General features: G+C 41.6%; 5 pseudogenes; 3 read left to right on the forward strand and 2 right to left on the reverse strand.

The window, feature by feature from the left end:
* LOC143410011 (N-alpha-acetyltransferase 38, NatC auxiliary subunit-like) overlaps nt 1-513 on the forward strand; it is a 1,206-nt pseudogene extending 693 nt beyond the window's left edge.
* An 837-nt stretch (nt 514-1,350) lies between these two features.
* LOC143410390 (transmembrane protein 88 pseudogene) lies at nt 1,351-1,920 on the reverse strand (annotated as a pseudogene).
* A 52,504-nt stretch (nt 1,921-54,424) lies between these two features.
* On the forward strand, nt 54,425-54,994 carry LOC143410383 (transmembrane protein 88 pseudogene; annotated as a pseudogene).
* An 837-nt stretch (nt 54,995-55,831) lies between these two features.
* On the reverse strand, nt 55,832-57,036 carry LOC143410007 (N-alpha-acetyltransferase 38, NatC auxiliary subunit-like; annotated as a pseudogene).
* Nucleotides 57,037-57,235: 199 nt separating this feature from the next.
* LOC143410171 (cytochrome b5 domain-containing protein 1 pseudogene) lies at nt 57,236-57,922 on the forward strand (annotated as a pseudogene).
* Nucleotides 57,923-60,948: the final 3,026 nt, after the last annotated feature.

Here is a 60,948-nt window from a genome sequence, read left to right on the forward strand (position 1 = left end):
CTCGGATGGGGAGCGCGAGGACTCGCCGGCTGCGCGTGCCCGGCAGCAATTAGAGGCGCTGCTCAACAAGACTATGCGCATTCGAATGACAGATGGACGGACACTGGTCGGCTGCTTCCTCTGTACCAACCGCGACTGCAATGTCATCCTGGGTTCGGCGCAGGAGTTCCTCAAGCCGTCGGGTCAGTGCCCAGGGGATGCACACCCGCTTGGGAATGTGGCGGAAGTTCACGCAAGGCATTTTCCCTCAGGGTCTGACAGCACTCCTTGTTTTGTGGGGCGTGTTTTCGTGGCTCAGAAGGGGCGGGACCGAGTTTGACCTGCCTCCCTGATGCTCTGACCCTTCTTTCCAGATTCCTTCTCTGCCGGGGAACCCCGTGTGCTAGGCCTGGCCATGGTACCGGGACACCACATCGTTTCTATTGAGGTGCAAAGGGAGAGCCTTGCAGGGCCTCCGTATCTCTGACCATAATTAGGCATGTCTTTCAAACCTCATTAAACTTATGACTGATGTGCGCTGTGTCTGTGTGTAGCTTCGATGCCAGGACAGAGAATACACCCAACCCCTAGAAATGGGGGTTCATCTGAGGCCAAGAGCATTTTCAATCCTCCCCCAACCTGTGCCCAGGGGTGCCAAAATTTCCCTTCAGCTCAAGGTTGGGGATGGGGAACAGGCTGTAAACCAACAGAACCTGGGGTGGACCCTCGCATCTTCCCTCCCACGCTCCTGCTCCAGAATTGTGGCGGGAAGGGGTGTCATCCTGCTCCGGAAGGCCCATTGTTTCCCGCCCCGGCCTGGCAACACTGAGTTCCTCTATGCTGGGGTCAGAGAACGGGCTCAGTCCCCAAGGGGAACCGGGTAGGCAGGGGTGAAACAAGGCCGCCTCTGCTATTGATGTGGAGGTGACTTTGGGGTCAGGGACAGAACTCTGGGGTCTAACCGGGAAGAATGGATAAATGCAATAAGGAAATGCCAGGAGGCTGAAGGATGCTTCCCGCCTGAGTATTTGTAATGTCAGGAACTCGTTTCCTGCTCCTGGGCACCCCTCTGCTCACAGCACAGTCCTGTTCATAAGTTCTTTATTGGTGTGTTTTTCTTCACCTCCAGCATTGCCCCTCAGCCCTGTAAAATTCTAGAGGAGCTGAAGCTGAAAAGGATGGCACAGGTTCAGTTGTCCTGATCACGTTAAGGGAGTGGGAAGGAGGGTGTGCAGGGTCCAGCCCAGATATTCACGATTCAAATGTGGGTAGTCACAGGAAAGCAGTTTTTCCGGGGCATGGGAGTTTTCGCCAGCACTGGGGTCCAAAAATGTTGCTGTCCCCCAAATGGATGCTAGAACCCAGCTCAGGTAGGGGTAGGGGTAGGGCAGAAGATCCTGGCTTTGAGTCCTTGGGCCCCACGGGAAGGGAGGACGGCACTAGTGTTCTTGACTAGAGGCTCCTCAGACCCAAACCTTTCCCGGCGTAGGAACGGCTTGGGACCCTGGTGAGCCCCGGGTTTGCCGCGGCTGCGGGGCTCGTCGGCGCCGATAGAGGGCCCGGCTGTAAGGCACGAGACAATCGGCCAGGCGGAGGCGTAGACAGGCGGCGGTAGCTGGCCAGGGCAAGCACGAGCAGCGGAACGAGGAGTAGGAATCCGGTGACCAGCAGGGCGGTGAAGCCCGGGTCCCGTAGGTGCGCGGTGCAAGGGGGTGCCTGAGAGCGCAGGAACTGGGAATGGCAGAGGAAGCCGAAGCCTAGCATGGTGACAGCGGGTAGCAAGATGGTCCCCAGCACCAGCGCAAGCAGGAGTAGAATGAAGGCAGCCACCATTAGGTTCTGAGCAGTTACCAGCACAGCGCAGGCCCCGCAGTCCAGGGGATCGCGGGGCTCTGGGCTGCCGCCGAGAACCGGTCGCTGCGCCCCGGGGACATCCGCCATGGCCTGGCTCTGAAAAGGCTTTTTTTAAATTTTATTTTTTGGTACTAGGGATTGAACCTAGGGGTACTTTACCACTGAGCTACACCTCCAGTCCTTTTTATTTTTCATTTTGAGACAAGGTCTTGCTAAGTTGCTGAGGGCTTTGCTAATTTGCTGAGACTGGTCTTGAACTTGGAATCTTCGTGCCTTAGTCTCCAGAGTTGCTGGAATTAAAGGCATGCACCATCATGCCTGGCTCAGAACAGGTAATTTCTAAACAGAAGAAACACAAACAGCCAAAAATTGTGAAGGCATGATCAAGTTCATTCCTAATCAGGAAAATGCCAATTTGAGATACCATTCCATACCATCAGATGGCATACAGGGGGAAAAACCAAGAAATTTAGTTGTTATAATATTTTACAAGGTATACATGCATCAAATTATCACATTGTCTACTTTCAATAAATACCATCTTTATTTGTCAATTAAATATTTTAAAGCTAAACAAACCAGACAATACTATATTTTGGCAAGGATTTGGAATGATGAGAACATAAATATCATTCTGGTGACTGTCTAAATAAACACAGTCACTTTGGGGAACATTTAACACAACCTGGACAAGTTGAAGGCACATACGTATTCTACATATCAGAAGTCCATTCTCACGTGAGTGGAAAACTCTTGAACACATTCATCAGAATATGTGGTCAAGAATTTTCAAGGCAGCCTTACCTGCAATAAAAAAATACAAATGTTCAAGAAGAGCAGATGGAATAAGTCAGTTGTGTTGTCTTATTACAAAAGAATACCATATAGTAGGAAAAGTGATAAAAATACAACTATTCCCTATAACATGGATGAATCTCAAAAGCATAATGATGAGAATTAAAAAACCAAACATGTCACAATGTATACACAGCATGATTTCACTTTTATAAAATTTAAAGCCAGACCAAAAAAAATTACACATACATAAACACTGGAATGCAAGAAAATCATTATTACTGCAAAATACAGGGCAGTAGTTACTTCTGGGAGGAACCCACAGGAGTTTCAAAGGAATTGGTGTTTATTTGCGTGGGAATACATAAACTTTTGTTTTATTTTTAAATTATTATTTAAAATGTACATGTGTGTTATAATATTCTTTTTATGTGTAGTATACTTTAAAATACATAAAGAGAGACAGAGGTCAAATTATGCGCTATCTTACTTGTTGGAGATATGATTATTTTTAGAGGACTCCAAAGATTTACAAAACCCCAAGAGCTCATTAAAGCTGGATAAAAATACACAGGCAACAATAATTGTTTCTGTTTACCAATAACCCATTTAGAAACTATCACTTCAAGAATACATAGTTGCCAATATCAATAAAATCCTTAATTTTCCCATGAATAACCTGACAATGAGTGTGTAACATTTGCATGAACATCACTCATTTGCATGTGAGCGTTTACTACAGGGTGTGAAGTTCTGAATGTGTGCAGAGAAGTACTTGTTGACCTCTAGAAGTCAGCTCTGAACCTTCTGTCTCATCTGTCCTCCAAGCCTAATGAGGAGGAACACAGATCTGGTTGGTGGGTGCACATGTACTGATTGTCCCTTTTTCTTGAGGGCAGGGCTTTTGAGACTTCATCTTTGTCTACAAGTGCCATGATATCATATAGTGACCCCAAGTCTTTTTCTTCCACTAAGCTTGGCCACTTCTCCATCTTTCCTTGGGCCCTCTCCTGCCTTAGCTGTCTTTACCTTAGATACCATTTTTATGATGGGTAAATGTGTTTTCTCTGTCCATGGATGTCCCTGGGGCCCTCTTCTCTAGTACTGGAGATTATGGCATTCCATCCCCCTGAAATGGCAAGCTTTAGTGTTTAGGGCTTGTCATGGCGGTGAGGGTGAAGGAGGGTGATGAGGGTTGTGGGAGGTGAGGGTGGAGGAGTGTGGTGGGACAAGGATGAATGAGGACTGATGATTTGCTGTGGGCAGAACATATTCTTTGATGCTTGCCACTTGTATATAGCATACAAAAGGAGATCCCCAGTGGGTCCAAATTAGCTTGCTAGAGTCCTGAAGATGATGTAGCTTCAGTTAATAATAAATTGTTTTTCCTTCTTTGATACCTTAAAGAAAAAAAAAAAGAGTTAATTCTGCCAAGGCAGAGTTCTTTTCCACTAACATCTCATCCATTTTTTTCTAGTGATTTTATGTTCCTGAATAGGAAGATGAACAATTGTAAAGATGTTCTCCAAATTAATTAAAAATTAAATGAAATTTTAGTAACTGTGCCAACCAGTTATGTATTTATCTTAATGATCTTACCAAATTGCTTATCTTGGGAAAAAATGTAAAGTAATGTCCAGAAAGTACAGAGGATACAAGAAAGATAAGGGAATTTCGCTAGAATTTATCAGCATCTACTCCAAATCCACAAAAACTAAAACAGTGGTACTGGCCTAGAGATGGATAATAGGTCAATGAGCACAATAAAAGTCCTAGAAACTACACATTCCTATGTGTATTTAATGTATGATAACAGAGAGCATTTAAGATTAATGAGAAATTTAAACAACAAATATCACAATTGGAAGACACTTGGGGAAAAAAAACAGTTCACATAACTACCTACAACTATAGTAAAAAAGAAATTCCAAGTAGTTAGCTATACAGTCCCTATCAATGGAAGGAGATAAAGATAAAACGTATGTACAGTCTTAAAGCAAGGGTGATGTTCCTTAGCATATTGCTAATGTCTGACTAGATGAGAGGAAGGATGAACAGATTTGACTTGACACAAATTAAAAACATACGGATGGAAAAAGAGGCCAAAAATAAAGGTAAAGTTCCAGAAATAAACTGGAAGACATATTTATAAAGGGAGATAATGACCATAATATATTCAAGAGATTGAAACAAAACAGAAAAGAAAAAAGAAAGAAAAATAACCCATGAGGAAAAAAAAGGATAAAGTTAATTTTCGGGCAAATCATAGTTTTGGGTAGAGGGGAGGATATGACCACTAGTATATTTATAAACTTCCCCAAGTGTTTCTTATGAACTCTCCACTCTCCATTAAGTGAGACTCACAAGGGAAGAAATGAATTATTCCTTTCATCCTCTTGACAAATGCTTCTCATTTATATTCAAAGTCTTCAGAAACAGTTGACACATTGTCATGATTTTATAATCTTCATGCTGAAGACTTACCATTTTCTCCTCCCTAGGCTCCAGGTCTGTTAATACCAAATTTCTTGTCAACATTTTGCTTTGAATATCTTGTAATTATTTAAAATATGCAAAGTCCAATTCTTTGTTGACAGATACTTGACATGAGTTTTCTATAAGTCAAATTAGGGTTCCATGTTGTATTTGTTATTTATTGCTACTTAACAAATTACCACAACATTTAGCAGCTTAAAACACAGTTTCTGTGGGTTAGGAATTTGGATACAGCTCAGCTAGGTGCCTGTGCTTCAAGATGGCTCACTCACAAGGCTGAAGTCAAGGGACTGGAGCCGAAGTCTCATTTGAAGGCTAGCCCAGCAGGAGAGCATATGATGGCCTCCAAACTCACTCACATGTTTGTTGGTAGCATTCAGGTCCTCGCAGACTGTTGGGCTGAGATTTCCCTCAGTTCTTTGCGAAGTGGGCATCTCTATAAGTCAACTGAACAGCACAGCAGCTGGATTTCCTCAGAATGAGTGAGAGCAGGAAAAGACACCTGAGGTAGAAGACGCAATATTCTTGTAATCTACTACCAGAACTCATTTCCATCATTTTTGAGTATTCAGTTGATCAGAAGTGAGCAGACAGGTCTATCTGACACTCAAGGCGAGGGTATTCCATAGGGCACAGATACCAGGAGGTGAGGGCCGTTGGAGACCATCTTGGAGGCTGCCTATCACAGTGCTGAGGTATTCATATGAACTGGTGACCCAGGCATGGTTTGGAGTTCAAGCAGATGAGTTGAGTTGGGCATTACAATGTTCAAAAGCATCTGCCAGAACAGTGCAGAGGCAGAAACTCATGGTCAAGGGTGACAGAGTGGGTACAAGTTGAAATTTAGGGTTCAGAACTGCTATAAGAAAACAGTTTGGATGTTAAATCTAAACCAACATGAGAACCATGGCTCAGGCAAGCAGAACCCCAGCACAACACAGCTGTGGTTCGACTGATTTCAGAACAGATAAGGAAGGTTTATGGGCAGCGATTGGATGGTGTGGGCCAAGAGATACAAATAGTTCTGATGGAAATTGTGCAGGTGTTATTGCTTATCATAGGGATCTCTGTTCCTCATAAAGGGAATTTTTCAGAGCTCTTATATTTATTATCTTTCCTTCTGAACCTAATTCTTCATCTCAGATTCTGAGATTTTGAGAGGGGCATCCTAATTCTCCTTAGGGCTTGATTGGTCCCAAACTCTTTGGCTCTTCTCTCTCTTTCCTTCTCTCTTATTTACTTCATCTCAAATAATTGTTAGGGAAAATATATATGAAAGCATCAGCCGTTATCTGTGGAACTCAGGTAGATTATACAATCATTCATTCCATAAATATTAGCTGTGCACCTAAGCAAATATCAGGTTGGATCTGTGCTGACTAGCAGGGTAGCCATAGGCCACATGTGGCTATTGAGTATTTGAAATGTGGCTGGTGTAACTGAAGAACTGAAATTTTAATTATCTTCAAGTTTTAATTATTTTAAGTTACAAAGGGTGCAGTGCAATGCATTTTTCTGTTAAAAAAATCTGTTGAAAACTAAAGCAAATCATTTTGGTAGGGCTACATTTATCATCTACATTTAGATATGCTCTAAGTGTAAAACACACTGGATTTTAAAGACAGTATGAGAAAATAATTTTATACTGATTACATGTTAAAATGATTAATAATTTTGACATATTGTATTAATTAAAATGTATTATTAAAATCATCTATTTCTTTTTACTTTTTAAATGTGGATACTGAACACTCTTTAATTATATACATGAATTGTTATATTACTATTGGACAGCATAAGGTTGAAGTGTTATTTAGTTATAGTCTTAAAATTTCTGGGTACTATAAGGTTCTTATAGTCTGAAAATATCTTTAGAATCCCCCCCCACTCCCTTTAGGATATATTTCCACAGTTGTTAACTTAAATGATATCCATGATGAAAAATTTTGTTTAATGCTGAAAAGAACTTAGAAATAAAATCTTTTTTAATTTTTTTTCTTTTAGATTTCTGTCTACTTCTTTAGAAATTCTCAATTTACAGCTGAGCATCAACAGGATTTTCTAATACTACTGAGAAGATGTGGTGTCATTTGCTACAGAGTAGAAATTGTGTTTGATGCTTCCTTCTTAACTTGCCAATGAATTTCAAGAATCATATGCTTGAGATTTGAACAAATTACCAGTAGATGGTGACCTTGCAACTTTTCCACAGCTAGGACTTCTAGACTGGCTTGACTTTTCTAAGACTATAAACTTTATGCTACCAAATATTGAAAAATTATATGTTGAATGGTTACAAAATTAAATTCACTTTGTTATTATATGTGAATATTGTCAATATTTTTCGTGTGCCACCATGAAATCTGTGGCTTATGAACACACACACAAGTCTCTTTCTTCTTATTTCCCAGTTAAATGATACTTTTCTGTTGCCTTGGCCTCTCATTGATTTTTTGTGAAGACTTTGCTAAGCATCTGCCTCATCTCTGTCTAGTTCTAGGGAGGGCCTGGGTAGTTCACCCTGCAAACTCTGCCTATCACCATGGTGGTCCCATGGAAGGCTTTCTGGATCTCAATTTATCCTTTTACCAATGTCTTCCCTTCACCCTGTTCTCTCCATGGGAACATAGAATTTTCTGGGTTGCTTACTTGAGACTCGGGGGTTGGTCACCTCTCTTCTTTGGCTGTACCTCTGTACTTTCTTATTACTGTTGGTCCTGCCCCATGTTGGCACAGAGAACCCTGCCAGAGGATTCCTCCCAGGAAACCAAATGGGAAGTAAGGTAGGTACACATCTGCCTCAGCCTTCCTCGAAAATATGTGCTAACTCTTCACTGTCAGTCTGTAGCTCAAGTACTGGAGGAAGGACCCCAGGACTCATGTACCCTATCTCCTCTCACCTTTCCTAACTTTTTCCCTCTGACTGCTGCTCTCTTCACAGCCCCCAGCCCAATCTCTCTCTGCCTTCTCCCTCTGACTGGATGGAAGCACTTTGGTTTTGTGTTCCTTTCACTCTGGATGTTATTTCCCTTAAGTCATATGTCTGTCCTACACAACCCCAGCATTATAGCTAAGCCTTAAAACAGGTGGAGATGGGAAGAAGACTGATTTACTGCTAAGAGTAGTCTAATCAGTGAAGATTTTAAAAATATCACACATAATCCAAATATACTTTCACATAATTTTCTAAAGTGTGCAAGGAACAGAAATGTCACTTTGAACCCTCTTTGGGTGAAGAAAAGATAAGAATTTATGTCCAAAATAGTATTAAAAGAACTTTTAAACTTTTTTTTTTAAGTATTTGCATCTGTGTGGTAGCTATAAAATTGTTTCTCTTGGTCAGTAGTATTTTGTAGCCTCTCTGCTGCATGAGGTCACAGCTTGCCCAAAGAATCAAAACCTTTCTTTTCAGTTTAGAAAACTAGATATTCAGCTTATCTAAATGGGCTGTCTCTATCCCCTACAGATATAATTATAATAAGATCTCGTTCTCAGCTTTCCCTAAGTTGAAACTAAAATTGCAGGTCAAATATATTTCTACTTCTCAAGAACTCTTTCTTCCCAAGACCTTTCTTTTTCTAGGAAAAAGACAGTGGGGCATGAATGAGATGTACATGATGACTCATGATTTAGACTGTGATCTCCCTATAAGATCCTATTTTCTCTGATTCTGTCTTAGTTAATGAATGCACACATGAAATCTTTGACTGAAATCTTCCATCCAGAAAAGTGGTTAAATCCTGTAGCATCTACCAAAAATATTAGGCTTAAAATTGTTTTTTTTCTCTCACAACATTAAGATATATTTTAAATCAGCAATAGGTTTCTTTTTAAATTTTATTTATTTATTTTACTGATGCCATTATAATTCTACATAATAGTGGGATTTGTTGTTACATATCAGTACATACACAACACATAATTTGGTCAATTTAGGTGAACAATAGTTTTCTTCCTTTTACCAGCATCACAGAATGAAACACGGCAATAGTAATACACAGTGTCTAGAATCTGGTTTGCTGAGCACTACTCCAGTTCTGGAATCAGGATAAAAGGATATAGCACAGTCCTACCATCATTACAACGCATCTTTGAGCAGCTCATTTCATTTTACTGGGCTCCAAATTCCCCTCTCTTTAATATACAGAGTTATGTTAACTTTTTTCCTAAGGTTTTTACTTTGATAGATATCTGTGATTCTAATATCTAGAGAAGGAAAGTGACCACATACTAAAAAAAATACCCCCCCAAAAAAGACAAGGAAACATTTCCACCAGCTACCCCCACTTTAACTGTGCCCTTATACATTTCCCGCCAAACCAACAAGGGATACAGACTATCTGGCAGGGTCACTAGGACAAAGGATTAAAGGAAGAAAAAAGGATCCAGATGTTTCCATTTGGGGTAATTGAATTTTCAGACACATCTAATTCAGATGAGCTGTAGCCATGAACAATTGAGCCAAAGACATAAAAGTGAATCTTATAATTCAACTGGGTTTTCATGACACCACTTCCCATTCAGTGGTCTAATTGATATTATCCCCTCACATGCCTGTGATGACATGGTAGGAGTCAAGGGGAAGGACAACCTTAATCAAAAGGCAAATTAAAACCTCTGGGCCCCCAGTGGTTTCACAGCAGAATTTATTGCATGCCCACTGAGTATTATTTTAAATGAGATGAGAAAGGGATAAAAAAAAATAAGGATTATGGTCTTGCAAAAAGTTCTCGGTTTAGTTGAAGAAAACATGTGCACAATAAAAAAGCTTTATGAACTTTAAAAAGTCATATGAATAACAAATACCTTCGCTTGCACATTAAATGTTTCCTTTAATCCTTCAAGTTTAGACTCATATAAGTTTAATGAATTCAACCAAATCTTGCATCTCCCAGAGAAAATTTAATCTTTATTTATTAAGTCTTTTAAATGTCATGGTAGACTTTCAATTTTAGGAAATAAATAAGAAATCAGAGCCAGAAATAGACAGGGTGAGTATATAATTTATAATTCAAAACTTTTGAGAGTCAAAGGGGTGCTTTTAAAAAAATTTGTTTTAATTAGTTATACATGACAGCAGAGTGCATTTCAACTCATTGTATACAAATGGAGCACAACTTCTCTAGTTGTACATGATGCAGAATCACACCATTTATGCAATCACACATGGACATAGGGTAATAATGTTTGTTCATTCTACCATCTTTCCCACCAAAGGGTCACTTTTAATAATTTTAATTATAACAGGCTTAACCTGAGACTATTTGGGGTGAACTAGGAAATATGGCTGCCCTTTCAATAGGGAAAATAAATTGTCTAAGTTGACATCATTGATATGAGCTTTACTGAGAGTCAGAATATTGGAGCAAAATGAGAAATGGCATTCCATAACCTGCTTAGTTAAATGTTTCAGCCAAACTCCTCTCCTGCCTGGAAAATTTGAGGTGATCTCTGTCATCTACTTTTCCCTATATCCATTTTCTTAGATAAGCCTTTGACCTCTGTCACCTACTTTTCCCTGTATCCATTTCCTTAGATGAGCTCTGTTTGGAAGGGTGTATACAAAAGTTTAAGGTATGACCGTGTTTAGGAATTGGTTGCTGGTGTTGACAAATGAACTTGAGTGTGACTGACAATCCTTAGGTATGTCACTGGGCACTATGGGATAAGTTGCCAAATACATTGTACAAACAGTGAGTTGAGATTTAGAGAGGGGGAGAGATCATGTTAGGATGGGTAAAGTGATAAGGCATTAAAAGTATTAGGAAAAGTAGTGGGATTCAAGTTGGGTCTTGAGGGATGAGGTGGACATTGCAATTTACAGAGTAAATCTTGATGTTTTCCATCTTTATTCCCAGTGAGCAAATGACCAGAGATGAAATACACACACAAAGAAATAACAACAACAATAAAATAAAAGTGATACAAGCTCTATTATGTAAAAGGTTTTATACATCCTTAAGAGAAGGATAAATAGCTCTGTGGAAAACTAGACTAAGTACGTGAAAAGACAATTAACAAAAGAAAAATGACCAGAATATATTTGAACATTTATTTACTTAGTATGAAAAAAAGTGAAAGATACTTGATGAACAGGTGGAAATAGGTAGAGGTCTAACTCTTTTTTTTTTAAATCAGCTTTTTCATATTTACCAGTAAGTATATATTCTTTGGTTTCACAGAAATTCTTTGGTTCAGAAATACCACTTTTAGCAATTCATCCTAAGGATTTAATCAGATAATTGTTCAAAGATTTAATTACATGAAAGAATGTTCGACATAACGCCATTTACATCTAAATGAAAAAGTAGAACCTACTAGTGCTAATTAATAAAACATGCTCAGTGCATTTTAATAAAAAATAGTAAAAATTACTAATGGATATGTTTATTAGCTTGGTTTATGTTAATAGTTTATGGTAATAGATGTGTATCAAAACATCACATTGTACAACTTGGTTATATACAAGTTTTGTTTGTTTATACCTCATAAAGTTGAAAAATTCACATTTGTATGTAGTCACAGAGAAGGTTAATATGCAACAATATTCTTTGGCGTATTTTAAATAAAAAAAATCTGAGCGAAAAATAGCATAATAAGATATATAATGTATAATAAGACTCTTTCTCTATCTGTATATAAATATATAGAAAGAGTAACTTGTTGAGATGTTTGCCTAAATATTATCACATTGTAATTTTTGTGGTAATACTAGTGGTTTGCATTTGGAGAGGGGGCTAAGCTCATAAGTTTGTTTTCTTTTTATAATATTATATTTATTTTATATTTAGCTTTTATTACATTTAATTTATATTATATTGTTTGAGTCTTACTCAGAGAACATGTGTTTTCTTTATAAACAGATTATTCTATTAAACAATTGAAAGTATTTTGCATTTTAGTATTCAGACGTCTTGCTGATTTGATAAGCCATGTTATGTTCACAGAAACACATTTTCAAGGTTCCTCCTTATAGAAATCTTCAACATAAAATACTGATGTTTATTTAAAGCATGATTTAGTGCAAGAAGTTCTGAGAAGGTCCTTGTCTTTGCATGTATGTCTTGATCCAGGGATCTACTTTTGACTGTCTAGATGAATGGGTGTTTAAGCCATTTCCTCCAATATGAAAAAAAATGATGAATTACAGTGAACTCAAGATTATGATACTTCAGGACAACTCGGTGGAACCCATCTGACTTATGCAGTTTGTTTCCCATGAAAGACCTATGTCTTACTCATCAATCCTAAGGGTAGAATCAATATTCTTTTGTTGATGCTAAAGAACTTATTAATGTCAGGAGAAGTGTCTAGATAGAAGCCACTCCTCCTCCCTTCTTAAGTAAAGACTCCTAAGCAAGACTGAGCTTTTCAGCAGAAGAGAATTTTTTTCTTTAGGGCACAAATTAATGCATGGTTAGGTCCTTCTGCCCATTGTGTAGCATTGCCAAAATAGTTTTGGCTTAAAATGTTCCAAGATGTTATAAACATGATTGCCCTGGACAAACCACTAAACTCTCCATGAACTATATGTATAAAATAAATGTCTCACAATGAACACTGTTAATTCTGTATTTAATCCTCCCAAATACACTGTATTGATAGGTAGCTAAATAAGGAAATAGGTTGTATGCTATGGTTATTTATAAAACAGAAGAAAAAATTTAAAAATAATCACTATATTTTAGAATCATGAATCTGTGCCCCTATTTTCTGGCAATATTACCTAAGGGAGTCAGTAATTTGCTGAATTCATTGCTAATTTAAGATAGAAAAACATATTGTTTGCCTAAAAAGCAGTCCTGTCTGGTCTTTGTAGTGCAGTTACAATATAGTTGGTGCAAGTAAGTTTTGTGAGTAAGCCAAGTAATACAAAATACGACTATTTAAAAAATCAGGATCCACTCACTCTCAAAGATCAGAACTTCAGTCATATGGGAAAATGTTAGAAAAATCATAAATAACAAACAATTTTAGAAACACACACACACACACACACACACACACACACACACACACACACCAGATTGTCAGGCTCTATATACTCTAAAGCTAAAGAAAAAGAATCAATGTTTGGTGAAACCTGAAAATGCGTATTTTTAAAACACCAGGGCAGTTCTGAGGGGCAGCCAGTTTGAGAACCATTGCTGTAAGGGAGAGCCATCTGGCCCCACTTGGCCTTCCTGGCAAATAAAAGGCAAGCCCTCCATTGTGGGACTTTTAAGCTAATAAACAGTTGAAACAGTATTGGGTTTGGAACTAACTATATCTTGGAAAAAAATGCTCCATAAACCTCCAAGGTTGGGACTAGTCATCATTTTTTTAAAAAAAATATTTTTCCTTGGAAATATTTTGCTGTTTTTTCCTTATTATAAAAGTAGTAGATGTTTACTATAGAAAATTTGAAAATAAACTAAAAGAGAACAAAGAAGATGAGAAAAATTCCTGTACTTCTATCAACCAGATATCACCATAACAATGCCTATATCTCTTCACTTTTTATATATAAATGGAAGTATATTATAGTACAGTTTTGTTACATGCTTTCTAAAATCAGCAATATAGGAGAAGAATTTTCCCATGTTGATATTCTTCTATGAAATCATGTTCAAGGGCTACAGGAAATATATTTCATATTTAATGTTATTGCTTTTCCAGTTTTGAAAATTTTAGGTTTTTAAAATTTTTTTCTAATTGCATTTTGACACGTCATACATAAATGGAGTATAACTTCTCATTCTTCTGGTTGTACACGATGAAGATTTTAGCTTTTTGATTTATGATTCAAACAATCCTGCAATTTGACTCTCCTTTGACTATAAATTTTGAATATTTTCTTAGGAGTGCTAGAGGTGGGGTTGTGAGTTATAAATAAATATTTACATCATTTTATGCATATTGCTTAGTTATACCTTGGAAATATACTAATTTATTTTTCAACCCAAATTTATAAGCCGTGAACTCTTACCAATATTTAGTATTTTTTAATTTTGTTTATCTGATTGGTAATAATGTATCTCAAGTTAATTTGTGTTTCTTTGAAACAACTTCTAAAGATCGTTGACATTTCCTTCATGGTTACTGGTCATTTATATTTCTTGAGAGAACTGCTTTATCATATCCTATACTTATTTCTCAATTAGGATGTTCCCCTTTTCCATCATGATGAAACCTATCTGTATTTCTCATGGGCAGAGTGTATTTTTCCTTCTAATGTCTTAGGATGTACAAAAGTTGATAATTCAAACATATCCCTACCAAAGAGTAGGCTTGAAAAGTTCATCAATTTTCTAAGCATGACGTCTACCACCCTATACTGATCACTTCAAGCTCCACACAAAATAATGGCTATAAACTCATAATGTCTGGTTTAGCAAAACCTGAATATGAATTTAAGCTGCTATTTCATATCTCACTTGTATTTTAAGCTTTGCCTCTAGTTAAATACCATACTCTGTTAAGGAAATTTTAGGTATTGGGGAACAGAGCAGAGAGGTAAAATCAATTCAGCAATGTTGTTTTGAACAGGCATGATATAATATAAAAGTCACTAAATAACCACATATCCATCTGCCTATGTATAAGCACAGCTGTGCAAACGTGCCATACTGAATATCATATTTTTGAAACTTCATTGATGTAAATGTAGGCCTTGTTTTATTTAATAATGAATATAAAATAAGACCTTGTGGCTATGTAGAACTTTACAATTAAAAAAAAGCATTCATACAATATTTCTTTTGATTCTCAACAATGGATAAGTTAAGTAGTGATCACATTCACAGCTAAACTGGTGAGAAAACTGGGCCTTGGGGGTGTTAAACGATCAATCCATCAGCTCAGCTTCCTCAGTGGGGGATTAGTTCCATGGAGATTAAAGTGCAGGATGATCCAATGCTTAGTGAGGGAACTTCTAGTTTTAAAAAACTCCACAACATTAGGAGAAGGCAAAGGAGCCAAAATAAAGTCAAAAGAAATAAGCCAGAGAATTTTCCAAAATCCAAGGGAAACATGGGTGTGGTTGAACTTGAATGTAGCTGCAGATTTGGTGAAATGCTTGGCTTTCTTTTATTTTCTGTATTTTAGAGCCTGACTATTAACACCCCCAAAGCCCAGTTTTCACAGTATTTTATTATCACTACAAGAGAATTTCATCTTCTGTGGTTAAGGAGATGTTTTTCTTTTCACAATAGCAATGTTGAAACATCTTTCTGTGTATCAAAGTTCTACACACACACAAACACACACAAACACACACACACACACATACACACACTCAAACACACACACACACACATATAATTTATTTTTTGAGTTAGATTTTTTTTTTGGTTGAGTAAGGCTGTATACCTGGATTCTAGAGTCTATATTCCATGCATGTTAAGCAATTTGCAAGACACAGAAATATAGAGTTACAGCATTGCTTCCCTTTACTAAGGGGCATCACAGAAGGTGTATACTCATGATACAGCTTATCTCTTTCTCCAAACTACTGGCTTTTATTTGAAGCTACGGTTTGTTTCCTCTTCAAGTAGCCCTAAGCTGAGATGGCACAAAGTCCTTTCATTGAAAGGGGTTGCCAAGCTTCCAAAAACTACAAGTTTCCGAAATACCAGCAAATATTTTTACATCCAATCTTCATGATACTTGGTGGTAATGATCAGTACATAAATACCACTTGGCTCACCAAATTTTGTTTCAACAGCCATGTTTCAACAGCTTTTCTGGGGTGACCACTGTGGTTTGGACATCCCAGACCCTTTGACTCCCTGGCAGCTGTTGTGCTTGCTTTCCTGGCACTTGTGCTTCTGTTTTGGGTGAATACTTGTTGGTGCATCTGCCCAGGTGACTTTCATGGTGATTCTGTGGGGTTGATCCTGTAGGAAGTCCCAGTGCCCAGACCCTGCCCCTAAATTCCTTCTCTCCTCCCATCCTTCCCATGAAAGCCCCGTGACTCTCCTCATGGTTTGGAGTGCCCCCACGCGCTCAGAACCCTGCATCGTGATAGGAGCCTGGCTCAGCCCTGCCACCCTCCCAGGCTCTTCCAGCTTCTGCCCCCACTACACTCCCACCTGCATCCCATGCATCTAAAAGTCCTTCCTGATCCTTACCGCCTTCTTGGAGCAGCGCAGCTGCGGTCTCTTAACAGTGCTCAGGATGTCCATTCCATGTTTTCACCCCAGGTCTCTTAGAGCTTTTTAGTTTTCATATTTTGCCTTGTGCCTTGATCCTTCAAAGTTCGTGTTGTTTTCTTAAGAATTTAGTAAGTCATTTTATTAAGAACACAGGCCCCCAACAGGCAGATCTGGTTCACATCCTATTCTGTGTATTCTCTGTGTGTCACGAGTGGCACAGAATGTGTTAGCATGCAAGCGTATTCGATCACACCAATCATCCAGTACCAACAGGTGACTCAATTCACACTAGTTTAACACAGCAAGCACATCACACAGTCCCAGGGCAGCCCCGAGTCCCAAAGTACCTCCAATGCCATGTGACTTCTCTTAGCCAAAGAGTGAACATTGTTATTGTCCCGTGGCCCTTTCCACCTAATGGTTGGACTTCAGGGAATGGTGGAGTTGATCCAGGAATGGACAGCCAGGCCAGTCTCACTGGTGTCCTCAGAGCAAAGCTCTCCCATGTGGCAGGACAAGTGGTTTAAATACAGTTCCAAGTTGGTGTTACCTGGTCATGTCCCTGGGTGCTGTTTTATTGCACTCAGATGTTGCTCTCTCTTTCTCTAGATGATGGTCCTTATCAGTCACATCCAGACATTGCTGAGCATGCCTGTGGCTGATACTCCTTATACTGTGTTACTTTGGGACTAGTTACTTCACCTCTCTATGCCTCTTTTCTTTATCTGCAAAATAATAGGATAGTATCAGCACTTGTTGGTGCATCTTAGAGTGGCAAATCAGATAATGAATGAGGGCCCTTGGCAGGGTGCCTGGGACACTGTTACTGTCATTGACAACATTACTGTATGCTCCTGTGAGAAAATGGACCATTCCTTAGCTTTCTCCCCCTACTCCCTTCAGAGCACCTGCAGTTCCCACACCAGACAGATGAGTAGGACAGCATCCACTCAACCTTCCTGTCTCCATCCAGGCACTGTCACCCAGATGGTTTGCTAGGACTTCTAGTTATTCCTGCAGGTTTCAGAACCCTCCCACCTTCTGGGTTTAGAAGGAGGCAGTCCTGTATGTGGTTGATAATGAGAGGTCCAGAGTCAGACCACCTAGGTTTGACAGTGGACCTTGCCATTTAGTAGCTGTGTGACCTGGAGCAAGTGGTTTAACCACTCAAGTTTTCTCATCTGGAAAATAGGACACTGGCCGTTTCACCTTACAGGGCAGCATGAGGGTTAAACTACCTAGACAGTTAATTCCTCAAAAGGTGCCTGCCTTGAATCAGTGCTCTAAGATCCTCTGGGAAAGGAGCCCTCTGTCGCACCATTTTAGGAAGTTCTGAGGAGGAGCTGGCTGCAGGCTTGGCATTCTTCCTCTTGACTTATCTTCAGTTGGTTCCCGGTTCCCCACCAGGGCCTGGCAAGCATCTGCATTCCTGAGGTGCTGGAGCCCTAAAGGGCCCTTTGCAAGTGCCAGGTGAGGGCTGAGGCCAAGCAGGAAAGGGTCACTCAGTGCCGTGTGGATAGCACCGGGACTGGAAGTGGAGTCTCAGCCTGCGTCTCCAGCCAGGAGCAAGCCATTCCTTTCCATTGTCACATCCCACAGCCTACGGAGATGCGAAGGCAGCAGGAGCTTTGTGCCTGCTGGGAACAGAATGACCACTGGTGATGGTGGGGGCCAGTTAGCCATCCGTCACAGGCCTGCTTTATCCCTTGCTTGTATGAGAATCATCTCAACCTGCCTCTGAATCGAGAGGAGATTCCATCACCTGAAAGGCTCCCGAAGGGAATAGCAGAGCAGGTCTATTCTGTGAACCCGAAGGACAGAGCTGGGGCTGGGGAGTTCCACATTGTTGATCCACTTGATCAGCAAGTGTAGATGGCTCTTTGCATGCCCGGGAGAGAGCCATCATTGAGCAGAGGCGAGGGCACAGAAGCGGAGCACAGGTGCCCTGCCGTGTGGAGCAGTGCTGTGACGAGCAGGTGCAGCCCCGGAGAGGGCAGGTGACACCAGCACCACTCCTTCAAGGGTGTGTGACAGGGCCGGAGCATTCCTGGCAGAGGGCTGGAGCACAGTCATGTGGGGAGACTGTATTTTGGGTTCTTCACAGTGTTTAGGTACAGAGCACGGAGAGGAGAGCACCCAGATCTAAGGTGAAGGTGGGGTGGCTATGGGTTCTTCCAGGAGCAGGAATCCCCCAAGGCCACATGGAGCCACTGCAGGGGTTCTGGAAACCCATACCTGTGCCACGGATGGAGCTGCTCAGCTTAGTAGTTGACAAAGCTCTCTGGCTGCCAACCTGGCGGCACACTGCAGGGGTGCTGGCTGCCGGACCTGTCTGAAGACTTGTGTGGAGGAACAGGGGATGGGATGAGGACCAGCGCCACCACAGTGACTGTAGCATGAGTGGGCAGATGCAGGAAATCAGAGCTGGAGTCGGCAGGCCTGGTCAGCATGTGGGTGTGGGGAGATGGTAGAAGGTGGCGTGAGGCAGCAATGGCAGCTGACCTGCTCCAAGCACGAAGCCACGGGCCCTGCACTGTGCTGAGCACCGATGTGCTGACCTCACTTGAGCCACACCGCTGGGCACTGTCCCTGCAAACCTGCTGTGTGCATGCCACGCAAAGGCTCATCCATGGCCATATAGCCCCATCCTGTAGCTGGGATTTGAACAGAGAGCCTGCTCCCTGCGCTCCTCCTTAGAACCCTTCTGGCCCCCCTTTCCTTGGGCTTCTGCCCCCGGGGCCCCCTGGGTGACCGTATAGATGATCCAGAAGGGAGAGGCTGCAGGGTCTGAGTGTCCCGTGTCAGGAATGGCCATATTTGAGGTTCCAGGTTGAGATAGATGTATGCAGACCTGGTTCAGAAGGGTTTTGAAATAGCTCCCAGTCGCTTTGCTTCCTTTCCTGATGCAACAGGAAGAGTACCAGGCTGGGAGTCAGACTCAGCTTCTGGTTTAATCTCTGCCACTTTCCAGCTATTTGACCCTAGAAGGGTACACACCAGCTCCCTGGGCAGCTTTCTTTCTCCCTATACAACGAGGCTGTTGGTCTGGGCTTCAAGTGGCCCTTGCAGAAGCACAGATTTCTGCTCACAGCCCCAGGGTTGGGATTCAGCGGCCCTGAGGTGGGCTGAGGGTTTGCACCCTAGCAGGCTGCTGGGGCTGCTGGGGCTGCTGGGCTGGGGGATGGGCTTTGGGGACCACTGTCCTACGTGTCCTCCTTGTTCCTTGGAGCGCATGGGTGGTTCCCAGTGGGCAAGATGCACCAGGTCAGTGCACACCCCAACCTTGATACCAGAAGACCTTCAGCCCCAGGGAAGGGGCGTTAAATAAACAGGGGGAGTGGCACCTCGAGTGGCCAGGAGGACGCACTCTACCCTGCCCTTCTGTTCTACTCTTCCACTACTTTTTTAAAGCCTTATCCCTACCTCCAGAGACCCCAAGTCCAGACCCCCTAATAACTTCTTTCCTGTGTGACTTTCAGGAGGGATGGGCCAGAGGAGGAGCCCTACTCATCCAGGGCCAAGACACCCGGCCTGAACACTTGATGGATGACAGGCACCCAAGACAGGCACCCAGTCCCCAGATCCCAGGAGCTCTCCAGCTTAGAGGAAGCTCCCATCAGAACAGCCAGTAGGACCACTCTCCCTCGTGGCTGCAGAGGCCATGGCCCAGGCACTGCCTCTGGGCAAGGAGAGGAAAAACATCTCTCTCTTGCTTCCCCAGAGATTACACACCATGGTCCCCTTGGCCCTCAATGTTCCAGGTGTGAGCAGCACAGAGCCTCCCTGTGACTCGGAGGCAGAGATCTGATGAGGAAATTCCAGGGAGACAAATGGAGATTACATGGAAATCAATCCCATGCAGCTGGGGTTCTATGCAGGCAACTGTTCAATCTTATTTCCTTTTCATTTTTCTCTCCATTCCCTGGGATCTGCTCCTTTTAGAGTCTGACACCAGGTAGACTTGTGTGATTGAGTGGTGAACTTGAGCTGGCCCCTGAAACACTCTGTTTCTGCAGAACTGGGAGATTCCTTAAGACAACAAGTAGGTGATGAGTCCTTGGGACCACTAAGGGCAGGGGGACCATTTAAATGCATTTTAGTCTTAGTTTCTTACAGTCTCAGCTCTAAAACTCCAGATGTCTCTTAAATTTATCTTCCCTTGAAACCATGCATAATTTTGGCTGCTTTCATTGGTAAGTGATAGAAGACCCAACCCATTTAAATGATAATTGAAATGTATTATCTCATATAACAAGAATCCTGGCAGAAGGATAACTGCAAATTAATTAGTTCAGTGACTTAACAACATCATCTGATAACTCACATTCCTGCCATCTTTTGGCTTAACCATATTCAGCATTTTCTTCCTAGGGTAGAGTTCCTCATTGTTCCAATAGAGCTGCCTCAGCTCCAGACATCACATGTAGATACAGAAACCTGCAGGATGGATAATTAGACAAAATTAGAGTTCCATTAGGGAAGAAAAAGGGGATGGAGAGAGAAATAATCACTGGGGTGGTGAAATCCAGGTGTTAATCTTTCTTCAGAAACATTTACCCTATCTTGCCCAAAACATTAAGAACATCTCGTGCCGGCATCATGAGACTTGTACAGCATGCCTTCAGCTAGTTTTACTTTCCTCTGTGTTTTGCATGTAGCTCTTGAGCATCCAAACAGAACCTGTGGCTCTTGCCAGCTTTTGCCACACCTCATTTCTTATTCTCTGTCTTGCTGAGGCTGCGCCGTCTATCTAGAATACAGTGTCCACGATCTCTATCTTCAGCACAAAACAGGTCAAGGGATGGAGATTTGAACAGAGCCTTTCTCTTCTCTTTCCTCTCTCTGTTTCTTTTAAAAACCTTTTGGTTGCAAAATGAAATACAGATACAGAAAGCCACAGAAGACAACTATAAATTAACTTAATTATTATAAGGTGAACCCCCTTGGCAGCCACCACTAGCCAAGAAATAGAACATCCCTGACTCTGCAGAAGCCCCTGTGCCCTATCCAATTGTGGTCTCCTCTCTCCCCTAGTGGGAAACTGACTTGCATGGCCATCACCTTCTCTCATTGTGAAGACATCTATTTCTACATGTACATCGCAGTTGTTAACAAGCAACCACTCTTCAGGGTGATGTTTTCCAAGTCTCTCTGAATCTGCAGGTTCCCCCTCCCTCTCTTTGCTCTTATAATTTATCTGTTAAGGAGCCCAAGCCTGGCGAGCCTCCCACAGCTGGATTTGCTGATTGCACACTCGTGGTCGGGTTGACCTGTGACTCCAGTTTCTTCATTTGCTATAGATCAGCACCAGATCCAGAGAGTTGACCTGACTATTGCTCATCCCTCAGGCAAGAACACACGTGGTGCTGTGCTCTCTATCGTGCTCTGTGGTCCAGCTCTAGGATGCCTTTCCTCAGTGGGAGTCTCTGCAGGTGGGCCCTGAGTCTGGGCCATAGCACTCCAGTGTTCCTTGACAGCTTCCCTGGCCGCTGCCGTGTGACGATTCCCAGGTTCATCCCACGCGTGTCCTGCTCCAGACCTGGAGTCAGTCATTTTTCTGGCTCAGAAAAATAATATTTTAAGACCACAAAATGGGTACTAGAGATGCCCTTTGCTACAGAGTGTGCTTCTGGCTTTTTCATTAGACAGGGAGGAAATTATAAATATGTTTATATTTATATTTTATTTACATTTAAAGATAAAATACCACAAGTCCATAAATTTGTGTTCAATTTGAATTCAAGAGTCTCTGGATAGAGTCTGTTTTTTCCTTCCTCTGTTCCATCTCTGTATGCCCCTTCTTCACATCAAGAACCCAGGTTTTCAAGGACAAAGGAGATAATACATTTTTGCATCCTACTTTATATAGGCAGAAAAACAGCACTAGGACTTCCCCAGTATATTATGGAAGATGCTGAAATGCCTTGGCCCATTCCCCGCATTGTTTTCATGGTCATTTCGTATTTGTGTTATGCCACGCCTTCCTCCTAACTCTCGCTTACTCTTGGTTCCACTGGTAACAATTTAATGTTTGCTGGCAGTCCCTAGGCTGATCCCTCTCTAGTTGGTTTGGTTGTCCGAAGCTTATTCTCTGGTAGATGCCTTAGGAAGGGCTCATGGGAACAGTACTTCTTGAGCCCCTTTGCCCCTTGCACTTCAAAGTCAATTCTGCTGGGTATAAAATTTGGGGCTCACATTTTCTTTCCTTGAGTATCTTGTAGTTGTGACCCATTTTCTGACATGAAGTATCATTGTCAAGACATTTGGTGGTAATCTAATTTTCTTTTCTAACTCATTAAAAAAGCATATATACTCTTTATCCCTCTTCCTTCCTTCCTTCCACTTTGTGTAGTAAATGTACTGGACCTTCCCTTAGTGTTGTCTTGAGTTGATATTCTTACTTATGCAGTGTGCTTTTTCAACTTGTCTTTCAAGTCTTCTTTTTGCATTCCCTTCCCCAGTGGCAGAACCGAACCCAGGGCTTCATTCATTCTAGGCAAGTGCTCTGCCACTGAGCTTGGCTCTGGCCCCTTTACATTTCTTTTTTGCATTATAGTTTTTAGATTTTTTCTTTTTCTGTTATGTTGTTTTGCTTTTCTTCTTCTGCAGGGTCTCTTCCTGTCTGCATATTAGATATTTATCTTCACTCTCTATCACTTTCTCTTAAGTCTTTACCCCCCCTCCCTGCTTTCTTCTTGATGTAATTTTTTTCACCTTTCAGCACATTCCTGTTGGTATTTTTAAGCTATTTTTTTCTCTAGTTTAGCCTTCATTTGCAGAATGATTTTTTCCCTTTGGTTCTGATTCTTTGCAGAGTGTGTGCCCTCATTTCAGAGGCTGATTCATGTTGCTATTTCCTATGTTGGAGCACTTTGTTGATGTCTTTTAACTGACTGAAGTAGCAGGTTGCAGCTCCATCTGGTTTGAGAGGCTCTCCTTCAGGCTTTCATTCTGAGATGCTGTTCTGTGCCCGCCTTCTCCTGTGAGATTTGACATCAATATTATTCTGTTGTCCATTTTTTCATGAAACTAGTTTTTGTGAACTTCTGAATAAGGTAGAATTCAGGAAGACTCTTTTAATTTCATAGAGCTTCTTCTTTAAAATATTGAAAAACGAAAATAGGGTGGCTTGTTTTCTTATATTTCCTGGTTCTTTTATCAACAGCTCCTCATTCTGGGTGTCCACCACTCTCGTCCTGTTCTTTGCAGCTTCTCCTCAGTGCAGGTCTCCGTCTTCCCTGGCAGGTAGAACCGCAGGGGCCGGATATCGCCAGTGCTCCAAAGGGGCTTCCTGCAGACCCTGTGCTCACTTCGCGTTGGCCTAGGCAGAGCCTCCCTTGTGTGGCCTCACTGGGTTGTGGTGCTTTTTCAGTGGCTCCCATGGGCTGCGCTAGTTGGTGTTCTGCTCTCAGGACTGGCAGCCCCTGCTCCCACTGCTTCCTGCCTCATCCCACAGAGACACTGAGGACAAGCAGGCCTCATAGATAATGGCAGTCTGCTCCACCCACTTGTACGTCAGGTTCCTGATGTCTTGTGAGCTAGTTGGTGCATAGGTGTTGCTCCAGTGGTTCTGCTGTCTGGTTGCTGTGTGTATGTGTCTTTCTGTGGGGATTCAGAGATGGGAAAGACTGTGTTCGCACTTGAGCATTCTCTCCTCATCACTTCAGTTCCTTCAGCGCCCCTTACATACATGTTAGATGCTCATCAATACTGAGCTCACTCTGGGAAATTGTTCCTGTTGGTAGAGAAATATTTACCCAGAGCTATTTGGTTTTAGGAAGCCCGGTTGGTCCCAGAGTTCCTGTAGGATTTTTGTTTTGTTTTGTTTTGTTTTAACCTGTCTTCAGGGTCCTTTTATTAATATCAAATTCCAGGAAGGGAGAAAAAATCAGGAATGTTTTACTGCTATCAAGACCTCTTTGAAAAAATTATATTGCCCCAGGAAGGGTAATATATTTTTATGTCCAATGGAAATTCTGATCAACTAATAATGCCTTTCTGAAGCATTATGTTAAGAAAAAGGATAAGCTGGTTGTGGTGGTGCACACTTAAACTCCAAGCATTTGGAAGACTGATACAAAAGGATCACAAGTTCCAAGCCAGCCTCAGCAACTGAGCCAGCCCTCAGCAACTTAGCAAAGCCCTGTCTCAAAATAAAAATAAAAAGGGCCAGGAATGTAGCTCACTGTGAAGCACCCCTGGATTCAATTCCCACTACCCTATCTCTAAATAAAACAAAACAAATAAAAACCAGAGAGAGTGTATGTCTAAGGCCACATCACACCTCACTGAGTTTATAAAGTAGTGTGCTTTGGGCTGCAAGTAACAGAAAAACCTATTCAGAATGACCAGAGTACTGACGACCTTTAATATATGAAATAACAAGAACTTCAGGGCAGGGCAGCTTCATAGCTGCTTAATTTTGCAGCTCAGTAATGGTGTCAGGTACCTGGTCCTTTCTGTCTTTCATTTCTATCACCTTCCACATTTCTGCTCTTTACCTTAAGAGATATGAGTTTCTTGCAGGAGGCCCTGCCAGGAGCAGAGAATATGGTGTTTTGTTCCTCGGCCACTTTTTAACCAGTGAGGAAATCCTTTCCCCAAGCCTTGCTTCTAACACCAGAATATCCCTCAGTTGGGCTGGGGCTTTAGCTCAGTGGCAGAGTGCTTGCCTTCCATATGTGAGGCACTGGGTTTGATCCTCAGCACCATGTAAAAATAAACAAATTAAAAAAATAATAATAAAGACATGCTCTCCATCCACAATTTCAAAAAAAAGAAAAAGAAAATCCCTCAATTGCCTCTATCCTTGAACCAATCCCTAGTAAGGATGACAGGCCCACCCAAGTCTGGCATTGACGCACCAGGATGTGTCCCCCATTACGTGAGGAAAGTGAGGTTTCTGTGTCAAAGTCAGGGCTCTGCCAACATAACAGGGCACAGGACAACTCTTGGACAGACGAGTTGTAGTGTTTGCCACAGTGAGGAGGGTTGTGACCTATGGACTGTCCTCTGCCATAGGCATAGGATAGACATGTATGTCATGGGTCATGAATTTATCGTACCTGATGTGACTCTTGACAGTTTAAAAAGGTGTTTTCACATATGTCATCTCTAATGTTGGTCAAAACCATCCTCTACCTGAGCAGCTCAGGGCTGCCTGATTTTATAGGGGGAACACTGGGACCAGAGAGTCAAGCTGATTTGTATCAGGTCACACAGCCAGGAAGTGACGAATCAGAGTTTCTTGCCTCTGGGTCTAGCATGGCTTCTACTTTTCTACCTGGTGGCTGGCTGAAAGCCAAGTCCCTTTCCCTGGGAAGAGAAAAAGGTTTTAAAAGGGGAGCTGGGAAGTTGCCAACTGGTCAATGTCACAGTCTGGTCCACACCTTACCCTACAGGAAGCTCTTCTTCTTCCCACTTTATTTAACTATAATCCATACAGGTCACTTTTGGAGTGTGCATTTCAGCAGGTTTAGTGTGTCCTCAGGATTCTGCATGCCACCCTAGTGAAGCTGTCATTTGCAGGAACACAGCATGGGTTGCCAATCTATTCAAGAGAAGCTGGACATTTGAATCTTTAAGGGAACTGTCTAGGTTTTTAAACATTGGATGTTTATGCTTTAAAAAAAACTGCAGGTCTCTTATAAATTCACTTCATAGGGCTGGGGTTGTAGCTCAGTGGTAGAGGCTTGCCTAGCATTGGTGAGGCACTGGGTTCAATCCTCAGCACCACACAAAAATAAATAAATAAGCCAGGTGCCATGGCACACACCTGTAGTCCCAGTAGCTCAGGAGGCTAAGGCAGGAGGATCGAGAATTCAAAGACAGCCTCAGCAAAAGCGAGCCACAAAGCAACTCAGTGAGACCCTGTCTCTAAATAAAATACAAAATGGGACTGGGGATGTGGCTCAGTGGTTGTGTGCCCCTGAGTTCAATCCCTGGTACCAATAAATAAATAAATAAAGCTATTATGTCCATCTACAACTAAAAAAAAATAAATCTACTTCATCTCTGCCATCTTAATTTGTTTTTATCTTTAAAGATGTCATCTCAAAGTAGCTTAAACCAAAACAGGAATTTTTATTATTGAAATTCTAGGGGTGCACCACTTACAGGCAAGGTTGGATCCAGAGGCTTTGATCCTGCAGTGCTGCTGCTGTTTGCTGTCCTCCCATATGTCCTCCCTCCAGGTCTTCAGTGTGGTTGCCCCAGCAGGAGGAAAGCAGCTGTTGCCTGAAGCTTGCGTTCAGAGTCACTGGGCCAGCCCCTCGTGCCTTCTTTGGCTTCTTGTGGTCAAGCACTTAGTTCTAAGCTTCACTGTGGACTAGGTGCTGTACCTCTTCTCATGATCCTGTGGGACAGGCTGTCCCACAAGTCAAGAAGAAAGCTGGTTCCCCAATACCAGAGGATGCCTCATGTAGGCTCTAGAAAGGGGGGGGGTTGAAACTGGGCACACAGTTTTATATTTTAAATAACAGAGACTTGGATGTTCATTTAGTATCCCAAGATCAAAAACACCCAGAACAAGGAATCCCGACTTTCAAAGTAAAATAAAAGGGACAAATATGGAATGTTAATACACTTTAAGAAACAAGTAACATGTTATCAGCAGTTCATATTCTCTTTAAGAAAGAAAAGGACCATTGGGACATTTACCAAACCCACACTTTTCATAACAGTAAAAGAAAGGGCAAGCCTCCTTCTCCCATGCGTGACTAATAAATGTACAACATGGATTTCCCGGGGTCCTAACACAACTTTCTGGTGGAGATGCTTCATTTATCTGACATCATTAGGGAGTAAGGTTTTACTGGATGAGTGGATTTTGCAGATATATCCACACTTTTAAGATTTAAATCTGTTTTTAGAAATCTTCCCCAAAACATTTTTTGTTCTAACAGAATATCCTGATGCAATAATCATAAATGAATGATCGCCGAGCCATTTGCATTATGCTTCTAGAAGTTAGAGTAAGTGCCAGGAGCTGTGAGAATCTGCAGAATAAATCCAACCTTTGTTTTCAAGACCTGAGTTGATAGGGACCATGATTTTTATATAAAAGTAAACCCAAGAATGTTATGAAGTAAAATGTAAAATCCTTAGGGACTTTTGGTTAAACCGAACTGGTTTAGCCTGCTGTCTGGATTTCTTCCTCTCCCAGCACTGTTCTGTTCATAGCTACATGCCATTAGGAAGAGCAGCTTCCAGAATGCATTCCCAGCCTGCTGAGGTCCTTTGTCCCTGCACCAAACATCTTCAAACCACAGAGCATCTTTCCTTATTTGCTGTCTATTGTCTTGATCATTTTCTGTCACTGTTTAGTCTTTCCATTATGCTGGGGAGAGCAGGGCACTGGCAGGAGAAACTCTGTCAAGGTTTTCAGATGAATAATGCTAAGATCCGCACACATGAAACTGCACCCTTGGCACAACAGGAGTTCTATTCTTTTCTATAAAATAAGTTCAAGACTATGTGACTTGTCCAGAGGAGACTCATACTTGGACTCTGACCCCCAGATAAAAGGGACATCAGTCAGCCTAGACTTCCATTCTAGCTCGTGACTCTTGTCACTTATAAGGATGTGGGTTTTCAGTGCTTTCTTGACACTGGTGCAGACAGTCAGCCTGCCTCTCACTGCAGACAGTACTTACTTCCTGCTCTTTTGACTTTGCCTCAGGCAGGTGCAATGCCTCCTTGCCCCGGCTATTCACAGCTATTCACCATCTTTCCAAACTCAGGCTTTGATCAGGAGTTGGAATTGCTGTTGGCCCCCAGTGAGGCCTGGCTCTGTTATACTGGAAGGCCATCCCAACAAAGTGCAATTGTATTCCTCATGAATGGTGATTTATCAAACTTTGCTTCATTGCAAAAACTTGTTTCTTTTATTTTGCAATGACTTTAGTTTTACCTATTAGCCAGCTTCACTTAAAGTTAATGCCTGACGTAATCATAGTTTACTTGTCTAGACGTGTAATTAATGTGGAAGCAGCGTTATTTGAATATCAGCAGCTTTCCCTGCCATTGTCCTTTTTTTGTTCTAGCCTCCAATCCAGGACTCTGCATTACCTTTAGTTGTCATCTCTCCTTAGTCTCCTCCATTCTGTGACATTTCCTCAGTCTTTTCTTTTCCATGACCTTGACACCTTTGGAAAGAGTGGCCAATTACTTTGTAGGACAGCCCCCAGTTTGGCTTTGTCTGATGTTTTTTTCATGATTAGTCTGACAGATTCAGTGGGCATGCTGACCTGTGCTCCTCTCGCTGAGTCTGGGGTGCAATACCAACATCTTATTACTGTTATGCAACTTTGATCACCTGCTTAAGGTGATATCTGCCAGATTCCTTAGTATAAAGCTACTTTCTTCCTCTTGCAATTAATAAGTATCTTGTGGGGAGATCCTTTGAGACTATATGAATATCCAGGTACAGGAAGTTTCTCTTCTAAAGGAAATTTTATGGGAAGATCTAGCATGGAAAAGAGGTGGATGGAACCAGCCTCGGTGTCTGTCAGTGGATGAATGGATAAAAACACTGTGGTGTATATACACAATGGAGTTTTATTCAATTAAAAAGAAGAATGAAATTATGTTATTTGCAGAAAAATAGATGGAATCTGAGAACATTATGTAAAGCAAAATAAGCCAAACGCAGAGAGTCAAGGGTCGTATGTTTTCTTTCAGATGTGGAAGCTGGAGAGGAAAAAGGAAAAGAAAAGTCGAGAGTGCAGCTTGTCTCATGAATTGAAGGAAGACAGGAGAGTAGAGGGGAAGAGACCACGGAGAGGGAGGAGGGGAGGAAAGAGCAAAACCTGGGGGATATCATCAGCCAAATTATAGTGTGATATTGTGGGCATGTATGAATATGTAATAAACCACCATTACATACAACTGTAATGCACCAATAAGAAATATGGAAAAAAAAGAAATGGGTAGGTAAGTCTTATTGATTGACATGGACATGCCTTGGGCAGCAGCAGCCTAGCAGGCTCTTCTGACTCCTTTCCTAAAACACCCGTATCACCTCTGTAGAACACCCCAAAGCCTCTGGGATGCTATTTGAAAACCATGGCTCTAGATTCTGGTTTGGCTTTTGGTTGTTGTGGTTCCTAAGTATGCCATACTCAAAATGTTCTGCAAGATATTTTTTTCCTCTCAAAGTGAGTTTAGTAAAGTTAGATGTAACTTACATAATATGAAGTGTAACTGATACCAAACAGCAAGCATTTATTTAGCACCTTCTGTGTACCAGTCACTGTGCTAGGTCTAGGGAATTTGAAATTCCTGCAATCTCTGTGCATTAATCCTGCATCTTTTGTTTCATAACAGAGAGGACTTTATAACCTACACCCAACAAGAAAGCATGAAGGGGCAATGTGAACAAAAAAGAATTTGGGGTGCGGAATATACTCGAGGCTCTTTTGTTTGGATTTCCATTGAGTACCGGGTCACTTTGGCCTAATTGGCCATCATGTCCTGGTAAAAGCAATATTCCCCCTCTGAGAAGTTGACCCTGTTTAGTGAGGTTGCAGTTTCTGCAGTTTCGGTTACTCAGAGAGTAACCAAAAGCCCCAAAATAGGAAATAAAAGTTCCAGAAATAAACAATTCGCAAGTTTTAAATAACTTTTATTATAGTGTATTGTTATAATTTTGATTTTATTTTTTATTATTATTGTCAATCTCTTACTGTGCCTAATTTCTAAATTAAACTTCACCATAGATGTGTTATGTACAGGAAAAAAAACAGTTCACTAAGGATTCAGTGCTATCTGCCATTTGAGGTATCCACTGGGTTCTCTGATCATATCCCCCAAGGATGATGAGGGATTTCTGTATACATTAGCAGGAAAAAAAAAATGAGAGAGACATAAAATTTCGATGGCCTGCCCCCACAAAAGATCCACCCTTTTTGGCTTTGATTCTCTTTCCCATATTTGAAAGGACCCAAATCCTTGCCCTTCATGGATCAGGTGATCAGGTGTTTGAGCTGTCTGTAATTACATTATTATTCCAGACACTGCGGAATGCTGCTCGCTGAGGAGGGAGGATTAGGCCTAGGAGGCTGGGCCGAGCTGCAGCCAGTCATCTGCCCTGCGCCTGGCAAAGGAGATTATGCCTCTGGAAGCGAGGTTGCTGGCTGAGCCTTTGTTACTTAATTAGTCTCCTGTCTCTTTTTCCTTTATGACAGTGGCAGGACCCAGGATGCACCCCCTTTTAAATGAATGCAAATGCCTCTAACAAACTTTTATAATCATCCACTTTAAACAAATCAGAAAATTGTCAAAACCATTCCAGTGGCAGGGAATTCAGGGGTAGGAAATAACTTTTGAAAGCATGTGTTTCTCAAGGGAGTAAAGTAGCAAATACCATCCCTTTAAATTCTGTTTCACGTGAAGCCTTTATTGACTGCTCATGATGGTTCTGCACAGTTTAATGTTCTTTTAAGTGAATATTATTTAGTTTCATCATGCGAGTCAATGCGACCTCATGGATCTGTAAATTTAGATTCTGATCACCACCAGACATCAATGTATAAAACTGTTACAGTTTAATTAACTGATAATAGATCTCGTGCAATGTCAGGTTAAAGGGAATGTATAAATATACTTTATGAACCAGCCTCTGCAGAAAGCACAGACACTGGCCATTCTCTCCCCTCTCTCCTGGGATGAGTTATGGGATGGCCCTATTAACTACAAAGGAATGTGAGATTGGTGGTGGGGGGGTGTGTGGTGAGCCGCTTCTGCAGATTATGGTCGCCATTGCAGGATGGCGCTGGCTCCACTGTGGTCTGTAACAAACAACTCCTTGTTTGGGAGAGTTGGTGCATGGTTTTTCAGCACCCTGTGAGAAAGTTCCACGTGGCAGCTTCGCATTGGGGCTTGGGATGCTTTATTAAGGCTGGGAGGGGCATCCGACCAGGAATTAGAAGAAATATCAAGGGCCTGAATAAACTGCGGAAAGAAGATTCCTGAGTTGCGTCTTCCTTGCGGGCAAGGGGTCGCGACAAGTGGTGCTGAAAACCCGGGAACCAGAACTTTCAGCAGTCAGGGGTGGTGCACCGGTTAGTCCCAGGTAAGTGGGATCCGCTATCAAAGTGGGGATTAGTCCCAGGTAAGTGGGACCCGCTATCAAAGCGGCAGCTCCTCTGTAAAGCCAGAGAGAGCATTACATCTTATTGCAGCTGCACTGTGTACTTTCGCTCTTACTTTCACTTTTGTTTTTTGTGTGTCTTTTGTTGTGTCATGGGTGCCGTATCTTCAAGTCCGCTTCTCCTGGCCCTAGATGACCTGTTACGTTCCAAGGGCCTAGAAGTGAAACGTAGTACTTTACAGAGATTTTTACAGAAGACAGATATTGCTGCACCGTGGTTTGCGTTCTCGGGCAGCCTTACTATACCTAGCTGGGATAAGTTAGGCACAGATCTTGACTTTGCTTCTGAGCAGGGCATATTAGAGGGTGGGGTGATACCACTTTGGAAGTTAGTTAGAGGATGTATAGTAGATAGTAAATGCCAGGAAGCTGTGAGTGAGGGTCAAGCTGTTCTTGAGCAACTACATCAGGAAAAGTCTGAAGGATCACATAGTGAAGTGGCAGAGAACATTGGGAGTAAGAGTAGTGAGAAGGCAAAAGAGCCTGAAACTAAAAATAGGAGAAGGCTCTACCCAGACTTGGCTGAATTAAAAACGCCTGAGAACACAAGCGGCTCAGAGAGTTCTGAGGACCTTGATATATTGTTACAACAACTACGCAAGATAAAAGTGAAGAAAAAGAAAAAAGGGATACAGGGCACGCAGGCCTACTGTAAAAAGGGGACGGGATCCAATATCGGTCAACAACACTCTGAGGAGGAGGAGGTAGAATATCTCGAAGAAGATATGGTGCCGGTTGCCCCACCCCCGTATGTGGGGGGGAGCCAAAATTCCGGGAGATGTTTTCATGTGCAAGTTTGGAGGACAGTTAATACAGATATGGGACTTACATACCCTGTATTTCAGGACAATAACAGGGGAAGATATCATGAGCCTTTAGACTTTAAGATAATGAAAACCTTGGCGGAATCTGTCCGCACTTATGGCGTGGATGCCGCCTTCACACCAACTCAGGTGGAGAGTCTGTCTAGATACTGTATGACTCCCTCTGATTGGGCTAGCCTTGTTCGGGCTTGTGTTTCTCCAGGCAAATATTTGGACTGGAGAGCCTTTGTGCTAGAGGGCGCTGTAGAGCAGGCCACCCAAAACTATGCGGCGGGACACCCCCATTGGGACAAGGATATGCTTTTGGGACAAGGCAGATTTGCTAATCAACAGACAGGATTCCCTCCTGAGGCATATGATCAAATTAACAACATTTGCATTCGGGCATGGAAGTCACTTCCAAATAGAGGAGAGGTGTCTGGTAACTTGACTAAGATTCTGCAGGGCCCTACAGAACCCTTTTCAGATTTTGTAGCAAGGATGGTGGATGCCTCTGGAAAGATTTTTGGGGACCCTAATAGGCACCTACAGGGGCATAAGCATCCTGTGCAAGGTCATCAAAAGCTTAACAGGTTTGGTCTGGGTTTTTCCCAGGGTCCACTGGGGCTCAAATACCCATAACATGGCTCACCGAGGAGCCTGTTTGGGTGCCTCAGTGGCCTCTTCCCTCGGCTAAACTGGCAGCATCCCATGATCTAGTCAAAGAACAACTTGACTTGGGTCACATCCAACCTTCTACTTCTCCATGGAATACTCCCATATTTGTCATTAAGAAAAAATCAGGGAAGTGGCGCCTACTGCATGATCTACGAGCAGTTAATGCTCAGATGCAACTTATGGGGCCCATTCAAAGAGGGCTGCCTCTGCTCTCCTCTGTTCCTCAAGGCTGGCACATAATTGTTATTGACATTAAAGACTGTTTCTTTTCCATTCCTTTGCATCCTAAAGATTCACAACGTTTTGCTTTCACCCTTCCCTCGTGTAATCACGAGGAACCAGATCAAAGGTTTGAGTGGGTGGTGTTGCCACAGGGGATGGCTAACAGTCCCACGATGTGCCAGATGTATGTGGGGAAGGCACTCGCACCTCTCAGACATAAGTATTCCTCCACCAAGATCATTCATTATATGGATGATGTGTTATTGGCCGCAAAATTAGAACAGACAGTTAATGAGGCTTATAAAGAACTCGTGATACTGTTGGCTCAACATGGACTGCACATCGCACCTGAAAAGGTTCAAACGGGGGATTCTATCAGGTATTTGGGAGCAACAATTGGGTATGACAAATTAAAACCACAAAAAATTACCATCAGGACTCAAGATCTCCAAACTCTAAATGACTTTCAAAAATTGCTGGGAGATATTAATTGGATAAGAGGATATTTACATATTCCTAATATTGTGCTCCAGCCTTTGTATGCTACTCTTAAGGGTGATCCAGATCTTGCTTCCCCTCATAGCCTCTCTACTGAGGCTAGAGCGGCCCTTATAAAAGTAGAACAAGCTATACAGCATGCCACTCTATGCAGGCTCCAGAGTGATAAACCTTTCCAGTTATGTGTGCTTGCCACTATGCGGCAGCCTACTGGGGTACTGTGGCAAGATGGGCCTTTACTATGGATCCTCCCACATGTATCCCCAGGAAAATCCTTAGAATATTATCCTGATGCTGTTGCAGCATTGGCACTTAAAGGGATTCAACAAAGCATTCAATTTTTCGGCTAATCACCTTCTTCTCTTATCATACCCTACACTAAAGCTCAACTTAATGTTTTATGTGCTACTCTAGACAACTGGGCTATTCTGTGTTGCTCGTTTCAAGGGGGTATTGATAATCACTACCCTTCTCATCCATTACTCCATTTTGTTAAAGAACATCCCATAATTTTCCCTAAGCTAACTTCATCCAGTCCAATTCCAGGGGCTGTTAACATTTTTACTGATGGTTCCAAGTCTGGAATGGGAGCTTATGTAATTAATGACTCTCCCCCTATCCAGCATCAATTTGCTCCTGGAAATCCACAATGGGTAGAACTACAAATTGTTATTGAAGTTTTTAAACAGTGTTCTTTTCCTTTTAATCTTATTTCAGACTCCAGCTATGTGGTACAAGCACTAAAAGTCATGGAGGCAGTGGGAGCTATTAGTGATGCCCACAATGTGTCTGCTTACTTTACTCAGCTTCAACAGCTTATCTCTAACCACACTTCTTCTTTTTATCCAATGCACATCAGGGCTCACACCTCTCTTCCTGGTCCGTTATCCCAAGGTAATGCCTGTGCGGACTTAGCCACTAGAGGTCAATTGATATGCTTGGCTTCCTCCTTAGAGGGGGCTAAGTTGTTTCACCAAAACTTCCATGTTAATGCATTAACGCTGCGCAGGCGTTTTTCTATTTCAAGAGCGGATGCTCGGCAGATAGTATTGCAATGTCCCCATTGTGTCACATTTCTTCATCCCCCTAATTATGGAGTAAACCCACGGGGATTAAAGCCATTGGTTGTTTGGCAAATGGATGTGACACATATACCTGACTTTGGTAACCTTAAGTATGTGCATGTTTCCGTTGATAAGTGCTCTGGAATTATCCATGCTTCTGCTTTATCGGGAGAAAAGGCACGTAATGTCATTACTCACTGTTTAGAGGCATGGGCAGCATGGGATGCACCTGCATCCCTTAAGACTGATAATGGACCTGCTTATACTGGCAGACAATTTACAGCTTTTTGTTCTACTATGGGAGTGCAACTTACTCATGGTTTGCCTTACAATCCTCAAGGACAAGGCATTGTTGAGCGTGCTCATCGCACATTAAAGGAAACTTTACAAAAACAAAAAGGGGGAATAGGAGCTGAACACACTCCTAAAGAACGCCTGTCCTTAGCTCTCTTTACCATTAATTTTTTGAATTTGGATATTCATGGTCGCTCTGCGGCCGATAGACATGTGTCCCCTCAGCCCTCTGTGATTGGCTATGTTAAGTGGAAGGATGTTCTTACGGGCCAATGGAACGGCCCTGACCCCGTGCTGACATGGGCACGAGGATCTGTATGTGTTTTTCCCCAGGATCGTACGGAACCGTTGTGGGTCCCTGAACGCTTGACAAGAAGAGTCTCGACATCAACTGACCAGCAACAAGAGATACCACAACAATCCTGTGATGAGGATCTTCATTCTGCTAAGTGCTCTGGCTCTGGTGCTGGTGCCGATGGCACAGGCGACACCAATGCGGTGGTGGGCAGTGGCACGGGCATGGCCAATGCCGATGCCGGTTCATGGTAATTCTAGTGTCCTCCCCACTCTTTTTTCTACCTCATGTGAGATGTCTGCTCCCTGTGCCTCTCCTAGAGGGGACATGGAGAACATTTTTAATCAATCTCAAGTTAATCTCACAGGAGTTTTTTGTTTCAGCCTTAGAAATGCTAATTGCATTAGCCTTAAGACCAAAAATTTGACTAACTGGGAGGACCCATTGTGGTCCAATCAGGTCTCAGGGAGCATTATCAGTGCTGTATTGAGCAAGGGAGTTTCGGGGAAGCAATCAGGCTCAGAGACTCCCGCAAACAGCAGCTCTGCTCTTAACATAACTACCTTGGCTATTATCTCCGAGGTACTAATCCCAGTGCCTCCTTCTTCTAGTAGTATTCATGATGCCACTCATTTCAAGGCCTCTCCTTACTGTTCCCCTAATCTTGGTTTCCCCCCAACATTTATGCCTTGTCAGGATCATTCTTGGGAGAAACATCAAGTTGCTAAAGGTTTCTCCCTTTCCCCCCTCTCTTAAGAGGTATGTTTATAACTTTAACAATAGTGCCAGCTCCTCTACAGGAGTAGGTTGGTCCTGGTTTCAATGGCTGATTTCCAATGAAAAGGGGGCTTCAGCCGATATTTCTGCACTGGCTCAGTTGGTAGGAGCCAAAAGTTGGCTGGCTAATGTTTCTGGTACTGTTAGGGAAAGTGAATGAGGTAATAGACTTACATCTGTTTCATTCAACTCTCTGTTGTATAATGCCACATTGCCTCCTGCAATGGTCTGTGTCCAATCCCCCTTCTTATTCCTTTTGGCTAAGGCCACCTCATCAGGGATGCTGGATTGTTCTCATACTACCTGTCTCTTATCTGAGTGTTGGAATGGTTCCTGGACTGTAGCAGTGGTTATGAAAATTCCAACTTTTGTCCCAATCCTGGTCACTGCAGATCCTGATAAATTCCCTATTGTTGAGCTACTTAGAGTCCGCAGAGATTTTGGAATCACAGCGGCTATAGTGACAGCCGTGGCGGTATCTGCTGCTGCAGCGGTTATGGCCGGAGTGGCTATGGCCAATCAAGTACAAACTGCTGCCACCATTAATCAAGTTGTCCAACAAACTTCCACCATACTTGAATCCCAAAATACAATTAATCAACATATTTTGTCAGGGATTTTAGCTGCCAACCAAAGAATAGATTTACTCCAAGCTCAGGTAGAAGAATTGGCTGACTTGGTGCTTTTGGGTTGTGTTGACCAACGTGCACATTTATGCATAACCTCTGTCAGATTTAATGATTCCAGGAATGCTTCCCACATCATTGGCGAATATTTGGCTGGAAATTGGTCCATGGAAGCGGAAGACATGATCCAGTCTCAACTAACCCAGTTAGCTGTCTTGAATAACACCTGTGTTGATCCCGTGACTTTGGGTCAATTCACTGATTGGATATCTTCTGCTTTTTTCTTTTTTAAAGAATGGGTGGGGGTAGGCATTTTTGGTGCAATGTGTTGCTTCGGTATGTTTCTCTGTTTGTGGTTTCTCTGTCGCCTCAAGGCCCGCAATGCTCACGATAAGGCTATGATCATCCAAGCTCTTGCAGCTTTAGTAAATGGCAATTCACCTCAAGTCTGGCTTGCGCATCTTAAACAGTAAATCTTTGACATGGTCGTTGCACCCCAAGTTATTATAACATTGCACTGGCATCGGCATGTCTTTCCTCGTTATTCTCTTAGTGTTGGAAAGCACTTGCACTCTGCCGGTCTCGCTGCCATTGCACGCAGGTGGGTTTCCACACTAATGCTTCTCTATCGCCTTAAAGTCCGTGCCTTTCTTTCAGGGTGCTGTCAACTTGTTTGTCGTTGTAAGCAGCCACAGTTCAGCCTCAGCTGTCCCCCTTCGTCCACCTTCATCACGATACAGGATGCGAGGCAAGGCACTGCACTTGAGTGATCCTTGAAGTGGACCTCAAGGAGAGCATGTCCTATTGCATGCGGGTTTGATGTCCACGCCCCGCCCCACGAAAAAGGCGTCGGCTGATATGGCTTCAGATCTGGGGAAGGGCCCTCCTTAGGACTGAGCCATACTATGCAGCCACTTCTGCACAGTGGGATAGGACCTCTACTCTCGCCTGTATTGTTTTCAGAAAACAGAAGGGGGGAACTGTGGTGAGCCGCTTCTGCAGATTATGGTCGCCATTGCAGGATGGCGCTGGCTCCACTGTGGTCTGTAACAAACAACTCCTTGTTTGGGAGAGTTGGTGCATGGTTTTTCAGCACCCTGTGAGAAAGTTCCACGTGGCAGCTTCGCATTGGGGCTTGGGATGCTTTATTAAGGCTGGGAGGGGCATCCGACCAGGAATTAGAAGAAATATCAAGGGCCTGAATAAACTGCTGAAAGAAGATTCCTGAGTTGCGTCTTCCTTGCGGGCAAGGGGTCGTGACAGGGGTGCATTATTAAACAGCTGTGCCCAGCCAGTTGGCCTTGAAGAATTTGACTTCAGAGGTCAGTAAAGATTCCTGACACTGTTAATTTAATTTTATGAGACATCTTTGAAACTCATCAACTCATGCCATGTCTTTGGCTTTTGGCAGAGAAAGGAAGAGAAAAAGTTTCTATGGCTCATAAATAGTTTTGAGCTAAGGAACAGGAATTGGTTCAACCTATTCCCCTTACAGGTAGAGAAGGAGAGGCCCAGAGGGAAGGATTGGTCTCTTGGCCCTGACAACAGCCCCACAGCTGCTGGTGGGGTCAAGAGCTTCGGGGAGTTTGCTCAACACCTAAGACCTTAAGTGTCTTGCTCAGACTTATGTGTGTTTTGGAGATGCCCTTGGGCACGGTTGTGCAATCATCACGCAGCTCAAGGTTCAGCACTGTACAAAGGAACTGTGTTCTACCACCTTCTTCTACTGCCAAGAAAGCCCCAGGGGACTGTTACTACTGCCCAGTGAGGCTCTCACCTCCCTCTGCTTTTGCGAAGTAAAGAGGGCCAGAGGTCTCAGTAGCACACCTGTGTGAATGACACCTGAGGCAAATCACCAGCCCCTGTAAGGGACCCTCCATGGACTCCTGGTAGTTCCCTAAGGATGTGGGACTTCCATTCTGTTGCTGTCACTCATTAGTTGTCTTCCCTGTCATTTGAAAACTCCCTGAGGAAACCCCTACCTATCTAGCTCAGTGATGTGCTGAGAGTTTGCTGAGGCGTAAGCTGTCTTGTATTTAGTCCTTGCCATGGATTCCCATTGATGAGGAATGTGCCTTAGTTACTGTCAGTGACATTAACTGACAGTGTCCTGCCTAGCACACGAGACCCCCGAAGCTTAAAGCAACCTCACTTGTGATCCTCTCCCTGCCCATGGTAGAGTAGGCAGGAGCCCAGAGAGTCAGGTTGACGTTTCCCGGGTAATGCTGGGAATCTTGCTAAGCCAGGACTGGGTCCCGGGTTCCCTGCTTCTCTCCTCCTCAGCTCAGGGCTTCCTGGGCTCCTGCTGAAGAAGCTGTGGAGTATTTAATTAGCTGCAGGGTGAGATGTGATATGTGTCAGAGCTTATTACTGTGGTTGGGCTGGTGGGTGTTATTCTCCAGTGCTGTATCCCGTAGTAGCTCAGCAACCCCAATTAACTCCCACACGGAAGACAGCCCAGCTGCTGTGAGGCTGGCACCCACATTCCCCAGTGCCCTTCAGCCTCCCTCGTCTGCACTGCAGCCTGACCTGCTGTCCTTCCCCTGTGCCTCATTATGCTACACGGATGGCTTATGGTATTGAGGCACATCCCCCAGAGAAGAGCCGCAGGAGCCTTCTGCTGGGGCTAAGCAGGGCTCCAGCTTATCTCAGAGGCTGCACTCCCAAGGCTCAGGTTTCTGTGCAGTGGGCATGAGAAAGGTGCTCAAGAAGCTGCCCGGAATCAAGTCCCTCCTTTGGACTAGGACCTGTTTTTATTCTACAAAAGTGAACATCAGGGAAGGCAAAAGAAGGCTGGTGAGCTGGTCCCGGATAAGGAAAACAAAGGAGTCCTCACTAAGCAGGTTCCTAGATGCATCTTGGTTTGAGGAAAAATGGCTAGCAAAACGATTTAGAAACAGGTGGTAATAAGTGTAGGTGAGGATGCGGAGAAGTGGAACTCTCAGGCATTGGTGGCAGGGCTGTGAATGGTACAGCCACTTGGGAAGACAATCTGGCAGTTCTTAAAGGTTGAACAGAGTAACAATGTGACAGCAGTCTCCCTGCGAGGCGCACATCAAGGAGAAATGGAAACATGGTCACAGGAAAACTTGAACATGGATATTCATGGCAGCATTATTTGTAGTAGATAAAGGTGGAAGAAATTCAAATGTCTATCATCTTATAAATGGACATACAATACATGCTATTGTCCACAGTGTGGGATATCTTTCACCTGTAAGAAGGAATGGAGTACTGGTGCATGCCGTAGCATGAATGAACCTTGAACATGTTATGCTAAGTCACCAAGCACAGTGGTGCACATCTGTAATTTCAGCAGCTTGGGAGGTTAAGGCAGGACGATCATGAGTTCAAAGCCAGCCTCAGCAAAAAGCAAGGTGCTAAGCAACTCAGTGAGACCCTGTCTCTAAGTAAAATACATAAAAAGGGCTGGGGATGTGCTCAGTGGTCAAATGCCCTGAGTTCAATCCCCGGTACCACCACCAACAACAACAACAACAAAAAAAACATTATGCTAAATGAAAGAAGCCAGGCATAGAAGGTCGCATGTTGCATGATTCCTTTTATACGAGGTGCCATGAACAGGCAAATCCACAGACACAGAAAGGATACAAGTGGCTTCCAAGGGATGGGGAAAAGGAGAAGTTGGGAGTGACTGATGGTCTTGAACACTTGGAATGCTCTAGAAAAATGCCTTAAACTACACTGCTTATAAACTACAGAAATGAGTTTGGTGCTAAAGCATTTACAAACCATGTTGGATTTAGAGTTCCAAATTCATCTATCTATATAGGAGAGAACAGAGTGAAACCTAAAAGTAAAAACTTCTACTGTAAACGAACACTTCAACCCAGAAGAACAAAATTTGGTGAGCCAAGTGGTATTTGTGTACTGATCATTACCACCAAGTATCATGAAGATTGGATGTAAAAATATTTGCTGGTATTTCGGAAACTTGTAGTTTTTGGAAGCTTGGCAACCCCTTTCAATGAAAGGACTTTGTGCCATCTCAGCTTAGGGCTACTTGAAGAGGAAACAAACCGTAGCTTCAAATAAAAGCCAGTAGTTTGGAGAAAGAGATAAGCTGTATCATGAGTATACACCTTCTGTGATGCCCCTTAGTAAAGGGAAGCAATGCTGTAACTCTATATTTCTGTGTCTTGCAAATTGCTTAACATGCATGGAATATAGACTCTAGAATCCAGGTATACAGCCTTACTCAACCAAAAAAAAAATCTAACTCAAAAAATAAATTATATATGTGTGTGTGTGTGTTTGAGTGTGTGTATGTGTGTGTGTGTGTGTGTTTGTGTGTGTTTGTGTGTGTGTAGAACTTTGATACACAGAAAGATGTTTCAACATTGCTATTGTGAAAAGAAAAACATCTCCTTAACCACAGAAGATGAAATTCTCTTGTAGTGATAATAAAATACTGTGAAAACTGGGCTTTGGGGGTGTTAATAGTCAGGCTCTAAAATACAGAAAATAAAAGAAAGCCAAGCATTTCACCAAATCTGCAGCTACATTCAAGTTCAACCACACCCATGTTTCCCTTGGATTTTGGAAAATTCTCTGGCTTATTTCTTTTGACTTTATTTTGGCTCCTTTGCCTTCTCCTAATGTTGTGGAGTTTTTTAAAACTAGAAGTTCCCTCACTAAGCATTGGATCATCCTGCACTTTAATCTCCATGGAACTAATCCCCCACTGAGGAAGCTGAGCTGATGGATTGATCGTTTAACACCCCCAAGGCCCAGTTTTCTCACCAGTTTAGCTGTGAATGTGATCACTACTTAACTTATCCATTGTTGAGAATCAAAAGAAATATTGTATGAATGCTTTTTTTTAATTGTAAAGTTCTACATAGCCACAAGGTCTTATTTTATATTCATTATTAAATAAAACAAGGCCTACATTTACATCAATGAAGTTTCAAAAATATGATATTCAGTATGGCACGTTTGCACAGCTGTGCTTATACATAGGCAGATGGATATGTGGTTATTTAGTGACTTTTATATTATATCATGCCTGTTCAAAACAACATTGCTGAATTGATTTTACCTCTCTGCTCTGTTCCCCAATACCTAAAATTTCCTTAACAGAGTATGGTATTTAACTAGAGGCAAAGCTTAAAATACAAGTGAGATATGAAATAGCAGCTTAAATTCATATTCAGGTTTTGCTAAACCAGACATTATGAGTTTATAGCCATTATTTTGTGTGGAGCTTGAAGTGATCAGTATAGGGTGGTAGACGTCATGCTTAGAAAATTGATGAACTTTTCAAGCCTACTCTTTGGTAGGGATATGTTTGAATTATCAACTTTTGTACATCCTAAGACATTAGAAGGAAAAATACACTCTGCCCATGAGAAATACAGATAGGTTTCATCATGATGGAAAAGGGGAACATCCTAATTGAGAAATAAGTATAGGATATGATAAAGCAGTTCTCTCAAGAAATATAAATGACCAGTAACCATGAAGGAAATGTCAACGATCTTTAGAAGTTGTTTCAAAGAAACACAAATTAACTTGAGATACATTATTACCAATCAGATAAACAAAATTAAAAAATACTAAATATTGGTAAGAGTTCACGGCTTATAAATTTGGGTTGAAAAATAAATTAGTATATTTCCAAGGTATAACTAAGCAATATGCATAAAATGATGTAAATATTTATTTATAACTCACAACCCCACCTCTAGCACTCCTAAGAAAATATTCAAAATTTATAGTCAAAGGAGAGTCAAATTGCAGGATTGTTTGAATCATAAATCAAAAAGCTAAAATCTTCATCGTGTACAACCAGAAGAATGAGAAGTTATACTCCATTTATGTATGACGTGTCAAAATGCAATTAGAAAAAAATTTTAAAAACCTAAAATTTTCAAAACTGGAAAAGCAATAACATTAAATATGAAATATATTTCCTGTAGCCATTGAACATGATTTCATAGAAGAATATCAACATGGGAAAATTCTTCTCCTATATTGCTGATTTTAGAAAGCATGTAACAAAACTGTACTATAATATACTTCCATTTATATATAAAAAGTGAAGAGATATAGGCATTGTTATGGTGATATCTGGTTGATAGAAGTACAGGAATTTTTCTCATCTTCTTTGTTCTCTTTTAGTTTATTTTCAAATTTTCTATAGTAAACATCTACTACTTTTATAATAAGGAAAAAACAGCAAAATATTTCCAAGGAAAAATATTTTTTTAAAAAAATGATGACTAGTCCCAACCTTGGAGGTTTATGGAGCATTTTTTTCCAAGATATAGTTAGTTCCAAACCCAATACTGTTTCAACTGTTTATTAGCTTAAAAGTCCCACAACGGAGGGCTTGCCTTTTATTTGCCAGGAAGGCCAAGTGGGGCCAGATGGCTCTCCCTTACAGCAATGGTTCTCAAACTGGCTGCCCCTCAGAACTGCCCTGGTGTTTTAAAAATACGCATTTTCAGGTTTCACCAAACATTGATTCTTTTTCTTTAGCTTTAGAGTATATAGAGCCTGACAATCTGGTGTGTGTGTGTGTGTGTGTGTGTGTGTGTGTGTGTGTGTGTGTGTTTCTAAAATTGTTTGTTATTTATGATTTTTCTAACATTTTCCCATATGACTGAAGTTCTGATCTTTGAGAGTGAGTGGATCCTGATTTTTTAAATAGTCGTATTTTGTATTACTTGGCTTACTCACAAAACTTACTTGCACCAACTATATTGTAACTGCACTACAAAGACCAGACAGGACTGCTTTTTAGGCAAACAATATGTTTTTCTATCTTAAATTAGCAATGAATTCAGCAAATTACTGACTCCCTTAGGTAATATTGCCAGAAAATAGGGGCACAGATTCATGATTCTAAAATATAGTGATTATTTTTAAATTTTTTCTTCTGTTTTATAAATAACCATAGCATACAACCTATTTCCTTATTTAGCTACCTATCAATACAGTGTATTTGGGAGGATTAAATACAGAATTAACAGTGTTCATTGTGAGACATTTATTTTATACATATAGTTCATGGAGAGTTTAGTGGTTTGTCCAGGGCAATCATGTTTATAACATCTTGGAACATTTTAAGCCAAAACTATTTTGGCAATGCTACACAATGGGCAGAAGGACCTAACCATGCATTAATTTGTGCCCTAAAGAAAAAAATTCTCTTCTGCTGAAAAGCTCAGTCTTGCTTAGGAGTCTTTACTTAAGAAGGGAGGAGGAGTGGCTTCTATCTAGACACTTCTCCTGACATTAATAAGTTCTTTAGCATCAACAAAAGAATATTGATTCTACCCTTAGGATTGATGAGTAAGACATAGGTCTTTCATGGGAAACAAACTGCATAGGTCAGATGGGTTCCACCGAGTTGTCCTGAAGTATCATAATCTTGAGTTCACTGTAATTCATCATTTTTTTTCATATTGGAGGAAATGGCTTAAACACCCATTCATCTAGACAGTCAAAAGTAGATCCCTGGATCAAGACATACATGCAAAGACAAGGACCTTCTCAGAACTTCTTGCACTAAATCATGCTTTAAATAAACATCAGTATTTTATGTTGAAGATTTCTATAAGGAGGAACCTTGAAAATGTGTTTCTGTGAACATAACATGGCTTATCAAATCAGCAAGACGTCTGAATACTAAAATGCAAAATACTTTCAATTGTTTAATAGAATAATCTGTTTATAAAGAAAACACATGTTCTCTGAGTAAGACTCAAACAATATAATATAAATTAAATGTAATAAAAGCTAAATATAAAATAAATATAATATTATAAAAAGAAAACAAACTTATGAGCTTAGCCCCCTCTCCAAATGCAAACCACTAGTATTACCACAAAAATTACAATGTGATAATATTTAGGCAAACATCTCAACAAGTTACTCTTTCTATATATTTATATACAGATAGAGAAAGAGTCTTATTATACATTATATATCTTATTATGCTATTTTTCGCTCAGATTTTTTTATTTAAAATACGCCAAAGAATATTGTTGCATATTAACCTTCTCTGTGACTACATACAAATGTGAATTTTTCAACTTTATGAGGTATAAACAAACAAAACTTGTATATAACCAAGTTGTACAATGTGATGTTTTGATACACATCTATTACCATAAACTATTAACATAAACCAAGCTAATAAACATATCCATTAGTAATTTTTACTATTTTTTATTAAAATGCACTGAGCATGTTTTATTAATTAGCACTAGTAGGTTCTACTTTTTCATTTAGATGTTATGTCGAACATTCTTTCATGTAATTAAATCTTTGAACAATTATCTGATTAAATCCTTAGGATGAATTGCTAAAAGTGGTATTTCTGAACCAAAGAATTTCTGTGAAACCAAAGAATATATACTTACTGGTAAATATGAAAAAGCTGATTTAAAAAAAAAAGAGTTAGACCTCTACCTATTTCCACCTGTTCATCAAGTATCTTTCACTTTTTTTCATACTAAGTAAATAAATGTTCAAATATATTCTGGTCATTTTTCTTTTGTTAATTGTCTTTTCACGTACTTAGTCTAGTTTTCCACAGAGCTATTTATCCTTCTCTTAAGGATGTATAAAACCTTTTACATAATAGAGCTTGTATCACTTTTATTTTATTGTTGTTGTTATTTCTTTGTGTGTGTATTTCATCTCTGGTCATTTGCTCACTGGGAATAAAGATGGAAAACATCAAGATTTACTCTGTAAATTGCAATGTCCACCTCATCCCTCAAGACCCAACTTGAATCCCACTACTTTTCCTAATACTTTTAATGCCTTATCACTTTACCCATCCTAACATGATCTCTCCCCCTCTCTAAATCTCAACTCACTGTTTGTACAATGTATTTGGCAACTTATCCCATAGTGCCCAGTGACATACCTAAGGATTGTCAGTCACACTCAAGTTCATTTGTCAACACCAGCAACCAATTCCTAAACACGGTCATACCTTAAACTTTTGTATACACCCTTCCAAACAGAGCTCATCTAAGGAAATGGATACAGGGAAAAGTAGGTGACAGAGGTCAAAGGCTTATCTAAGAAAATGGATATAGGGAAAAGTAGATGACAGAGATCACCTCAAATTTTCCAGGCAGGAGAGGAGTTTGGCTGAAACATTTAACTAAGCAGGTTATGGAATGCCATTTCTCATTTTGCTCCAATATTCTGACTCTCAGTAAAGCTCATATCAATGATGTCAACTTAGACAATTTATTTTCCCTATTGAAAGGGCAGCCATATTTCCTAGTTCACCCCAAATAGTCTCAGGTTAAGCCTGTTATAATTAAAATTATTAAAAGTGACCCTTTGGTGGGAAAGATGGTAGAATGAACAAACATTATTACCCTATGTCCATGTGTGATTGCATAAATGGTGTGATTCTGCATCATGTACAACTAGAGAAGTTGTGCTCCATTTGTATACAATGAGTTGAAATGCACTCTGCTGTCATGTATAACTAATTAAAACAAATTTTTTTAAAAGCACCCCTTTGACTCTCAAAAGTTTTGAATTATAAATTATATACTCACCCTGTCTATTTCTGGCTCTGATTTCTTATTTATTTCCTAAAATTGAAAGTCTACCATGACATTTAAAAGACTTAATAAATAAAGATTAAATTTTCTCTGGGAGATGCAAGATTTGGTTGAATTCATTAAACTTATATGAGTCTAAACTTGAAGGATTAAAGGAAACATTTAATGTGCAAGCGAAGGTATTTGTTATTCATATGACTTTTTAAAGTTCATAAAGCTTTTTTATTGTGCACATGTTTTCTTCAACTAAACCGAGAACTTTTTGCAAGACCATAATCCTTATTTTTTTTTATCCCTTTCTCATCTCATTTAAAATAATACTCAGTGGGCATGCAATAAATTCTGCTGTGAAACCACTGGGGGCCCAGAGGTTTTAATTTGCCTTTTGATTAAGGTTGTCCTTCCCCTTGACTCCTACCATGTCATCACAGGCATGTGAGGGGATAATATCAATTAGACCACTGAATGGGAAGTGGTGTCATGAAAACCCAGTTGAATTATAAGATTCACTTTTATGTCTTTGGCTCAATTGTTCATGGCTACAGCTCATCTGAATTAGATGTGTCTGAAAATTCAATTACCCCAAATGGAAACATCTGGATCCTTTTTTCTTCCTTTAATCCTTTGTCCTAGTGACCCTGCCAGATAGTCTGTATCCCTTGTTGGTTTGGCGGGAAATGTATAAGGGCACAGTTAAAGTGGGGGTAGCTGGTGGAAATGTTTCCTTGTCTTTTTTGGGGGCGTATTTTTTTTAGTATGTGGTCACTTTCCTTCTCTAGATATTAGAATCACAGATATCTATCAAAGTAAAAACCTTAGGAAAAAAGTTAACATAACTCTGTATATTAAAGAGAGAGGAATTTGGAGCCCAGTAAAATGAAATGAGCTGCTCAAAGATGCGTTGTAATGATGGTAGGACTGTGCTATATTCTTTTATCCTGATTCCAGAACCGGAGTAGTGCTCAGCAAACCAGATTCTAGACACTGTGTATTACTATTGCCGTGTTTCATTCTGTGATGCTGGTAAAAGGAAGAAAACTATTGTTCACCTAAATTGACCAAATTATGTGTTGTGTATGTACTGATATGTAACAACAAATCCCACTATTATGTAGAATTATAATGGCATCAGTAAAATAAATAAATAAAATTTAAAAAGAAACCTATTGCTGATTTAAAATATATCTTAATGTTGTGAGAGAAAAAAAACAATTTTAAGCCTAATATTTTTGGTAGATGCTACAGGATTTAACCACTTTTCTGGATGGAAGATTTCAGTCAAAGATTTCATGTGTGCATTCATAACTAAGACAGAATCAGAGAAAATAGGATCTTATAGGGAGATCACAGTCTAAATCATGAGTCATCATGTACATCTCATTCATGCCCCACAGTCTTTTTCCTAGAAAAAGAAAGGTCTTGGGAAGAAAGAGTTATTGAGAAGTAGAAATATATTTGACCTGCAATTTTAGTTTCAACTTAGGGAAAGCTGAGAACGAGATCTTATTATAATTATATCTGTAGGGGATAGAGACAGCCCATTTAGATAAGCTGAATATCTAGTTTTCTAAACTGAAAAGAAAGGTTTTGATTCTTTGGGCAAGCTGTGACCTCATGCAGCAGAGAGGCTACAAAATACTACTGACCAAGAGAAACAATTTTATAGCTACCACACAGATGCAAATACTTAAAAAAAAAAAAAAACGTTTAAAAGTTCTTTTAATACTATTTTGGACATAAATTCTTATCTTTCCTTCACCCAAAGAGGGTTCAAAGTGACATTTCTGTTCCTTGCACACTTTAGAAAATTATGTGAAAGTATATTTGGATTATGTGTGATATTTTTAAAATCTTCACTGATTAGACTACTCTTAGCAGTAAATCAGTCTTCTTCCCATCTCCACCTGTTTTAAGGCTTAGCTATAATGCTGGGGTTGTGTAGGACAGACATATGACTTAAGGGAAATAACATCCAGAGTGAAAGGAACACAAAACCAAAGTGCTTCCATCCAGTCAGAGGGAGAAGGCAGAGAGAGATTGGGCTGGGGGCCGTGAAGAGAGCAGCAGTCAGAGGGAAAAAGTTAGGAAAGGTGAGAGGAGATAGGGTACATGAGTCCTGGGGTCCTTCCTCCAGTACTTGAGCTACAGACTGACAGTGAAGAGTTAGCACATATTTTCGAGGAAGGCTGAGGCAGATGTGTACCTACCTTACTTCCCATTTGGTTTCCTGGGAGGAATCCTCTGGCAGGGTTCTCTGTGCCAACATGGGGCAGGACCAACAGTAATAAGAAAGTACAGAGGTACAGCCAAAGAAGAGAGGTGACCAACCCCCGAGTCTCAAGTAAGCAACCCAGAAAATTCTATGTTCCCATGGAGAGACCAGGGTGAAGGGAAGACATTGGTAAAAGGATAAATTGAGATCCAGAAAGCCTTCCATGGGACCACCATGGTGATAGGCAGAGTTTGCAGGGTGAACTACCCAGGCCCTCCCTAGAACTAGACAGAGATGAGGCAGATGCTTAGCAAAGTCTTCACAAAAAATCAATGAGAGGCCAAGGCAACAGAAAAGTATCATTTAACTGGGAAATAAGAAGAAAGAGACTTGTGTGTGTGTTCATAAGCCACAGATTTCATGGTGGCACACGAAAAATATTGACAATATTCACATATAATAACAAAGTGAATTTAATTTTGTAACCATTCAACATATAATTTTTCAATATTTGGTAGCATAAAGTTTATAGTCTTAGAAAAGTCAAGCCAGTCTAGAAGTCCTAGCTGTGGAAAAGTTGCAAGGTCACCATCTACTGGTAATTTGTTCAAATCTCAAGCATATGATTCTTGAAATTCATTGGCAAGTTAAGAAGGAAGCATCAAACACAATTTCTACTCTGTAGCAAATGCCACCACATCTTCTCAGTAGTATTAGAAAATCCTGTTGATGCTCAGCTGTAAATTGAGAATTTCTAAAGAAGTAGACAGAAATCTAAAAGAAAAAAAATTTAAAAAGATTTTATTTCTAAGTTCTTTTCAGCATTAAACAAAATTTTTCATCATGGATATCATTTAAGTTAACAACTGTGGAAATATATCCTAAAGGGAGTGGGGGGGGATTCTAAAGATATTTTCAGACTATAAGAACCTTATAGTACCCAGAAATTTTAAGACTATAACTAAATAACACTTCAACCTTATGCTGTCCAATAGTAATATAACAATTCATGTATATAATTAAAGAGTGTTCAGTATCCACATTTAAAAAGTAAAAAGAAATAGATGATTTTAATAATACATTTTAATTAATACAATATGTCAAAATTATTAATCATTTTAACATGTAATCAGTATAAAATTATTTTCTCATACTGTCTTTAAAATCCAGTGTGTTTTACACTTAGAGCATATCTAAATGTAGATGATAAATGTAGCCCTACCAAAATGATTTGCTTTAGTTTTCAACAGATTTTTTTAACAGAAAAATGCATTGCACTGCACCCTTTGTAACTTAAAATAATTAAAACTTGAAGATAATTAAAATTTCAGTTCTTCAGTTACACCAGCCACATTTCAAATACTCAATAGCCACATGTGGCCTATGGCTACCCTGCTAGTCAGCACAGATCCAACCTGATATTTGCTTAGGTGCACAGCTAATATTTATGGAATGAATGATTGTATAATCTACCTGAGTTCCACAGATAACGGCTGATGCTTTCATATATATTTTCCCTAACAATTATTTGAGATGAAGTAAATAAGAGAGAAGGAAAGAGAGAGAAGAGCCAAAGAGTTTGGGACCAATCAAGCCCTAAGGAGAATTAGGATGCCCCTCTCAAAATCTCAGAATCTGAGATGAAGAATTAGGTTCAGAAGGAAAGATAATAAATATAAGAGCTCTGAAAAATTCCCTTTATGAGGAACAGAGATCCCTATGATAAGCAATAACACCTGCACAATTTCCATCAGAACTATTTGTATCTCTTGGCCCACACCATCCAATCGCTGCCCATAAACCTTCCTTATCTGTTCTGAAATCAGTCGAACCACAGCTGTGTTGTGCTGGGGTTCTGCTTGCCTGAGCCATGGTTCTCATGTTGGTTTAGATTTAACATCCAAACTGTTTTCTTATAGCAGTTCTGAACCCTAAATTTCAACTTGTACCCACTCTGTCACCCTTGACCATGAGTTTCTGCCTCTGCACTGTTCTGGCAGATGCTTTTGAACATTGTAATGCCCAACTCAACTCATCTGCTTGAACTCCAAACCATGCCTGGGTCACCAGTTCATATGAATACCTCAGCACTGTGATAGGCAGCCTCCAAGATGGTCTCCAACGGCCCTCACCTCCTGGTATCTGTGCCCTATGGAATACCCTCGCCTTGAGTGTCAGATAGACCTGTCTGCTCACTTCTGATCAACTGAATACTCAAAAATGATGGAAATGAGTTCTGGTAGTAGATTACAAGAATATTGCGTCTTCTACCTCAGGTGTCTTTTCCTGCTCTCACTCATTCTGAGGAAATCCAGCTGCTGTGCTGTTCAGTTGACTTATAGAGATGCCCACTTCGCAAAGAACTGAGGGAAATCTCAGCCCAACAGTCTGCGAGGACCTGAATGCTACCAACAAACATGTGAGTGAGTTTGGAGGCCATCATATGCTCTCCTGCTGGGCTAGCCTTCAAATGAGACTTCGGCTCCAGTCCCTTGACTTCAGCCTTGTGAGTGAGCCATCTTGAAGCACAGGCACCTAGCTGAGCTGTATCCAAATTCCTAACCCACAGAAACTGTGTTTTAAGCTGCTAAATGTTGTGGTAATTTGTTAAGTAGCAATAAATAACAAATACAACATGGAACCCTAATTTGACTTATAGAAAACTCATGTCAAGTATCTGTCAACAAAGAATTGGACTTTGCATATTTTAAATAATTACAAGATATTCAAAGCAAAATGTTGACAAGAAATTTGGTATTAACAGACCTGGAGCCTAGGGAGGAGAAAATGGTAAGTCTTCAGCATGAAGATTATAAAATCATGACAATGTGTCAACTGTTTCTGAAGACTTTGAATATAAATGAGAAGCATTTGTCAAGAGGATGAAAGGAATAATTCATTTCTTCCCTTGTGAGTCTCACTTAATGGAGAGTGGAGAGTTCATAAGAAACACTTGGGGAAGTTTATAAATATACTAGTGGTCATATCCTCCCCTCTACCCAAAACTATGATTTGCCCGAAAATTAACTTTATCCTTTTTTTTCCTCATGGGTTATTTTTCTTTCTTTTTTCTTTTCTGTTTTGTTTCAATCTCTTGAATATATTATGGTCATTATCTCCCTTTATAAATATGTCTTCCAGTTTATTTCTGGAACTTTACCTTTATTTTTGGCCTCTTTTTCCATCCGTATGTTTTTAATTTGTGTCAAGTCAAATCTGTTCATCCTTCCTCTCATCTAGTCAGACATTAGCAATATGCTAAGGAACATCACCCTTGCTTTAAGACTGTACATACGTTTTATCTTTATCTCCTTCCATTGATAGGGACTGTATAGCTAACTACTTGGAATTTCTTTTTTACTATAGTTGTAGGTAGTTATGTGAACTGTTTTTTTTCCCCAAGTGTCTTCCAATTGTGATATTTGTTGTTTAAATTTCTCATTAATCTTAAATGCTCTCTGTTATCATACATTAAATACACATAGGAATGTGTAGTTTCTAGGACTTTTATTGTGCTCATTGACCTATTATCCATCTCTAGGCCAGTACCACTGTTTTAGTTTTTGTGGATTTGGAGTAGATGCTGATAAATTCTAGCGAAATTCCCTTATCTTTCTTGTATCCTCTGTACTTTCTGGACATTACTTTACATTTTTTCCCAAGATAAGCAATTTGGTAAGATCATTAAGATAAATACATAACTGGTTGGCACAGTTACTAAAATTTCATTTAATTTTTAATTAATTTGGAGAACATCTTTACAATTGTTCATCTTCCTATTCAGGAACATAAAATCACTAGAAAAAAATGGATGAGATGTTAGTGGAAAAGAACTCTGCCTTGGCAGAATTAACTCTTTTTTTTTTTCTTTAAGGTATCAAAGAAGGAAAAACAATTTATTATTAACTGAAGCTACATCATCTTCAGGACTCTAGCAAGCTAATTTGGACCCACTGGGGATCTCCTTTTGTATGCTATATACAAGTGGCAAGCATCAAAGAATATGTTCTGCCCACAGCAAATCATCAGTCCTCATTCATCCTTGTCCCACCACACTCCTCCACCCTCACCTCCCACAACCCTCATCACCCTCCTTCACCCTCACCGCCATGACAAGCCCTAAACACTAAAGCTTGCCATTTCAGGGGGATGGAATGCCATAATCTCCAGTACTAGAGAAGAGGGCCCCAGGGACATCCATGGACAGAGAAAACACATTTACCCATCATAAAAATGGTATCTAAGGTAAAGACAGCTAAGGCAGGAGAGGGCCCAAGGAAAGATGGAGAAGTGGCCAAGCTTAGTGGAAGAAAAAGACTTGGGGTCACTATATGATATCATGGCACTTGTAGACAAAGATGAAGTCTCAAAAGCCCTGCCCTCAAGAAAAAGGGACAATCAGTACATGTGCACCCACCAACCAGATCTGTGTTCCTCCTCATTAGGCTTGGAGGACAGATGAGACAGAAGGTTCAGAGCTGACTTCTAGAGGTCAACAAGTACTTCTCTGCACACATTCAGAACTTCACACCCTGTAGTAAACGCTCACATGCAAATGAGTGATGTTCATGCAAATGTTACACACTCATTGTCAGGTTATTCATGGGAAAATTAAGGATTTTATTGATATTGGCAACTATGTATTCTTGAAGTGATAGTTTCTAAATGGGTTATTGGTAAACAGAAACAATTATTGTTGCCTGTGTATTTTTATCCAGCTTTAATGAGCTCTTGGGGTTTTGTAAATCTTTGGAGTCCTCTAAAAATAATCATATCTCCAACAAGTAAGATAGCGCATAATTTGACCTCTGTCTCTCTTTATGTATTTTAAAGTATACTACACATAAAAAGAATATTATAACACACATGTACATTTTAAATAATAATTTAAAAATAAAACAAAAGTTTATGTATTCCCACGCAAATAAACACCAATTCCTTTGAAACTCCTGTGGGTTCCTCCCAGAAGTAACTACTGCCCTGTATTTTGCAGTAATAATGATTTTCTTGCATTCCAGTGTTTATGTATGTGTAATTTTTTTTGGTCTGGCTTTAAATTTTATAAAAGTGAAATCATGCTGTGTATACATTGTGACATGTTTGGTTTTTTAATTCTCATCATTATGCTTTTGAGATTCATCCATGTTATAGGGAATAGTTGTATTTTTATCACTTTTCCTACTATATGGTATTCTTTTGTAATAAGACAACACAACTGACTTATTCCATCTGCTCTTCTTGAACATTTGTATTTTTTTATTGCAGGTAAGGCTGCCTTGAAAATTCTTGACCACATATTCTGATGAATGTGTTCAAGAGTTTTCCACTCACGTGAGAATGGACTTCTGATATGTAGAATACGTATGTGCCTTCAACTTGTCCAGGTTGTGTTAAATGTTCCCCAAAGTGACTGTGTTTATTTAGACAGTCACCAGAATGATATTTATGTTCTCATCATTCCAAATCCTTGCCAAAATATAGTATTGTCTGGTTTGTTTAGCTTTAAAATATTTAATTGACAAATAAAGATGGTATTTATTGAAAGTAGACAATGTGATAATTTGATGCATGTATACCTTGTAAAATATTATAACAACTAAATTTCTTGGTTTTTCCCCCTGTATGCCATCTGATGGTATGGAATGGTATCTCAAATTGGCATTTTCCTGATTAGGAATGAACTTGATCATGCCTTCACAATTTTTGGCTGTTTGTGTTTCTTCTGTTTAGAAATTACCTGTTCTGAGCCAGGCATGATGGTGCATGCCTTTAATTCCAGCAACTCTGGAGACTAAGGCACGAAGATTCCAAGTTCAAGACCAGTCTCAGCAAATTAGCAAAGCCCTCAGCAACTTAGCAAGACCTTGTCTCAAAATGAAAAATAAAAAGGACTGGAGGTGTAGCTCAGTGGTAAAGTACCCCTAGGTTCAATCCCTAGTACCAAAAAATAAAATTTAAAAAAAGCCTTTTCAGAGCCAGGCCATGGCGGATGTCCCCGGGGCGCAGCGACCGGTTCTCGGCGGCAGCCCAGAGCCCCGCGATCCCCTGGACTGCGGGGCCTGCGCTGTGCTGGTAACTGCTCAGAACCTAATGGTGGCTGCCTTCATTCTACTCCTGCTTGCGCTGGTGCTGGGGACCATCTTGCTACCCGCTGTCACCATGCTAGGCTTCGGCTTCCTCTGCCATTCCCAGTTCCTGCGCTCTCAGGCACCCCCTTGCACCGCGCACCTACGGGACCCGGGCTTCACCGCCCTGCTGGTCACCGGATTCCTACTCCTCGTTCCGCTGCTCGTGCTTGCCCTGGCCAGCTACCGCCGCCTGTCTACGCCTCCGCCTGGCCGATTGTCTCGTGCCTTACAGCCGGGCCCTCTATCGGCGCCGACGAGCCCCGCAGCCGCGGCAAACCCGGGGCTCACCAGGGTCCCAAGCCGTTCCTACGCCGGGAAAGGTTTGGGTCTGAGGAGCCTCTAGTCAAGAACACTAGTGCCGTCCTCCCTTCCCGTGGGGCCCAAGGACTCAAAGCCAGGATCTTCTGCCCTACCCCTACCCCTACCTGAGCTGGGTTCTAGCATCCATTTGGGGGACAGCAACATTTTTGGACCCCAGTGCTGGCGAAAACTCCCATGCCCCGGAAAAACTGCTTTCCTGTGACTACCCACATTTGAATCGTGAATATCTGGGCTGGACCCTGCACACCCTCCTTCCCACTCCCTTAACGTGATCAGGACAACTGAACCTGTGCCATCCTTTTCAGCTTCAGCTCCTCTAGAATTTTACAGGGCTGAGGGGCAATGCTGGAGGTGAAGAAAAACACACCAATAAAGAACTTATGAACAGGACTGTGCTGTGAGCAGAGGGGTGCCCAGGAGCAGGAAACGAGTTCCTGACATTACAAATACTCAGGCGGGAAGCATCCTTCAGCCTCCTGGCATTTCCTTATTGCATTTATCCATTCTTCCCGGTTAGACCCCAGAGTTCTGTCCCTGACCCCAAAGTCACCTCCACATCAATAGCAGAGGCGGCCTTGTTTCACCCCTGCCTACCCGGTTCCCCTTGGGGACTGAGCCCGTTCTCTGACCCCAGCATAGAGGAACTCAGTGTTGCCAGGCCGGGGCGGGAAACAATGGGCCTTCCGGAGCAGGATGACACCCCTTCCCGCCACAATTCTGGAGCAGGAGCGTGGGAGGGAAGATGCGAGGGTCCACCCCAGGTTCTGTTGGTTTACAGCCTGTTCCCCATCCCCAACCTTGAGCTGAAGGGAAATTTTGGCACCCCTGGGCACAGGTTGGGGGAGGATTGAAAATGCTCTTGGCCTCAGATGAACCCCCATTTCTAGGGGTTGGGTGTATTCTCTGTCCTGGCATCGAAGCTACACACAGACACAGCGCACATCAGTCATAAGTTTAATGAGGTTTGAAAGACATGCCTAATTATGGTCAGAGATACGGAGGCCCTGCAAGGCTCTCCCTTTGCACCTCAATAGAAACGATGTGGTGTCCCGGTACCATGGCCAGGCCTAGCACACGGGGTTCCCCGGCAGAGAAGGAATCTGGAAAGAAGGGTCAGAGCATCAGGGAGGCAGGTCAAACTCGGTCCCGCCCCTTCTGAGCCACGAAAACACGCCCCACAAAACAAGGAGTGCTGTCAGACCCTGAGGGAAAATGCCTTGCGTGAACTTCCGCCACATTCCCAAGCGGGTGTGCATCCCCTGGGCACTGACCCGACGGCTTGAGGAACTCCTGCGCCGAACCCAGGATGACATTGCAGTCGCGGTTGGTACAGAGGAAGCAGCCGACCAGTGTCCGTCCATCTGTCATTCGAATGCGCATAGTCTTGTTGAGCAGCGCCTCTAATTGCTGCCGGGCACGCGCAGCCGGCGAGTCCTCGCGCTCCCCATCCGAGTCCGGAGGTCTCTGCTGCCCGACTGTCTGCGAAACCACAGCTCCCAGCAACCCACGGGGCACTCAGAAGCCCAGAGGCTGCCGGGAGCTGCAGTTCCCCTCCCTCGTCCCCCCCCCCCCATCTTGCTGCCCGACTGCCCCTCAATCCCAGAACCCGAGTCCGCGCTAACCCCGGCGCTGGAACTGCTTTATCGCCGGCTGCAACATCCATTCTCCTCTCATAGTAGCATGGTCGGCCCAGCTCCAGCCATTTGCCCCACGGGCCCCTCTGGGCCCTTAAACTTCCTAAAAACCTTTCGGGGTCCGGTGGTCTGAGATCTCGCGAGCGCTCCCGACGTCTTTCCTTTCGCGAGATCACCACTCCTCCTCCTCCTCGTCTCCTCGGCAACTGCAGAAATCTTGGGAGCTTCTCCTATTCCAGGGCAGTGGTTCACCGAGACCTATTACGCCGGATGTCTTAAAATATCGCGAGAAATTTACCTGTATTTTCTTACACATCTTTTAGAAACCCAGAAATTTAGCGAGAATACCTTCTTCCATCCTGCTTCCTCACCTTGTTTTTCTGCCTTAAGATAGTTCTTCCTGAATATCCCGTGTAGTCCAGACCTCTGGATTAAAATGGAATGTGTTCGCTTTTCCCTGGAACTCAAATTATTCAATGTTTATGTGACTGATGTCGGAATCAGACTACGTTTCCCATGAGCTCGCACAGACCAAGCCCTTCCTTGCCCTCACAGTGTTTAATCTCAGTGGACGGTGGCCGGGAAAGGACAATGGTTTTCATGTGAGCGGGTAAACGCGCTCACCTTAGCTCCTGGACGCGGAGAATGTGTGTGTGCTCTGAGGAGCGAGGAAGCAGCCAAGGGACACAGTGCCCGATAGAGCAAGAGCCATGCCGCGCCGGGGCCTAGTGGCTGGGCCAGAGTTTGAGGGCTTCCAGCGTCGCTTTTTCACGCCAGAAGAAGTGGCCAGACATAACCAGCCCGAAGACCTTTGGGTGTCTTACTTGGGATACGTGTACGACCTAATGCCATTGGCTCAGGAGTACAAGGGGAACCTGCTTCTGAAACCCATGGTGGAAGTTGCAGGCCAGGACATCAGCCACTGGTTTGATCCAAACACTGGAGACATCCGCAAGCACATAGATCCCCTGACTGGTTGCCTGAGGTACCGCACCCCGCGGGGCCGTTTTGTGCACGTCCCACCTCAGCTGCCCCGATCGGACTGGGCCAATGATTTTGGGAATCCCTGGTGGAAAGGGTCGCAGTACGAGGTGGGGAAGCTGTCTGCCAAGACCCGGAATATTCGCATCATTAACACTCTCAGGTCGCAGAAGCACATACTGGAGGTGGGGGCTCTGGAGTCAATGTGGAAAATCCTACATCGCTATCTTCCCTATAATGCACATGCTGCCAGCTACACGTGAAAATATGAAGGGAAGACCCTGAACATGTATCATACCCTGGAAGAGAATGGGATCCAGGATGAGGAGGAAGAATTTGACTATCTCAAAATGGATGGTACACACTACATACCTGCAATACTGCTCTACTTCAATGATGACCTCAAAGAGCTATAGGAAAGGAGATGTGTGCTTGTCTGGATTAAGACATAATTTGAGTTTGCCTTTTTCTGTCTTTGAGGAAAAGAGGTGAGGGTGTGGGGTGCTTGGATTCAGACCTCCTTTTCCCTTTGGGATCTGGACTGTAGTTCTGGTGACCTTCTGAAGTATGAATCTTATTCTCCAGCTCCTTTCTGATTTGCTCTGCAAAAATTAGGGAGAATGCTAGAAGTGAATTAGTCTTTAGGGATGACACAAGAAGGCACAGTATCTTGGATAGGGAGTTGTAGGGGCGAAGAGGTAAATGGAGCTCAGGTAGAAGGTGATAGTAAAAGAAAGAAATCCTACACAAGGATGAGGGGTGGAAGAACATTTTCGGCAATGGCAGAAATGAGATGGCTGTAGAAACATGGGATCTTTACAAAGATAGGAGTAGGAAATGACTATCATTGACCATAAAACCTGGCTAATCTCTTTTTTAAATTTTTCTTTCCATATTTTCTATTGGTGCATTGTAGTTGTACATGATAATGATTTGTTGTTACATACATGCACACAATATAACAATGTAATTAGGCTATTATCATTCCCTAGCACTTACCCACTTCCTCCCCCTCTTATTGTCTTTTTAGAAAAGTATTTAGTAGCTGAAACCCAAGGGAAAGAAAGGAAATAAATGGTCATCAGATAATCCAGTCAAGATATTATAATGGGTACTTTATTCACCCTCTTTCTTACAACTACCCCATAAATGAATACTATAAACACTGTTTCCCAGATAAGTCTTTTGAAACTTAGAAGTGTTCATTAGCAAAGAGATATTAGTTACCATTGGAGTAAGGATGCAAATCCAAGTCTGCCCAACTCCAAAGGCTAAAGGGACTGTTCTCAATCTCTTAACTTCATGGTAACATTTTAAAATGCTGTCTCTGACCAAGTATTTGGTATTTGGGTTTGTCCTGGATTTGTTGCACAATAAGAAACTGTAGGCCTATTGATTAGTCAGCAGTTACTGGGAAAGAGTTAATCAGCAGAGTACTCCAGAGGCAAAGAGTAAGCCAGGAAAACCTTTTTAGGAATAGCTGTTGAGGCTGCTTCTTGTTCATTCCATAGTAAAATTTCTCTTCTGACTTTTTTGAGGCAAAGATGTGGGCATTTATTAACTCCTAGAAAAACCGGAGTAGGAAAAGGGCCTGTAGATTGGGTTATATTGGTGAGGGAGCACAACAGAGGTATCTTTTTCACCTGTGGACCTTTCCACTTAGAGGAGGTGAGAAAAACAGGGTTGACTTTGAAAGATTCTAATTCCAAAAGAGGTGACTTGACAGGGGACATGTAAAGAGAGAACTAAGTAAGGTAGACAATTCCCAATGACCAAAAGAGAACCAACCAGGAGCAATGGCTAGATTTCACCCCTTATAACCTAAGCAGGGGAGGGAAATGGAGAAGGACAGGTGAACTTACTGGCAGCAGCAGGCAAAAATGAACCAAGGAGAGTTTAGTACATCTTCCTGGTTGGGTCCTGAACCCAGCTCAGAGGAAGGTGGTCTCTAGAGACATTGGGTGGGTTGCACAGAAGTTTTCTAAGTGGTATGAGAAGCATGAACAAAGGTGGGGTTATCCCTATTGGCTTCAGTTTTCTGAATTCATTGGGATTGATAGAATCTAGTCCTATGGAATGAAAGAATCCTTGAATTACCTGGATCAATAATTGTGATATTTAATCAACTCTGCAATGATCTCATATGTATCTTGTTTGCTCAACTAAACCTTAAATTTATTTGAGAATCGAAGCTATGCTGTTCCTCTTATTGCCAGCTTCAAAGCCTGTGCCTATGGTATGTGCTTAATTTGCCCAAATTTGTCCCTCTTCCAGAGTATCCTACTTTAGTACCTCTTGCCAGAAACACACACCTTTCTTCACATACTCAGACACTCACCAAGTAGATTCTATCTGCTAAATATCACTGGAATCTATCTTCTTTTCTCTGAATTACCAACACTTCTTGTTTAGACAGCTGGGAAAACTTCCTAACCTGTCCTTCCATTTCTACTTCTGCCTTCTATATGCTGTCATCAGAGTGATATACAAACCTCAACATCTCACTTTCCTGCTCAGATATTTCAGTGGCTCCCATTTGCTTTTAGAATAAAACACTAATTTCAAAGACCCTGCATAAATAAGGCCCTGCCTACCTTGCTTGTCTCATAATACACCTCTTTGTTGCCTGTGCCTCAGACACCATGGCTGGCCTTCATAAAGTATCTTCTTTCCTCAAATCCTTCACAAAGATTGTTCTCTCTGCTCACCACACCCTTCCATTTTCCACTTAGCTCATCCTAAATGTTTCTTCCTCAGGCAGTCCTTTTCTGATTTCTCAATATAGATCTAGACTTTTTGTTAAATTTTCTCAGCACATTCAATTTGTCAGGTTCTTATAACTATTGTAAAATTATAGATGTTACCAGCTGACTGACTGCTAGATTGTAAGCTCATGGAGGCAGAGATCTGATATATTTTGTCTTTGCTGTATTCCCATTGCTGGGTACATAGTTGCTGTTCAATAAATATCGATTGAATGAAAAAAAAAGCCTTTTCATATCTTTTTTTTTGTTGTTGTTATTGTTGTTGTTGAGGTTGTCTATCATTAAACCTTATCTATTTATTAAACCTTTCTGATTTTAGAAATTCTTGATATAGTCTGAATGGTATTCTCTATGATTATAAGTGTGCTCTAGTTAAAGGCTTGGTCTCCAGTCCATGGTGTTATTGGGAGGTGCTGAAACCTTTAAAAGGGGGCCTACTGCGAGATCTTAGTTATTGAGCATGTGACCCTGAAGGGGATTGTAAGACCTCCTTCTTCCTTGTTTTCCTTTCCAGTCATGCGGTGAATGAGCCTCCTCAGCCGCACACTCCCATCAGGAAGTGCTGCCTCATCCCAGGCCCAAAAGTAATGGGACCAACTGGCCATAGACTGAAACTTCCAAATCAGTTGGCCAAAATAAACCTATCCTCTTTTTAAGTTGATCATCTTAGGCATTTT

This window comes from Callospermophilus lateralis, chromosome 11 (genome assembly GCF_048772815.1).
Source record: "Callospermophilus lateralis isolate mCalLat2 chromosome 11, mCalLat2.hap1, whole genome shotgun sequence".
NCBI classification, from domain to species: domain Eukaryota; kingdom Metazoa; phylum Chordata; class Mammalia; order Rodentia; family Sciuridae; genus Callospermophilus; species Callospermophilus lateralis.